Raw genomic sequence first — 52,587 nt, forward strand, 5'->3', positions numbered from 1 at the left:
AGACTAAAATCTGGCAAGCCTAATTGGCATTTGCAGGATGCCCCGCCCATCCTTGACCTTAATTGCTCTCTGATCTAACCATACGAACTAAAAGTCTCAAATAAAATATAGTAATTTAAAAAAAATAGGTTTTACAAAAGAACTCAGAAGTTATTAACGTTCTAAATAAGTAATGCATTAGTATATCGCAACAACATTAAGTTTTTTTCTAGGAGGGAAAAAACCCTCAATAAAACAAGAAACAAAGGATTTTCAACTTGGCATTGTATCACTGTGACCTCGTTTATTCCCCCTGCTCTCGCCAACTAGGGCAGCTCATTCCGCGTAGCTCCTCCCACCACAGAAGCCCCTCCCATTCACGCCAGCCCCTCCCACTTCTTCCTTTCCTTCCATTCTCGGAGACTTGGGGCGGAGCTGGCGCCGAAGGCGGATCAAGGGGGAGGAGAAGAGATGCTCTATTTATTTATTTATTTACTTAGCTACCTTTTTTGCGACAGTGTCGCGAGGAGCGCCGGTTCCTTGCCGTAAAGAAAGCTAGTCACCGGCTGCTGGGGCTTCAGGATGGCGGACATGGAGGATCTTTTTGGGAGCGACGTGGAAAGCGACATCGAGCGCAAAGGTCGGGCTGGGACGGCAGCTTCGGTGGTTGAGGAGGGTGAGGGTGGGCCAGGAGGACCGGACCGCCAGCACGGCGTGGGGACGGGGAAAAGCCCCTGGGCTGTCGGGGCCTGCTCCCCTGATGCTCCTTCTCTGGAGCCTCCAGCCGGAGCCCTCCCGCGGCCGTAGGTGGCGGGGGCTTAGCCCCAGCCGATGAGGCCGGAGGTGGAGGCTTCCCTTCTCCGTACGCCCTGGCCGCTTGCACGCCGGCCCTAGCGGCCCTGCCCTGGCCCCTAACGGTGGGGGGGGGAGGGGGTGAGCCGGTGTGGGGAGGGGGGGGGGTGTCGGGCCGGAGGAGGGGCAGGTAACAGCCAGAGAAGAGAGAGCTCGCCGGTGTTTGCAGGCTGGGTATGTTTGGGAACAGCTGCGGTGGGGGGCCCCGGGGCACGGGGGGGGTCGTGTTTATCATATTGTGGGGCTATATAGTGGAAATGGGTGGGGGGCTTTCGCCATGGCCTGAGAATCCTCTTGAAAGAATTGGGATGGAGGGTGTTTGATGCTGGACTGACTGCTTAAAAGTGGAAAAAATAGAGGATGGAGGGAGCTTTAGAGATAACGGTAAGGAGAAAGAGACCAGGGATGCATGGAGGAGATTTGTGGGAGAAAGAGACGGGATATAGCTAAAGAATATTGGAGGTGTAGGGGCATGTGTAGGAATGTGTTTCGCCTTCCTGTTTGTTCTTCAGGACCTCATCACTTCTCACTGGGACTATTGAAGGAGCTTCCTAGTCGGCCTCCTTGGCCCTGCTCTCTGCCACTCAGTCCTCCACATAGCTGCCAAATTCTTATTCCTAAAGCATGGGTTTGGCCCTGGCACTCCTCTGCTTAAAGAGCTCCAGGATCTTCTGACTGCCTATAGGATAAAACATTACTGATTTGTTTTGACATTTAAGCCCTGAAAAGTTTAGTCCCATCCTACCTTTTTCTTTCTCTTCTATTCAGTGAGTCTATATTAAGTTTCTGCTAAGCACTAGGAAGGCAGACACTTCAGCTTAATAGTCTCAACTTTCAGGGAAAGGACTGAGACTCTCATTTTACTGAAACTTGCATTTTACTGGGAGAGATGTAAAACTGTGGCAGAAGTCTTCCTCTGACTATTCATGGTAGTATAGAGGTGTTCCTGGAATCTCAATTACAGCTGAACCCTTCCAAGCTTATTACATGTTTCTCCCTTTCATGAACTCCCTGGTCTAGCTCATTTGGTCTCTTTACTCTTCAAACCTGGCATTCCATTTCCTATTTCTGTGCTTCTGCACAAGCTGTTCCTCATTCCTGGAATTTACTTCCTCTTCATCTAAGCTTCATAGAATCCCCAGCTTTCTTAAAGGATCAGTTCAAGTTGCATCTATAGGATTTTTTTTTTCTGATGTGTGTTGTTTCATTTATTTTGTATTTATTTAGTTGTTTAGTTTATTTGCATTTATTTTAGTTGTTTTAGTTTATTTGTTGTTTCCTGATTAAATACATAAGTCATTTGAGATCAGGGACAATATTATTTTTGTGGTCCCTAGAATGTTGCCTAGTACAAAGGTACTTAATAAATGTTGATTGGTTGCATAAGTCAGTGGAGTCTGTATCAGGAAGCTTTCAGTATGAGAGTTGTGTTTGGATGGGAGAAGGATGAGTGGTTGAAAGAATAAGGGGTGCATTGAAAACATGTTGAAACACCAGCCTGGATAAAAGTGTGCAGAGGTAGGGCTAGTCTTGTGAGGTGCCCTGTTCTTGTCCTTGTTCTTGTTTTTTCTGCAGCATTTGACACTCTTGACTAATTCTTCCTTCAAAAGACATCTTCCCTTAGCTTCGGTCACATTTGGCTTCTACAACTTAATTCTTGGTTCTTATCCTATTTGTCTGACTTTTCCATTCCTATATTTCCCTTGCTGGTTCATTTCCTTATTCCTGCCTCTTAAATTCCTCCCATCTTCCCCCCGCAGACTGGCTTTGGTGCCCTTCTGATTTTTCTCTCTACTACTTTGGTGACCTTTGTTGGCTTCAGTTGTCCTCCTTATGCAAATGACTTCCAAATCTTTATCACAGAATCATAGTACCCCAGAAGTTATCTAGTGTGACACATGCCTGAACAAGAATCCTTTGTATGGTTGGTTGTTGTCCTTTGTTCTCAAAGAGGACCAAAATGACATTGCTGTATTGGAGTCAAACTTGGAAGACTACCACAGGTCAGACCCAAGTAGTCCGCACGAACACCTGAAGTGGAAATGTCTCTAAATTTGCACATCTCACATTTCTTTTGAGCTACTGTAATGCTGCTTTGCTCCTAGAGTACAGTATCTTCTTTGATGCAGGCAAGTCATGCTGGGGAGTCCTTTGTCAGTGTCTCCCATGTCATACAATTGATTCCAGAGTTCTTCAGAGAGACTGTGAGAGTGTCCTTGTACTGCTTCTTCCTGACCTCCTTGTGAGCACTTGCCTTGCGCAAGTTCTCTGCAAAATAGTCTTAAACAAACGAACAGTTGGCATTCTTACAATGTGTGCAGCCCAGTGGAGTTGTATAGAGTTTGAATGCTTGGCAGTTCAGCTTGAGAAAGGACCTTAATGTCTGGTACCTTATCTTGTCAGGCGATATTCAGAATCTTCCTAAGACAATTCAAATGGAAGCGGTTTGATTTCCTGGCATGGCACTGGTATGCTGTCCTGGTTTTACAGGCATACAACAATGAGGTCAGCACAAACGCTCTCTAGACTTTCAGTTTGATAGTCAGTCAGTCTGTCTCTTCTCCCCTAATGGTTGCACTGTTGACTACCCTCTCCTCGATACTCTCCTCAGTCAGTTTTCACGGGGCTGCTTTTTCTTGGTTCTTTTCCTATCTGTCTTGACAGCTCTTATTCCCCAAGGCTCTCTCCTGGGCCCTCTTCTCTACATTCTCTAACTTGGTGACTTTATTAGCTCCCATGAGTTTAATTATCTCCATGCAGATAACTCATAAATCTCTATATACAGAAGCCCCAGTCTCACCCTTGACCTTCAGTATCGCATCACCTACTGCCTTTTGGACATTTCAAGCTGAACGTCGTGGAGGGATCCCAAACTCAACATATCCAAAGTAAAGTTCATTATTTTCCCTCCTCAAACCTATTCCTTCCAAGTGTCTGTATTTCTGTTGATGGCGCCACCATTCCTGTAGTCTTCTAGGTCAGTAGCCTTGGCATCCTCTAACTCACTCTTCCTTAACCCTTTATTCAGTTGCTACATCATGCCATGTCTGCCTTTACAGCATCTCTTACACGCTATTCCTTCTCTGTGCTTATAAAATCACCACCTTAGTTAAAGCCCATATCATTTCTTTCCCTTGACTGTTGCCCTGGCATTCTAATTAGTCTCTCTGTGTCAATTCTCTTACCATTCTAGTACATCCTCCACATAGCTGCCAAAGTGATTTTTCTTAAGTGTAGGTCTGACCATATCACTACCCTACTCGAACTCCAGTAGCTTCTTTTCCCTCTAAGATAAAATACAAACTCTTTAATTTGGCTTTTAAAGCCCTACACAGTTTGTCTTCATGCTGCCTTTCCAACCATATTATGTATTACTTTCCTTTCCACATTGGAATCGGGTCATAATGGCCTTCCCTTTGTTTTTTATATAACATTCTATTTCTCATCCTCTGCACTGACCATTTCTCTTGCCAGAAATGTCCTCCTTCTGCATCTCTACTTCATAGGAACAATCCTGTTCCTCCTTCAGGATGCAGTTCAGGTGCTACCTTCTGCATGAAGCCTTTCCTGATTCTCCTAAATGCTAGACCCCTTCCTCTCTAATTATCTTGTTTAACAATTTTGTGCTTTACACACACACACACACATGCACACAAGTTGTATTCCCTAATAGATTGTAAGCTCCTTGAGAGTAAGAACTATCATTCTTTGTCTCTAACACTTAGCACAGTGCCTGTCACATAGTAGGTACTTAATAAATGTTTGATGATTAATTATTTTACTTGTTTTGGAGTATCCTGTAAAGTTCTGCATAGAAATGCTCTATTTTTCTTATCACCAGTTTTTGGTACTGTTTCACAGATGACACCTGGGAGTCACTAGAGTTTCTGGACTCCACCCTCTAATAGGTTCATTCTTGATCTGGTCAGACAGGAAGTCTAGTCTTCTCAAATGGTTACTGATAATGGGAGAACCAGCTCCTACAACATTTTCTTGCAGGGGCCAGTGAGAAGAGGGGGCAACTACCCCTGTGTCTCGATGGGGGTCAGTTGAGATAGGTACAGGTTGTGCACTCCCCTAAGTCCCCTCAATCCTTGATGGGGGCCGGTCAAGGCACACACAGATTCCCCTACGGGTTTCCCATGGATTCCTCAATCACTGGCCAGTGCCTACTTGCTTTATAAAGCGACAGACAAGGCATTTTGCCAACATTAAGCTTACAGGTTAACGAAATATCGTCATTCTGCGCAAGCGTAGCAAATATCAATTATGTCACCCCATATCTCACGTGCACCCTCAGTAGCACTGCCTATAACTCTGATTCTACAAATTACTATCTAGGAGCCTTGGGGCTATTCTGGGAGTTATTATCTAACACCTGCAAACTAGACATTGCCATGGCCATGAATCCTGAGAAACAACTCTAAAAAGGATAACAAAATCCTTTTTACATACTGATACGTAAGCTACAGTTATGTTTATTGTACCTTTTTGGCTTATGCCTATAATGATCACTTCTTTGTAAGATAGACAAATGCCCCCTTGAAAAACAGTATTTTTTTTTTTTATTACTTTTGGGTCAGGATGAAACTAGCTCCACTAATTACAGTACTTTATTGAACTCTCTAAGATGAACCTGTGAGCTAGCCTTAGATTTAATTTCAACTTCTATATGACTTCTTATATTAATTGTATCATTTTTAACATTGATGTAATTCAATTCTTTTAGTAGCATATCAATTTAGTCAGTCAATTAACAATTAGTTCTTTGGACAGAGATCTCAGATTTAAAGTTTGAACAGTTAAATGTTTATAATAATTTAAAAGTCAGGATTATTAGCACTCTGCCCTTTTTTCTGCCAGTGTATTGCTGTCACTACAATAGGTTGTACCATATAGGACTAAGAACTATTTATTTGTTTTAAAATTTTTACTTATTTTTATTCTGAACTTAAGCAGTTAAAAAAAGAACATTTCTATATACAAAGTAGAATAGAAAAAGAGGATTACATATGGAAATAAAATTTTCTTATACAGCTTGCTTAAAAAAAAAAAGCACATAATAAACTTAACACATTGCTTTCAAAGCTGTCCTACTCATCTGTGTTTCACTATGGATGATTTTATCTGTTTGCTGTGTCCCAATGGCCAAATTCATTTGGTGACCAATCTGCTGGTGATGAATAGTTATGGAGCAGATCAAATAAGATATTTTATAATCTTTTGTTAGAGATTGCTAAAAATACACTTTTCTGTGTATAATTCTTTATAATAAAACATTCATTCTGATAATATGTGCTTTTCCTTACACAGTAACCATGAAATAAACCATAAAATGAAGTACATAAAATAGAATTGGTAACATGCAAATCATTTTTCATGCTAGTAATGCCCTAGAACTCTGTGATCTTTTGTGCTACATCTCAATTAAAAAAAACCAGATTTCAGATTATATTCACTTTTTGTAACACCAGAAATCTATACTCCCATAAATATTGTGTAGCAAATTTAAATTCTTAAAACTAAAACATTTTGTAAACTGAATCTTACCTTCCACTGTGTCAGATGGCAGTCAGGTCATTTTACTGTATACTATACTGCTGTAAACCTCTCTACCTTAGTTGCCCTATGAAAACCAAAGGAGGGGTTGCAGGGATTTTGGGTGGACTTGGAAAACGCCCTTGATATCACCTCTGACACTGTCCTTCCTGGTTGGTGTTATAGATTGTGAAAGATGCACCTGTTTGAAATAATCCACCTCTGACATCTGCTTTGTGAGACATTTGAGATTCTTATGGATCTTGGAGTCTGGGAGTTTAGCAAAGGTGGATCAACTTTTAACCTTGAGGCTTTTACCAATGATGGGATCAGCCAACAGTGAAAATATACATAGAATGCATGGGGAGCTCTTTACGATTGTAAGGTGACCAGCTGCTCCACAAACTTGTGCTCATTGGGCCTCTCAGTTTTGGGGGCTCTACTGCACATAGCTAACACTAAAGGGAAAATGAGATTGCTAATAAAATCGTGCAAATGCCTGACCTCCCAAAAGTTCAATGTGGGAATGTTGAGGATTGGTTGTACCTTACGTTTCTTTTATTTTTTTTTCAGTCTTTTAATTTTTGTCATAATAATTCTTGCCTCGTAGAGTCATTAGCTCCTGTTTGTTTCATTCTAATTTTCAGGGGGTTTGTTATTTGGGCAAGGTTTTGTGTCTCTTATGCTGAGCTACTAATCTATTTCTAATTCTTTATTCCATAGCTCTTATTTTTTTCCATTCTTCTAGCGTTCTCATCTAATTTATAAAAAAAATTTAAATTTTTTTTAAACTCTTGTATTATTTCCTTATTTGTGTTTTACTTTGAGGTTTTGTTTGTAGATGTTTTGGAGACATTCTCTTCTTTTGGGTTTGTGTCTTTAGAGTCCCCGTCACCATGATAGTCATTTACGGTAGGATTCTTTTTTTGTTCGCTTGCTTAGTTTCCCAGCCTACTTCCTGACTTTGGACTTTACATTAGTGCCAGGTTCTGTGTGCTTCTGAAGGGAATATCTGGCTGGTATGCTCCTGTTTTCTTACATTAGTCCAGGATCTCAGGGACCTGCATTTATTCAGTGCCCCCAAAGTGGTGTGATGCAGGGAAAAACCTGATCACTCATTGCCCTCTTAGTCTGTGCTCTTCAAGTTCCTCTCCTGGATTTGGGTCTGAGCAATAGGCGTGAAGGCTTGCAATGTTTGGGGTTTCATTAATTGCTGCTGGACTCAAATAGCCATTATCGGCCAATTGGAAAGCTCTGCTGTTTCACAGTGACAGAGCTTTCGGCTTCCCTTTGGTTTAGGATTCTTGCCCTGTTATTCTTTTTCAGGCTTTGCATTGGTCTAGGAGCTGGAACTGAGACCTGGTTCTGGCATCCAAGCCCTACAGCCACTACTTGTTTCTGAACTTGCTATTTGCTTCTTGTTCAATTTACAACCTAGGTTCTATGACTGCTTCTCACACTGGACCCCAGCACGTAGTTGCAGGTCCCATCAGTTTGTCCTGGATCTGTAACCCTGAACTGGGTAATAAGTGATAGTTGCCAGTTGACTCGTTCCTATATCCCACATAAATTTCCATTCTGGGTTTAGGACCTTCTCTTGCTGTGTTGTACAGCTTTTCCCTGAGCTAGAATATTCTGCTCCTGCCATAATCCCAGCCCTTTCTGTGGTCTGTAGCCATATGTGTCTATAACCACAGTATGTCTTCTGTGCTTGGTAGAAAAGACCTCTCAGTCTGTCTCTCCATGCTGTCCTGAGATGAAAAAATGACTAATCTTTTTTTTTCCTTGGATGTCCCAATCAAGAGTTGGTCTGGTATATTTTCTAGATTTGTTTGGAGAAGTTTTTATTCGGAGATGGGATGGAGCCCATCGTGCCTTTTTTTTCTTGCTATTTCATGTTGGCTTTGCCCCAACAACTCATATATATTTTGATACTCGGAAAAGGGGGAAAAGGTATTTGTTGTTTTGTTTTTGAAGGGGGAAGGCAAGGCAATTGGGGTTAAGTGACTTGCCCAAGGTCACACAGCTAGTAAGTGGGTCAAGTGTCTGTGGTCAGACTTGAACTTGGGTCCTCCTGACCCCAGGGCTGGTGTTCTACTCACTGTGCCACCTAGCTGCCCCAAGGAAAAGGTATTTGAATGAATGTTGATGCTTAGATTTACTTATGTTTGCTGGCAGAATAATATGTATATAATTTCTTTATTTCTTAGATTCTGATTCTGAATCTGGATCTGATTCTGATCATGAGAATGCTGCCTCTGGTAGTAATCCCTCTGGAAGTGACAGTGAAGGGGATGATAGAGAAGATTCTGTAAAGCCAAGTAACAAGGAACTGTTTGGAGATGACAGTGAAGATGAGGGACTTTCTCATCATAGTGGGAGTGACAATCACTCTGAAAGATCAGACAATAGATCAGAGGTTTCTGGGCATTCTGACCATGAAGAAAATGACCAATCAGATATTGATCAACACAGTGGGTCAGAAGCTCCTCATGAGGATGAAGATGGAGACCATAGATCAGATGGAGGGAGCCATCAATCAGAGGCTGAAGGTTCTGAAAAAGCACATTCAGATGATGAAAAGTGGGACAGAGATGATAAGAGTGATCAGTCAGATGATGAGAAAATACAAAACTCTGATGATGAGAGGCCACAAATTTCTGATGAAGATAAACTACAGAATTCTGATGATGATGAGAAAATGCAGAACACAGATGATGATGAGAGGCCTCAGATTTCAGATGATGAAAGACTACAGCTCTCTGAAGAAGAGAAGATGGCCAATTCTGATGATGAACGACCAGCAGCCTCTGACAATGATGATGAGAAGCTACAGAATTCTGATGATGAAGAAAGGCCACAAGTCTCTGACGAGGAGAAAATGCAAAATTCTGATGATGAAAGGCCACAGGTTTCTGATGAAGAGCATAGGCGGTCAGATGATGAAGAGGAACAAGACCATAAGTCAGGTGTGTATATTATGTGTAGAATGTTAATTAGAAGTAAAATAATGTACATTGTGGTCTGCCTTGTCAATCCTGGTTTTTCTTCTTCTCCTCTTCTTTACCCTTGCCTTCTTTAATTTAACCTTATTTTTCTTCTAGTACCTTTTAGTACTTCATTCTTTTTTCTAATTTGCTAATGAATGATCTGATATAGTAGAAAGAAATCTTTAAAATAAATTATTGTTGGGAGGAGATTTTTAATAGGGAAGTAGCTACGAAATGTCATTTGTTCCATTTCCATAGATTAACTAACAAGATTGCAGTAGGACAGGTTTGAAAGAGATGATCATAAAGCTGCGTAAGTTAACTAGTAGTGTTCATTGAAGAAAGTGCTTGCCAAGTGAATATTTTTTTTATAAATTTATTTTTTATTTTTAGCTTACGACCCTCAGTTCCACCAGTTTTTGGATTCCAAATTTTCTCTCCCTTCCCCTCTTCCCCCCAATCCCCCAAGATGGCATGTAATCCAATGTAGGTTCTACATATATCTTCACATTGAACTTATTTACATAATAGTCCAGTTGTAATGAAGAATTATAACCAACGGAATGAATCATGAGAAAGGAGAAATGAAACCAAAAAAGAAGGAAAAAAAAGAGAGAGAGAAAGCAAAAAGTTTGCCTCAATCTGCATTCAGACTCTTCTTTCTCTGGATGTGCATAGCTTTTTCCATCATGAGTTTTTTGGAGCTGTCTTTGAACCTTGCATTGATGAGAAGAGCAAAGTCTATCAAAGTTAATCCTTACAGATACTGTGTCTGTAATCGTGTATATTGATCTCCTGGTTCTGCTCCCCTCACTCAGTGTCAGTTCATATATGTCTTTCCAGGTTGTAATGAAGTCCATCTGCTCCTCATTTCTTATAGCACAATAGTATTCCATTACATTCATATACCACAACTTGTTCAGCCATTCCCCAATTGATGAGTATCCCCCTGATTTCCAGTTCTTCGCCACCACAAAAGAGCTGCTATAAATATTTTTGTACATACGGCTTCCGTTCCCACTTGTGTGATCTATTTGTTGCCCAGTGAATATTGACTAAATGTGTTCTAAGGGAAGTTAGTTAATGCCATGATTAACATCATTAAAAGGTGATACCTTCTTGATCTGAAAGTGAGAATAATAGATTGAAGGACAATACTTGAAGTAAATATTTTTGATTGAGGATATAATAGGCTTTACAGTTAAGGCCCATTTTAAGCACTCTATTGTAAAGAAATGACATCAAGGAAGGAATTAAGCATTTATTTATTATGTGCCAGGTACTGTGCTATGTGCTTGACAACTATTATGTCATTTTATCCTCACCACTCCCCTGAGAGGTAGGTGCCATTATTAGAAAACTGAGACTAACAGGTTGAGTGACTTGCCCAGGATCATACAGCTTGTAAATGGGTGGGCCTGGATTTGAACTCAAGTTTTCCTGATTCTAGGTCCAGAGCTCTATCTATTGTCACCTAGCTATATTTCAGCGCTATTGGCAAATGTCCTGTAACTATAGTGAATAAACTTTCATGAAAAAGACTTTCTCTTTTTATGTTGTTCAAGGAGTAGTTTTTTTTAAATAAGAAAATTATCTGATTTTGTGTTATTACTTTTTAGATAAGAAGACAAGTTTTAATCGAGTTATTACAGTTTATACAAATATAAACAGATGCAAAAAGAAAGTAATGCATATCTTTAAAAATTTTTATTTTGCTGTTTTCTTTTTATACCCACCACCAACATTTCTCTAGTTGTCTCTCCCTTTCCTCCTTCGAAAGAGCCTTAAAATAAATAATTTAAAAAAAAATTCAGCAAAACTGAGTCCAGCATTACATAGGATGTTCTACATTTATAATTTCCTGCCTCTGCAAATAAAGGTGGGGGAGGTACATTCTCTTAGGTCTTTCCTGGGACCAAGCTTAGGCATGATAATTTCACTGCATTCACTTTTGATTGTTTTGTTGTTGTTCCTTTCATTTGCATTGTTGTAGTCCTTATGCATATTATTTTCATGGTCTTGCTTACTTTGTATCAGTTCATGCATCTTCTATTCTACTTTATCATATTTATGTATTTTTTTAAAATAATGCAGTAATGTTCCATTATATTCCTATACCACAACTTGTTTAACCATTTCCTAAGTGATGGTCATGTACTTTGCTTCCGTTTCTTTGCCACTATGAATGTGCTGCTATAAGTACTTGGTGGATCTATTTGAAGGTCTTTTTTTTTCCATTGGCTTCCTTGGGTGGGTGGAGTAGACAATTTATATTTGTCATAAAGTAACTAAAAGGAAAAGGAGTGTTTTATTGTTATGCTATTTGTACTAAAAAGTTTTTATCATAAATTTATGCAAATAAAACATTTTAACACTAGAAGGACCAGGTATGTTAATTGACACAAAAATAGTATGCTTTTTATTTTGAAGTGAAAAAATTCCATCCTGTCTGTCTTGAGCAGGCCTGCACAACCTGTGGCATGTGGGGATGTTTTCCTCCACATTTTTCAAGGGCTGCCTGAAATCCTTTGGCGTGCTGGTGGGCCATAGGTTGTGCAGGCCTGGTCTAGAGGGACTCTATATCAGAAATTTGCTCCCCTGCATCTCATGAAGAGTTATTATCTTCATTGGTTGAAACATATACATTAAATCACATACTGTTTGAAGTATAGAAGAAGTACTGTGGCATAAATAAATAGCTCTGGGAAAGTGATATTAGAATGAAATTAACCTCTTGTATATCCCCTTGCTCATAAGTAGGAGTAGTCATTATTTTCCTTCCTTTAAATCTCATCCTTATTACAATGCTAATCTAAGTTGTTTTCTAAGTTAGCTTAAAACTGAGAAGTTATTTTTATGGTGAAGTTCTAATTGTACTTTCTGTAGACTCTGCAAGAGGCAGCGATAGTGAGGATGAAGTTTTACGGATGAAGCGAAAGAAAGCAATAGCCTCTGATTCAGAAGCGGATAGTGATAATGAAGAAGGACAAAAAGGTAATCTTTGTTTCTGTTTTGAAAACTATAATGCTCTCTCAATGCTTTACTCAGGATGTCAAACTAACACTAAAGAATTTTGATTGATATGTTAGTTGACATAATTTAAGAAGCTAGGCTTACTCTGGATTCTCCTTCCTCTCCCAAAACTACCTTGTTATTAATTTTGTATATATTCTTTATATGTGTGTAAAGTATGTGCACATGTCTCCCTCCTTAGAATGGAAGCCTCTTGGGGGAAAGGACTGATTCACTTTTGGTTTTGTGTTCCTAGTGCTTAGGCTAGTGCTTGGCACATAGTAGACTCTTAAATTCTTGTTGATTGATTGACTGAAAGTTTACCCACTCTTTGATATCACCATTGGAAGGAGTGTGAGGCAGTGTGTTAGTGTGCAATGCTACTGTGAACTTATAGCCCTCAATTAGGAGTGGATCTGGCATCGTACAGCATGGTATACTGGAAAGAGCTTGGGACACAGAGTCACAAGACTTTGTCAAGAGTACTGGTTCCCTCACTTACTAGTCTTGTTACTTGTCCTTTTGAAAAATAGGAATGATATCTGCCATATCCAACTCAAAGAGTTGTTGTAAAGACTACATGAGATGATAAATGTGGTCATATAGGTGAGTAGAGGTAAATCGTAACTTCACTGAGCCTCAGTTTTTTCCATCTATAAATTCCACCTAATACTGGTGCCGTCTACTTTGTAGGATTATTGTGAATTAAATGCTCTGTTAACTTCAAAGCTCTCTACAAATATGGGTGGTTGTTATTACTTTGCAATTTTTGTTTCCCACCTGCCTGGCCTTTCTTCTCTAAATATGACTGTCATTTAACTCTTGTCAGGTCCCTGGATATCCCCCTTGAATGGTGAGCTCCTTGAAAATAGGCATCATTTTTTTTCTTTGTATCTCCAGATATTAGCATGGTGCCTGGCACATAGTAGGTGCTTAATAGATATTTGTTGACTTGACTGAATAGGCCAGCTCAGCTCCATGACAACCTTTATACATATCTGAGGGATCCTTCATGTGGTTTGGACACAGTTTTATGTCTATCTGGGGGCATTTTTAATGACACATACACATATACATTCATATGAGCTGTGTTCCATATAACTTTAATTATGGGAAAGTGATGTATTTTTTTTTTTTACTCATTGAAGAAAACAGTGAAGCCATGGATCTATTTGGAGGTGCAGATGACATTTCTTCAGGGAGTGATGGGGAAGAAAAACCACCCACTCCAGGACAGCCAATTGTGAGTAAATACCTATTTTGAACTGGAATCATTATTAAAATAAAAGGTCATGGATGAGCTCCAGAGTCTTCTCTTCCTGTCTTATGATTGTAAAACCAGTGCCTGGCCTTCAGGGCTTTGTTGAATGTTATTGGATGTTAGGTGGTTCTGGCCTTACTACCAAGTGTGTGACAAGTGGTGCTGCATTCAGGAACCTGGACTGTGTGGATCCTGGTTTAGAGATTAGGATGTTCCAAACCACGTAGGGAAAGGCTTTGTGTTTCTCAGCAAGTACTGTTTAAAAGTGGGAAATGATTTTTGAAATTTGGAATTTAACTCCATAAAGAATATGAATCTTTATAAAGGATTCCATGTCCTACTATGTCTCCCTAGTTTGTCATGAATCTTGGTTCTGTTGTTTGCCTCCCATCTCCTTTTCTGTTCTTCTGGTAGAAGCAAAGATTCCTCACAGACTCACAGTAACAGGAAGAGACTGGCTGGAGGAGAGATTGGGGCTTTTCTCATATTTGCGTCTGCGTCTCCAAGGGACACACTTAGGCTTCTGCTAGGAGAATGATGCAGCTCGATGGCACAGTGGACAGAATGCTGGCTCTGATCCAGGGCAATCTGTGTTTAAATCTCACCTCAGACGCTTATAGCTGTGTGGCACTGGGCAAGTCACTTAACCTCTGCCTGCCTCAGTTTCTTCATCTGTTAAGTGGGGGATAACAGTAAAACTTATTTCCCATTTTTGTTTTCAGAATCAAGTAAGATTGTATTTACAAAACACTTTGCACACCTTAAAGTGCTACATAAATGTAAATGCCAGCTTGTTGTTGTTACCTTGCCTCATGTAGGAAAAGCTTGCAGGTTGCCTATGCGCACAGGAGCCTAGTGAGCAATTTTTTCTTTTACTTGGGGCAGTTTGATCAAGTATATTCTCTTGTTTTTTGGGTTTGTTTTTTTTAACAAATGTGAATTGGGGCATTGTGATGTTTGCCTTCATGCTATATTTTGTTTGTAGACACTTTTTATTCTTGTATTTAAGGTGTCATTCATTTCGGCTGTATTAACCTGATACCTTTTAAAAGAAATAAGACTACAGATGAAATTTACATGTTAAAAACAAGGGCATTTTGTTTGCACAAGGAGAAGCATTCAGAGAGGAGAAAGAGCATCACATTCTAGAGTGAAGCTATTCTAGCATCTTAGAGCTGTTCTGTCAGTGCTGTATTGGTCTATGCAGACAGATAATGGCAAATCTAATAGGCTGCTACATATCTCTGAATGACTTGGAGTCAGGCAGACCTGAATACTGTCTCACATACTTGCTAGCCTTGTGATCCTGGCAAGCCACATCCGTTCTCTGAGCCTTGGTTTCTGCATCAGTAAAATGTGGATAGTACCACGCCTATATTCCTTGGTTCTGTAAGGATCAAATCAGACAGCGTTTGTCAAGTACATTGCAAACTTTGAAAGTCCTTATTTTGCCTTGGAGCATGATACTCAGTTTTGTTGGGTGGGTGATTCTTGGTTTTAATCCTAGCTCCATTGACCTCCAGAATATCATATTCCAAGCCCTTTGATCCCTTAATGTAGAAGCTGCTAGATCTTGTGTTATTCTGATTGTGTTTCCACAATACTCAAATTGTTTCTTTCTGGCTGCTTGCAACATTGCAAACTTTAAAGTGCTCCCTGAACATTACATGCTATTAGTTCTTTAGCCCAAATCTGAACTCTCAGTTTATGGTGCTCATTTTCACTGATTTTAATTAGGGTTCTTTGAAATAATTACTTGTGGATTTTTCAAGTTTGAGTATTTTATGCAAGATAAGTAAAAATTAAAAAAAATTAAAAAATCTTCATTTTTTTAAAGTCTCTTACAGACAAGCAGTTGAGGCATCATAAAATTGCTATCTGGTTTCTTTGTACTGCATCATGCTTTTTATCCCATGTACATCTGAACCGTGTATTTGAACTAGATGATCTTTTCTGTCCCTCTCAGTCCTTTAGTTCTGTAATTTATTTACTAGGATGAAAATGGGTTGCCTCAGGAGCAGCAGGAAGAAGAACCTATTCCAGAGACCAGAATAGAAGTGGAAATACCCAAAGTAAACACTGATTTAGGAAATGACTTGTATTTTGTCAAACTGCCCAACTTTCTCAGTGTGGAACCCAGGTAATGTTCTGAATTATAGACTTTCTAACAGTGAAACAGCACTTTTGAGATGCTGATAATTTCTTTCATTTTATGTTTTCTGGGGAAATTTTTATTAAATTGTAGCTAATGATTAAGTTGCCTTACCACATTAGTAAGAATAATTTATACTTTCGAAGTCTTGACCATAAGAGATTTTAGGAATTCCAGTCACCCAGGCTCATAATCTAGATGTCATCCTTAACTCCTTTGATCCTTCTACCCTACCCCCCCCCCCCCCCCATGTCCAGTCTGTTGCCAAGGCCTGTCAATTCTGCCTTTGTAACATCTTTCTCACATGCCTTCTCTCCTCTAACACTGCTACCAGCCTGGAGCAGTCCCTGCTCACCTCACACCTGGACCACTGCTATAGCCTGCTGATAGATCTGCCTGCCACAAGTCTCCCCACGAAACATTCCATCCTCTACTTAGTTGTCAGATTGGTCTTCCTAAAGCACAGGTCTGACTGTGTTACCCGTTCTACTCAAAAATGTCCGTTGTCATTCAAAGCCCTTTCTAACCTGCCCTTTTCTCCCTCATCCCTCCTTCTGTCCCCCATATTATCAGTCTTACACTGCATCACATACTCTTTGATCCAATGATCCTGGCCTTGTTACTTGAATAATCTGACTTGACATTTTTTGCCAGCTGCCTGGAATGCTCTCCTTCCTCACCTCTGCCTCCTGCCTTCCCTGGCTTCCTTCAAGTCCCACCTTCTACAGGAAGCCTTTCTCAATCTCTCTTAATTCTGAGTCCTTCCCTCTGTTGATTATTTATAATTTATCTTTTGTATGGCTTGTTTGTATTTGCCTGTTGTCTCTCCTATTAAGTTGTTAGCTCCTCTAGGGCAAGTTTCATTTGTCTTAGTTGTTATCCCCACAATGCCAGGCACATAGTAGCTGCTTATTAAATGTTTATTGACTGACTTTTTAAAGGGCATCATCCTTTGTATTTGAAGATATATGATGCTATTTAATTACTGAAGGGTGCTCTTTTAGAATCTTTTTTCTAGTTGTTTTTAGCAATTTAGTCATAGTCTCTTAGTGCTCCCCCTTGTGACCAATGTCAGGCATTTTCCAGCCTATGGTTCATAGAAGACAGAGAAGCTAATATTCCTTATTAACTCTGTTCTAACCATCTAAACCAATCAACAGAAAGGGGGAGGTGTAACGAGGGGGTGTGTGGTGGTGGGGGGAAGAGCCTTTTCAAAGCTTTTAGTGGAATTGTTGCAAAATTATCTTTTTGACAAGGGTTAGTATTTTTAAATTGGGTTTTGAGTTTTAACTTCAGTCTTTCCTCTTAGTAAAGTTCTAGCCCAAAGGAAAATTATTTCAGGAATCATCCTGAAATAGTTTAGAATGAATAATTAAGTTGTAAAAGGAAGAGCAAATGAGTCCATATTTTCCATCTAAACTTGAATGAAAGTGACATCATTGAAAACAAGATAGGAGGAAATGAGATATGAATGTATGTGTGAGTTCCTTTTTAAACTTTTACTTTCAGAACAAACCTTTTAGAGTAGGAACAGTATTTTTTGTACTATATGTAATTGAATACATTTATAAAAAATATCTACCATATTTTTATAATTAGAATATAAGATATTCTTCTAAAACTTTATTTAGGAAATTTTAATATGAAACCATGTCATTTGTTAGGTAGGAATAGAGTAAAATTACATATACTATTGAGTAGTTTATATATTTGCATTTTCAGTTTTGTTCCAGGCATGATTTTTTCGTGTTATCAGAGTCGTTCCAGATAGTTTCCCTTGAATACCCAAATGAGTTTTGTAAATGTCTTCTTACTATCAGGAATGCCGATTGATTGACTAGTATATACTTTGCCACGTTCCATTAAAGTTTCCTCTCTCCAACACGTAATGCTTTTAGCCAAGAGAAATAAGAGTGGGGCAATACAGTTAGGGGAGTATCTTTCAGTGATGATCATATAAGGGCTGTTTGAGTTATTCATTTTGCCCTTTCTCAGATAAATTAGAGGTGACTGTTGAGAAGACTATTTTTTAGCAGTAGCTGAGAATTTATTTAAGTTTATCTTTTAATTTGGTTAAATGGTAATTCTAAAACTGAGTATTTCTCAGCCTTTTGTATTGGAGGCTCTAAAGTTCATGGGAGTATCTGTTAATAAAATATCCCTGTTGTCATCTACAAAGGTTTATTTTAGTTTGAAAAAGCCAAATGGAAGTAGTAGTTTTTTTTTCTTCCTTCACCTCATTTGATTGTCTAAAATTTAATCAGTGGAAGTGTTTAACAAGGAGATGTATGATCACATTAGATATTTGCTATTGTTGTGGAAGCTATCTTACCTTAAGTTCAAAAGAAAAATTGTCTAATAATGGTAAGCTTTTCCAAATGTTCTGCTTGTCAGTGACTTTATTCTGTACTTCAAAGTCTCTTCAGTGAAATCCATAGATGTAAGAAAATATGGATTGTTCTAATATTTCATATTATAAAAACAAAGTAAATGAAAAATGCATCTTGCTCAGACCTCTGACTTGTAGCTGGAATGCAGACTGGCTAGTTTTTCTATATACATATCTTGGACAAACTCTCCAAGGGCCCAGGATTGGAGGAGGAGAAGCTGGGTCACTTTTCGAAAACTGAATATTGCTTTCAGTGACCCCAAACTTCATGTTGCCACAAACACCACACAAGTAATAATTTCTTTAATACTCTTCTTTCTTTGGTGATGCTATTTAGTTACAAACTTGGAACAGCTTGATGTCAGAAGAATTAAAATTATAAATGATTCCAAGGATGGTAGAAAGACGTTTGGCGGACATATCCAGACTTTAGCTTATTATCAGCAATCCATATGTAAGAACTGGCATAACTGCCATTATCAAGAAATGTATGAACAAAAAAGGTGACCTCCTTTAATAAGATCCAGTGCTTAGACAGCTTGGATAGTCCTTTAGTATTTAAAAAAAAAACAAGAGGAAGACTAGATTATTGTATACTAGAATCTGAGGAGATGCAAAAGTATAGAAAGCCTACAGTTTATTGTACCTAACAAATAGTAAGCACTTAATAAGTACTTGTTGGTTGATTGCATCAATGGAGAAGATATGCACATCTATAAAATCATGGATCAACAAGTTAATAAGAAGGCATTTAAATCCAAGAGTCAGGATGATCTCAAATTATCTTCTGGGTTAAAAATACTGACAGGCAAAAGTAGTAATATAATTATATTTTAAAATTTTTTATTTTTGTTCCCTTTCTTATTAATAAAACATCTAAGCATAGGAAGCATTTGTGTCTGTGCATGTGTATTTTTAATTGACAGTATAGGTCACGTTGTATCTCATTACAATTTGTATCATTTCAGTAAGAATCTTACTGTAATGAAAATGTTTTGAAGTTCCACCTAATTGTCCCTAGAAGTTAGGGTGTGTGTGTGTGTGTGTGTGTGTGTGTGTGTGTGTGTAGCTGAAGAATTCTCCTGTAATACTGTTTACATACCAAATATGTCTAAAATGGAATTGCTTTCTATTTTTGTCCATTGCAGACCCTTTGATCCTCAGTATTATGAGGATGAATTTGAAGATGAAGAGATGCTTGATGAAGAAGGTAGAACCAGATTAAAGCTTAAGGTATCATCATATATTCCCCTTTTGCAGTTTTTGAATCCCTTTCATTAAGTAGGACGTGGAATAACTGGAGGTTTTTTTTTTTTAAATTGAGTGTCCGTTTCCCATTCTGTAAGCAGGTAAATCAGAAGAGAATCAATAATTTTTTGCCTTTTTCAAAATATTTCTTTTGTAGAAGATGTATAATTTTTCTGTCCAAGTATCACATTTGTTACACCTATTTGCAGTAATAATTTCTTGACTTCTCTTATAGCTCGGTTAATAGACCTTTCCCTCAGTATCTATTCCCAAGAAATGTATTCGAGCGATCTACCTAAAATAGGTAAATCTTGGGTTGTCATAGCATCTATTCCACTTTCTTACACATTGTAGATGCTCAGTGTTTGCTACTGAATTGCATTTGATTCTAGGGCTAATACATAGTTATGTTCAAAGACATATTTGCTCCCCATACACAGTACTTTGAGTAGTTGCCATGTTTCTAAAGCCCTCCCTTTTTTAATCCCTTTAGCTTTTTGTTGTTGTTTACATGGTGAAAGAGCCAAAAATGCCCAGCTGATGCTGCCTGTTTTATCTTGAAGGAGATAGGGAGCCAATGCGAAGAAATGTTAAAGTAGGGAGAGACTGTAAACAGTGAGGCACATTAGCATCACCAGAGGTGATGAGGGCCTGATTAGGCTGCCTGTCATGTGAAGGTAGAGCAGAGGATACACGTGAGAGTTATGAGGAAGGTAGAATATACAAATTGGGCTTGTTATACTTGCTATACTGTTCTGTTTTTGAGCAGAATCCATTGTGGCACAAAGTCATTTAGAGACTTGCCCAAGTGGCTTTACTATTCAAATGCCATAAGGACTTTGTTCGAAAGGGCCTCAAAACCCAAGGATAACATATTAATGAGGTTCCTGTGTATGATTATTATTCTTATTTTGTTTTATAACATCAGATAGCAACATTCTTATTTTTCAGATAAAAAAAATGAAAGTCAAAAGGGGTTCAGTAACTTTTACCCAAGGCCTAACAATTATGAACTGACATTGTTTAAATGCTTTCTTGACTCTCGGCCTAGTTTTTTTTTCTTTGAGAACATACATCTTTCTGTTAGTACTGAATATTTTTCTGCCTGGCTCTAATGTTAATTTTCTAATTTATAAAATATTAATGATGTTTCTTTGGTGTGTTTGTTCCTTTTCCTAATCCTCATTTTGTTTTCAGCTCTTCACATTTTTTCATAGCTATTCTCCCTTTTTTTAAATTGTCTTTGATCCACTCTAATAGGTTTATTGTAAGTTTGCCTTGTCTCCTCATTTTTACTCTTTCCTTTTCCTACTTTGATATTTCTTAGTTGTGTGTTTTTGGTTTCTTAGACCATAGAATCTGTGAGACGCTCATTTTTTGAAATTGAAGACATTTTTCCCCAGTTTTTTTTCAATAAACCTTGGTAATTTCTTTAATCTTGAGCACTTATGTATAATTCAGAATTTTTAAAACCTCATAACTTTGTTATGTCATGAAAAATAAGAAACTTTGATATTTTTCTCTGTGATATTAAAAAGTAGATCAGTCAAATTTAGGTTACATGAGAACTTAGATACTATCTGCTAGTAATAAAGTTAACTGGTTAGTGAATAAGGAACAATGTCTGTAGGTCCTGAGTTAAAGTTAACAGGAACAGCTTCAGCAACAACCTCTAACTTGGTGGCATGTATGCATAAATATTTAAAAGGCTGTATCTTTGTCTTCAAATGGAGTAGCACATGTAGATCCGGTGTGATGAAGAAAGAATTCAGCATATCCTGCTGACAGTGGTTTAATTGCATCATTATTGTATTTGAAAGCCAACACCTGATTCATTTTGTACTCTGCATAACAGAGTATTTTTCACATAGTGGGCATTAGTTAATATGTCTGTTTTGTTCATTTATTTGTATTGTTGTATGTATATATTCCAAGTTTTTAGCGTGGGAAGGGAAGACAAAATTAATGACTACTACTTTGAAATTTTTTTGGATTGCCTGGCTGCCGTGATTTTTGAGGGGAGGAAAAAAGAAGGGACAAGAGTATATATGAAAAGGGCTGGTAGAACTTGAATTGTAAAGGTAGGTTAAACAGCATCCCAGAGGCTGCTGTGTTACATCTACATGGTGATAGAAACACCTGCTTCACACATAGCAGTCTTTATATTGGATATTGAAAGCTCTTACTTAGATGGTTGTGTATTAGTGACTGGTTTGAAACTAGTAACTGAGCATTAGGGAATATGGTTTTGCCTCCTCAGCCAGCCAGCATAGGGAGAAGTTATTTGTCAACTACCAGTTGACAGATTCAGTGGGAATTTGGCTATTTTCTATTAGTGTGAATGTTAACAAATTTATATATACATTTAATGTTTACAGAGCTTTGTCTGACAGTAAACCTGTGCAGTAGATCATGCCAACATTATCAGCTTTTTTGCAAATGAGAAAATAAGACAAAGAGAGACTCAGTGACTTACCTCTGGCAGCTTAGTTATAATTAGTATGTGTGTAACAACAGTGCTACTTGCTGCTACTGTGGCCATGTGAGACCAATAACACCGGCACACAGGAGGGCTGCTAGCACAGGTTTTTTGATCTGTTTTTCTAAGGAAAGCAACTTTAAAGGGTTTACAGTTTCACTTTAATTAAACACACATATATCATTCACTTAGTTCAGGGGAAAAAGTCAGCACCCTGAACTCCAGAGAAAACACAAACAGAAATTATAAGCAGAAATTATATAAACAGAGCAAAATAACACAAATCAGCAGACAGGCTTCTAGCTGTCTGTCCAAGACATTACATACATAGTTACCAGAGAGAGAAGCACCAACATCTGCGTTTTTCAAAGCTGGGGGGGCTCCTTAATGGCTACCCAAAGTCTCATCTGATCAAATCACATGACACTCTTCCAGTGAGTGAGCCCCCAGAGCAAAACTTCTCCCTCAGTTCTGCGAGTTCCTGATTCTCAGTTCTCAATTCTGAGTTCAGTGGTTATCCTCTGGGTATATATACCCTTTTTCAGGGCCCAAGGGCTTCAAACCTAATTAGCAAAAAGGTGTGGGTCTTCCTACAAACAAAGGCAAGACTCAGTCAAAGGCATCTGATTGCCTTAGTGCTGAGAAACACTCCAAAAGAAAAAACAGTAAAAAGCCCACTTTGCTTGTCCTTACAGCGTGGCAAAAGTGTGTGTGTGTCTCCTGACATGAGGAACCCATGTGCTTTTTACACGTGACTACGTAGCTCCTCATTCTTGCTTCATGGTTATGCTTTTCTTTGGTAGGTGGTGGGACAAAGAGAAGAAATAAAAGAATTTTAAACAATCTGGCTTTCTAATGAATGTATTTTTTAAACAGGTAGAGAACACTATACGGTGGCGAATGAGGAGGGATGAAGAAGGAAATGACATTCGTGAAAGTAATGCTCGAATAGTCAAGTGGTCAGATGGAAGGTTAGTTGAGATTAACATTCTAGTTTTCACAAGGTGAAAGAAAAGTTTTGAAATATGCAGGGATGGGCTGAGAGGACTGAAATATTAGATGGATTAGAATCTTTGAATGGGAACTTAAATCAAATTTAACCAAGAAATTGCTCACTTGTTGGATCTCTAGTTTTTCATAGGACATCGTAAAAATAAATGGAGAGGAGGGTGAGTTTGTGATACATCTCTAATAAGGATGGTGATAAAAGATGTGATACATCTCTAATCATGATGGCAATAAAATGTCATCTCTGCTCTTGGCTACAGCAGATAAGGTTGGAAGAGATAGATCACCTACTGATATAACACTAATTACAGTTTCCTATTTTTGGAAACTATTGGTATTGATTTATTCTTAGAAAAATTTTAGATCAGTTGTATTCTAATCAAAAGGATAGATTTTATTTTAGCTTTGTACGTTTCACTGCAGTAAGTCAGTTTTTCAAACCATCTATTTTCATTTGTTTTTGTTCTCTTCTGCATTATTAGTTGCTAGTGGTAGTACTGTTTTTTTGAAAGATTTTTATGATTGCCTGTTGTCTTTACGTCACAGTCATTTCTGAATATATCCCCCAAAAACAGTTCAGTAAAACCAACCAGCATATCAGCTGAGTTTGACAGTATTTGGTATCCCATGTGCCTAGGAGTCTCCCACCTGTAAAGTGAAGGAAGGCTGATTTTCTTTAGCATCAGTTACTTTTATGTTTTAAATGAAAAAATGAGGGGGAAGAAAGTTGAATGACTCATTAAATATTCACCTTGCTAACGTGCTAAGTTTTTTTTTTCCTTCTTAAGCATGTCACTTCATTTAGGTAATGAAGTTTTTGATGTCTACAAAGCACCATTACAAGGGGATCATAATCATCTGTTTATAAGACAAGGAACTGGTCTTCAGGGACAAGCTGTTTTCAAGACAAAATTAACCTTCAGGTAAATATTAATAAATTACCAGTGACCTCTGAACTGCCAAATTAGATGGTCTTTCCTCAGTCTTAATCCTTCTTGACCGCGTGACCCTATTGACTACCCTTTCCTGGATGCTGTTTCCCCTCTGAGTTTTCATGACACTATTTCCTACCTGCTTGACCTCTTCAGTCTCCTTTGCTAGCTCTTCATCCATGTTACTCTCCCTAACTGTAAGTGTTCCTCAATGTTTTTCCAGGCTCTTTTCTACCTCTACACTCTTCGTAACCTGTTAGCTTCCATAAATGATTCACAGATGTGTATATCCAGTCCCTTTCTTTCTTTTGAGTTTCAGTTCTCCATCACTAATTGCCTGTTGGATATTTCAGACTTCATTGTCCCAGAGATATCTCAAATTCAACAAACTGAGCTCATTACCTTTCTCCTCAATAATCTTCCCTTCTGGACTTCTCTGTTTTTGCGGAAGGGACACCAGCCTTTCAGTGCCCCTACTCTGACTCATTAAATATCCAGATTACTAATATACTAACCTTTGTAACTTTTCACTCCCCTATTCAGTCAGTTTCCAGATCTCACTGTTTCTATCTCTACAACACCTCTGCTGCCTGACTCCTCCTCTCTATTCACCTAGTTACCACCTTAGCTCAGTAACATTTTGCCTAGATTCTCTCAGTACCTTCTTGAGTGGTCTCCCTACTTCAAGATTTTTCTCCCTGTCCTGACCATTCTATGTGTGGCTGCCAAAGTGATTTTGCTCCCATCTGACTGTGTGATTCCCTTTACTCAGTCAACTTCAGTAGCTTTTTATTGCCTCCAGCAACAAATACAAACACCTGTTTAGCTTTAAATCCCTTCAAAACTTGGTCCCAAAATATCTTTCCAGTCCTGTTGGACATTACTCCCCTCCTATAGTCTTGTGATCGCACCGAGCTGGCTTTCTTACTGTCAACATTCGTCCTTTTGCACTGGCCATCCCCCAGAGCAAGAACATACTCCCTCCACACCTCTGCTTCATAGAGCTCCTCTTTTCCTTTCAATAGGCAGCTTAGGGATGTGTAAAAGCCCTTCAACTGCTACTGTCCTTCTTCACTACCTTTTATTTGACTACATTTTAACTAGCATTTTTTTCTTCATAGTCCTTCAGAATTGCCTTGGATCATATATTGTTGAGAATAGCTAGGTGATTCACAGTTGATCATCATATAGTATTGCTGTTACAGTGTTCTCCTGGTTCTGCTCATTTCACTTTGCATCAGTTCAGTTCTTGAGTTTCTGAAAGCATACTGCTCATCATTTTTTTTATAGCACAGCACTATTCTATCACAGTTATTCAGCCATTCATTAATTGTGTGCTCCAGACAGATCTCCTCTCCTGGGGAACTCTTAAATTTTCTCAGGCCTGAAAAAAAGGTCTCACCCTAACCTTTTGTTGGCTCTGCCTCTCCAAAATTTGAATTGAGGCGTTATTTTAAACTTGTTTGGAGGGGAATGTTGAGAGAGTTCAGCTGGATTGCTATCTCTTAGTTGCCATCTTGGCTCCACCTTTGGGAAGGCCTGTAGTAATACATATTTCTGCAGGTATTTGAAGTCAGCTGTTCTGTTCCTCTTAAGTTTTCTCTTTTCTAAGCTAAACAGCATTATTTTCTTCAACTGTTCCCAGAATGACATTTTCCATACCCTCCCCCACTATGTCAACACCTCTTTAAAAAGTAACCCCTAGATAAGAACAGAATACTCTAGATATGCTGTGGGAAGTATGGAATATGAGAGAATAATTACATCTCTTATTTTCTATACTATATCCCTCATATTGAGTTGGCCAAACCATCTAGGTCTTTTTCATACATCATTATCCTTCTCACCTCTCTGCAGCATTTGACACCATTGATCACACTGGCCTCCTGGATATTGTTTCTTCTCTGAGGTTTCATGATACCCTTCTATCTTGGTTCTCCTCCTACCTATTTAACCATTCCTTCTTTTTTCCTTTGCTTGATCATCACATACAGTTAGTCTCTTTACTTTGGGTGTACCATAAGGTTCTGTCCTGGGTCTTTTTCTCTTCTTCCTCCCTTGTTGACCTCATTAGCGCTCATAGCTTTAATTATTATCCTAGAAAGATGACTCACAGATCTAGATATCCAGCCCTAGTCTGTCATCTGAGCTCTAGTACATCACTACCTACCATCATATTGGGTATTATTAACTGAGTGTCTTATAGTCATCTCAAGCACAACATCTCCAAAACCAAACCCACCTCTTTCCCATACTTAATCTCTTTCTGTCCAGGGGCACCACCATTCTTGCAATCAGCCAGGTTTGCAACTCAAAGTCATCCTTGTCTTTTTCCTCTTCCTTATCCTACATACCTAGTTACTGGCCAAATCTTTTCAGTTTTACTTCAGAAACATCTCTTCTTTCTGTCTCTTTTCTCTACTCACGTGGCCATCACCCTTGTCATTACCTGTGGTCTGTACTTTTCCCGGCTTCAAATTTCTAACTCCAGTCCAACCTCCACAAAGCTGCAGTAGTGATGTTCCCAAAGCACAGGGCTGACCTCGTCACTCTCCTGCTTAAGAAATTCCAGTGAATTTCTTTTACTTCGAGGGTCAAATATGGACTACCCTATTTGGTTTGTAAATTTGGCTCCAACCTACTTTTGAGGCTTATTATGTGTTACTCCTCTTCACATACTCTTAAATCTAGCCAAACTGGCCCTCTTGCCATTCCTCCTACACAATTCTCCATCTTCCATCTCTATGACTTTGCACAGGTTGTCCTTTATGCCTGGAGTACATTCCCTTCTCGCTTCAGCCCTTTAGAATTATTAGCTTCCTTCAGAGCTCAGTTCAAGTGCTACTTTCTAGAAAAGGCCTTTTCTGATCACCCCAACCTTATCTATCATCTGATTTGTGTTCTGTATATATGTTTATGTTATCTCCCCTGATAGAAAGTAATCTTCTTGAGGGTTTTCTCAGTATGTAGCACTGTTCCTGAGGAATATGGAAGATAGCTAATGGCTTCTCTGTTTTTACTTCAGCAACTCAATTCAAGAAAGATTTATTATGTGCCTGTTAAGTATAAGTCACTGTGCAAGTGCTGGGCATTAAAAAAAATGAAAAGTGACAGGCTTTGCACTCAAAGAATCTACATTTTAATTTGGGGATATGATTTATATATAAGTATAAAACAAGATAGAATATCATGAGGTCAAAGAAGAGCTCCAAATGAATGTTTTAAGAAAATTGGAGGGTAAAGTAATTTACATTTGGGGGATCAGAGAAAAATCCTTAGAGGAGGTAATACTTGATCTGAGCCTTCTGAAGAAATGCTGAAGGTGTGTATTCTAGACATGGGGAATGGTCCATACAAGTAGACGGGAATGGTCTGGATGAGATTGGGATAGTCTTGGCTGGACTGTAGCATGCTCACAGAAAAGTAGATTGAAATAAGTAGAAAAGTGGATTGTGAAAAAAGTAGGTTGTGAGGGTCTGAACTACTAGGCTAAAGAGTTTCTATCTTCACCTCTTGGGAATAGTGGTCTCTTGAAAGTTTTTGGAGCAGGAGTGTGGCATGGTTTGACTTGCACTTGGACAGCTGTGTGAAGAATAGCTTGGACTGGAGAAAAAGTGGAGGCAGATCTGAACTACAGTAGCAGCAGAGGGAATTAGGAGAGGGAGATAGGGTGCTGTGACTGACAGGATTTGGCAAGTGATTATCTATACATACCAACAGGACATGCACGTAGAGATGGGATGCTGAAACTCAGGTTAGAGATTGGTACTAGATTTATAGATTTTGGAATCATCTGTACGGAGAAAAAACTATTGAGCATGCTTTCTGAAGAGGTGGGGAAGAATAGGCTTAAGGGCATCCAGTGGGTGGAAGGTGAAGGCCTCCGAGATCAGAACAAGAGCTGATAGCATGGGTGGGGACAAAGATTTTGAGATGTGGAAGATGAAAGATGAGGGAGTTCGTTATGGACAGCCTTGATCTTTAATAAAGTAGGAAGCGACACCAAGTTCTGAGAAAGGGCCATTGCTTATGTAGATGGAGATGGGGTCTTGAGAGAGCATTTGAATAACCAATCAGTCTTAGGGAATACAGTTAAGGAGTCAATTATAGATGAATAAAGTGATTAGCTAGATTAGCTAGGAACCATTTATTTTAGAAAGCATGAATATGCAGTTGACACTGCATGGTTTCATTTCCAGCAGTGCTCGGGAGCAGAGGAGGCATTTGGTAAGGGAACTCATATTTGAGGATTAGCATGATGGGAATGGTAGCAGGGTGGCATTTGGTCATGAAAACAGATTTGCTGTCCTCTCTTTTTGTGAATGTTAGGTTGTCCTTTCCTTTTGAATATGTATATCTTTTTCTGCCACTATACTTGGCTTCCTCTCTTGCATTTTAGGACCACCTATTTATATGGTCTCTGGACACTAGAAACCCACAGAGTTCAGACCATAGGGCACAGAATCATGTTGTATATTGTCAAGAGGAGAGTTGGTCTATGAATGTATATTCAGAGGATTCTAGTTGTCAAGAACATATACCCTCTTTCTTTGGGCTGTAGATCTTTTTCTGTGGGTTTCTTATCATTTGTCTATTCTCAGTTAGATAGATGAAATACATTTTCCAAGGAAGAGGTGCATTGGTTATGTGTAAATTGTATTCAGTGACTGACTGAAATAATTAATGATTTATGTAATCTATGAATTAGCCAGGTGTTTTCTTTTAATACACTTTTGCTCATAAAATAAAATATTTTCAGAATACAGTTAGCTTTTCATGATCTACTGTTTCAGTTCTATCCCTCCAAATGGGAACTAATAACTTTACTAAACTGATACAAACTTAGAGGGGCATTATTTATGTGTACATACAGTTTTTGCTTCATGGAAATTCTTATTATGTAAGCTCAACTTTACATAAAGAATTCTGAAAGAAATCCACATTCCAAAAAAAATCACCTATGTTAATTTTACTGTACAGTAGCGAGCTCTCTGTCCCTGCTCCTTCCCCTCTGCTTGAGAGTCCATGGCCTCCCCCCCCCCACTCCCCCCCGCCACCAAAAAAAACCCCCAAAACCCTCCAAGTGAAAGTGAGCAAGAGGGCTTGTCTGGAGACGTCTGATGCAGAGAGAGGAGACCTTTGCCCTGCTCCATCTACTTCCTGTATGTCTGGCCCCCATATGTCTGTCTTCCATCTGTCAACTTGGGTACATGTCTGTCCCCGGCCCTTGCACGTTTCTTATCCTCTCCTGTCTTTACCCGTCTCCAGCCCCCATGTGTCTGCCCCCTACATATCTCCACCCCCCCCACATGTGTTCTTCCTCTTGGTTCCGGCCAGGCCCCCATGTGGTTGGCTCGGGCCTCTGTTTGTTCCTCCTCCTGCTCTTGCTTCTCTGTCCCTGGCCCCCACATGTCCTTGAACTGTGTGCTGGCCACCAGCCCCCTTCTTCCATGGGCATAACTCCTGACTCCCTCACTCCCTCCCTTCTCCACATCGGCGTCATTCTGTAAATATCACTTTACCTAGAGGTCTGCGGCTGTCTGTACTCTTTAAGTCTGAAGTCATATAGCTATCCATTTGAAAGTGTTTGTATGTGTGTCATATTTAGACTACCACTGAAACTGACAGTTTTGGAGCATTTCCCAAGGTAGCAGTGGTTTCTATTGTAGGAGCTAAATGTCCCTAATAGTGCTGGCAGTCACTGTCCTCTATCTCAAAAAACCCTGATTGGTGCCTCTTCTACCACTGTGGTGTTGGTCCAGTGGCTTTCTTGGGTAGATGATAGCAGCAAGGGAGAAACCTTCCTTAGAGGCTGTTGGAGCTTTGCAGGAATAGAACCTACTCCCTCCCCTCTTTCTTGCCATATACGTACATAATATTCAAGTCATGCCAGTAAAGTGACACTCACTTGGGCAGCAGGCATATGTATGTGTGCATGGTACCACAAAAAAAACAAGCCATTCAAATTAGCATATGCCTGAGGCTTAAAGTAAATTAGGGCAGCCCTAAAGATAGAAAAAAGTTTTGCACATCCTACCTCTCCTTTTCATTAACTTTTGGTTTTATTTTGAATTTACTTATAAAGGCAGAATTTATATCAGTGGCAGTATATTCAGTGAGCTCCTTTTACAAAGTGTACCCACTAAATATGTATAGCACAGTCCTTATCCTGGCAAGTGGCCCACAGCCGCACACTGCTGACCCAGTTATGCTGTTACATAATCGATAACACTGTTCACAGATGCTTTCTTTGGTTGCTGTCTGTGTACCATTTGATCTCTAATAAAATGACTTGATTGTTATTTATATTGTAGCTGGTGAGGGGAGATCCCTGCTAAAGCTGAACGCTTTGTAGTTTTTTCCCTTGACACTTGAGCATTTGAGACCCTTGACAAAACTAGAGTATTTACCCTTCATTGCTACTCATCCTGCTGTTCCTTTGCCCTGTGAACAAAATATGCCTCATGCTTCAACTCATAAACCATCCACAAAAATTCTAAATAAGAGAAAAGCAAAGAAGGAAGAGAGGATGCGTATGTATAATATAGTATGTTCCTTCTTCACCTACTTGCTTCAAAACACATCTTTTTGTTCTGTGGAGGCAGGGAATCACCTATTTAATTTTAAGGTCTAGGAGTGTGATTTCTAGCAATGCATTGATTTGGGGGTGGAGGGGATGGAGGAGGGAGGCATTTGGGGTTAAGTGACTTGCCCAGGGTTATACAGCTAGTATGTGTCTGAAGCAGGATTTGAACTCAGGTCCTTCTGACTCTAGGGCCAGTGCTCTGTACACTGTGCCACCTACTTGCCTAGTGCATTGATTTTGTTAAACAATATTCCATTATAGCAAAATAATTTGGAAAAACTTTGGTGCTTATTACAATGAAATTTTTACCTATAGGTTATTTGAATGGTTACTAGACAAAAGTCTATTATCTGATGAATATAATTCCTCTACCATCCTCACAGGCTTGTACTGAGAATCACATGACATACTTACAAAAAGCGCTTAGCACCATGCCTGGCACATAGTAAGCACTGTAGAAATGCTTATTCCCTACCATCTCTTAAGCATTAGGAAGGAAGGGATATGGTTAGGAGAAGGAACAAGGGCAGGGGAAAAAAAAAGGAACGTGGGCGGGGTACTGCAGATTGTAGGGGAAGATAAAGGTTTTTACAGCCTAAGATCTATTGAATGTGACAGCAGTAATCATTATTCTTGATCTTTCTTTGGGAGTCCAACAAAGAATAGATAGGTTCTTGTTCCCTGCTCCTGCAGATGAGAAATTATTCAAGGTTGAATTTCCTAAAGATCATTCTGTTCATTTGAGAAATAACATGGTATCATTGGATAGAGAGAGCCAGCCACAAAGCCAAAAAAGGCCCTGGTTCAAGCCCTGCCTCTGATGCATGATTGTGTGGGACCCTGTAGAAGTACTTAATCTCTCAGTGCACTAGCACTAGGCCACTGATGTCAAATTCAGTTGTATTTTTTTTCAGTTTGTTAAATATTTCCCAATTACATTTAAATCTGGTTGGTGCTGACACCTCTGCTCTAGGCAGTTTTCTAAGACTATACAAATTTCAGAGAAGGTGCTAACTTGTGTTGGGGAAAGTTCCCTTTTTCACTGAGATTCTGGGTCTAGTACTTATTCCTAATTCTTAATGTTCAGTTTTGTTAGTTGTGACATCAGTTGTCTAACAGGTCTATGAAAAGGTAAAATAAAATTTATTAAGAAAAGGAATTTCTCGTGGCATTAATAACTAACATTTATTATACAGCACTTTAAGGCATATAGATGCGTATTTGGCTTGCATAGGAGAATGTGATACTTGGCATAATATTTCTTATCCTTTGTGTTGAGTTACTCACATACAGTATGAAGAACTCATTTGTGTGTTGTGGCAAACATGTGTGCCTAGGTCATATGATAGATAATAGAATGTGTTAAACCTAATAGATGTGATACAGTCCAGCTCCCTCATTTTATATTCTCTCTTCTATGGGAGTTTACCCTTTTAATCATCTACCCACTCCCTACAAACATACTTTCAGGTATTTTCAAGTATTTCCTGTCATCCATTCAGACTATTGTCTTCTACCTTTCTCCTTTATTTCTTAACTTCTAGAAGTAGTCTGTGTCAGTGGTGTCAAATTCAAATAGAAATGGATTTCTGCTGGCCCATATTGACTTGAAAATCACAAATTAACATTATCTGTGTTGTATTTTATTTTTATTTATTTTGTTAAACATTTTCCAACTTAAGGTTGACACCTCTGTTCTATGCTATCTGACTCCCTTTGTCTTAAAATGCTTCCTTTCTGGCTTTGAATCTCATTACATTACTGACAGAATTCTATCTGAGGTCACTTATGACCTAATTGCCAAATCCAAGGATCCTTTCTCAGGCCTCATCCTCTTTGGCATTTCTGTAGCATTTGAAACTATTGAGCACTTCAGCCTTCTAAAAACTTTCTTGATGTAAGTCTCATGGTTGTTTTCTCATTTTTTTCCTTTTTTTTGTCTTCCACTCGAAATATTTTATTTTTTCCCAATTATGTCTAAAATTCTTTTGTTTTAAGTATTTTATTTTTTTCTTAATTACTGAAAACAATTTTTAACATTAGTTTTTAAAATTTTGACTTCCAAATTCTCCTTCCTTCCCTGTCCCCCTTCTTGAGAAGGCAAGCAATTTGATATAGGTTTTATAAGTGCAGTCATTCAAAACATATTTCCATAGTAGTTATGTTGTGAAAGAACTGCCCCCCCCCCAAAAAAAAAAACTCAAGAAAAATTAAGTAGGAAGGTATGCTTCAATCTGCATTCAGACTCCATCAGTTCTCTCTCTGGATATAGATACCATTTTTCTCCTTTGGAATTGCTCTGGATCTTTGTATTGCTGTTGTACAGTATTGCTATTAGCATGTACAGTGTTCTCCTGGTTCTGCTCGCTTCACTTTGTATCAGTTCATGGAAGTCTTTCCAGGTTTTTCTGAAAGCATCCAGCTTGTTATTTCTTATTAGCACAATATTATTCCATTGCAATCATATACCACAACTTGTTCAGCCATTTCCCAATTTATGGGCATCCCCTAAATTTCCAATTCTTTGGCACCACAAAAAAAGTAGCATAAATATTTTTGTACCTACAGGTCATTTTCCATTTTGTTTTTTATCTCATTGGGATACAGATCTAGTAATGGTGTTGCTGGGTCAAAGGGTATGCATGGTTTTGTAATCCTTTGGGCACAGATCCAAATTACTCTCCAGAATGGTTGAATCAGTTCACAACTCTGTCAGCACTGCGTTAGTGTCTCAATTTTCTCACATCTCTTCCAACATTTGTCATTTTCCTTTTTTGTCTTATTAGCCAGTCTTGATAGGTGTGGGGTAGTATCTCAGAGTTGTTTAATTTAGACCCTTTAGGTCTAAATTATGTACCCATTTTGACTGGTTTTTCTCTCATTTATCTGATTTCTTTCTCTGGATTGTTGTCTTCTATTTCCAAAAGTGCTTTCCTGGGCTTATTTCTATACTCATTTTGTGTTCTCTCCCTTGCTGATCTTATCTGTTGTCATGATTTCAGTTCTCATCTCTATGAAGATGACTCCCAAATCTTACCATTCATTTTGACCCTTAGTTTCTGTACCTGAATTCTAGTCCTTCATCTCCCAGATGCCTTTTGGACATCTCCATGTTGATGTTCTACTGATAGCTTGAACTCTGAACTAAACCCCAAACTGAATTCATCATCTTGACTCCCAAAGTGGCCCCTTCTCCTAAATTATTAAAATGAACACTTAGTAACTGTGTGATCATAGACAAGTCACTGGACCTCTCTGAATCTGTTTCCTCATTAAACATACCTACCTCAGGTTTGGCATGAGGATCAAAGAATGTGCTAAACATTCTAAAAATATTAAAAATGCTATTTAAATGTCAGCACTTAATGTTGTTATCGATTTATTGAATCCAGACCTGTGACTTCATTGGTATAGGAAATTCCTAGTTAAAGAACTTCCTCCACCAATACAGGTGGACAACTTTTGTACAACTTATTTTTTGTGTGTAACCAGTTTGTATCAGAGGAGGAACTGAAACCCAGCTCTTCCTGGCTGCAAGACCTAGCTCTCTGTCCATTCCATCTGGTTGCTAATATTATCATTGTCATCATGTTATTAATAGGACTTTGATAATGATATCCTACTAATCATTAGGCTTAAAACTTTAGCTTCATCATTGACTTTTTTCTCCCCCTTATTCTTTTCATCTAATAATCTGCCAAGTCTTGTGAAGCCTATATATTGGGATGTATTCTCCTTGATGGTTGGGTCTGCCATTTTTTATCTTTCTGTACTAGATCGTGCCAAGTGTAAAGAGTTTAACAAATTGTTGTTGAAATTTTTGAATAGGCAATTAAGCTTCAGAGGGGAAGTGAGTTATCCATGGTTGTCACACGAGTTAGTGTACTGCTGCCATTCCAACTGAGATTTCTGATTCCTACACGTTCTTTCTACTATGTCATGACGTCTTAACAAGACCTTCTTCCTGAACTTTACAACTAATTTTTTAGGAGTTCTGAAATATACTAATTAATAATATGTTGCAGAGAAAAGTCTATACTTCCTCATCTCAGTCCTCTAGCACCTAAGCCATCTTTGTTACTTTTTACTGTTTTTTCCATCTTGATTATCATAGTTGCATACACTTCCCCCAAAAATCGACTTCTCTATGCCTCCCTTTCCATGAATTCTTCCACTTTACTTCCTCTAATCAGTGGTTATTAGATACAGAACAGATATATAGATTTAAAACTTCCTGTCCCCTCACTCTGAGGGCCACAACAGATGTAGACATTCATGAGTATATTAGACAATAGAGAAGGCTTAGAGGTAGCTTCTTTGTTCAGACTTATAGGATATAGTGTATGTCGTTGCTTGTTAATTTTTATAAATATGTAAATGTTCATGTCATAAGTGTTATAATTAATTTTCAGAGGTATTTGTTAAACAGTAATACATTTCTGCTCATTTTTTGACAGACCTCATTCTACAGACAGTGCCACGCACAGGAAGATGACCCTGTCACTTGCTGATAGATGTTCAAAGACACAGAAAATTAGAATCTTACCCATGGCTGGTCGTGATCCAGAATGCCAGCGTACAGAAATGATTAAGGTATTTTTTGGCTTAGGTTTGTCCTGTGTCCTGTTCATTAAGAGTAGTATTTTTACGTAACTGCTCTTTAGTTATAATTATTACCTACTCATATGATCAGAAATCCCTAAGCATGGGATGAGACTAAAGGGTGGTAACAGGAGCCAAGCAGAACTCAAGGTACTTAAAAAATTAAGTTTGATTCAGGATTTCACCTAGGCATTTCAGCAGTTCTTCAGTTTCTTGTTTTAAGCTGTGGTTGAAAAGACATTTCAATAACCATTAGATTCAGTTTAGAACTTTAGTATAAAGTTGGATTGAAATGATACATATTCCTGGAAAAAAATTGAGAAAATGCTCTTCTTTCTTTGTAGAAGGGTGTGAAATGCTACATATTCTATTTGAGACGGGGTGCTAGGGGTGTCGAATATGTCTTATATTTTCACATTGTTGCTGTTGATTGGTTTTGCTGAACTGCTTTTTAAGAATCTTTTTTTTATTTCTTTGTGACTAGGTATGGTTGTAGGGGGGTGGTGGTATGTGAGAGAGGTATTTGGAAATGATGACATAAAATCAAAAGATACTAATAAATTAAAAAATAGTAGGGAGTCTCATTAGGTATAGAATGAGATAGAATTGAAAGTACAGGTGGAATGATACCTAGATCAGAATAGGACTTTTACTAGTTGGTGGTTGGAATGAATTAGGTTAATTTATGATGGCATACTTTTCAGAATTCCAAATTTATGGAATTCATAAATGAGGGCACAGATTGTCTGGCAAGTTACCTCCAAGAGACAGTTAAGTGGTATTGTTCTGCTAGTTTATGTTTCCTGATAAACAAAATACGCTGTTACAGACATTCATGTTTTCAGTCTTCTTTCTTTCTTTCTCTCTGCCTCTGACAAGTGTATTTGTCATTCATTTCTGAGCCATGTTTCCTATATAGCTTCTTTACCTTTCTTGGGAAAGGATGTTGCAGGAGGAAGAAGAGGGGAGGAATCAGCCAGGTCCTACAGCACCCTGCCTCTGGTTAATTGTCAGCTTAGTTTGCTGGTTGTATCTCTTTCTGCCAAGGCTGTTATTTTACCCTCTGTAAACCTGCCTTCTTGTCCTCAGAAGCAGGTTCAGCAAAGCTAGGTATTGTCATAGTACCACTGTGAAATCAACACATGAATCTATGGTATTTACTTATCTGGAACTGGCCATAAAATCCCAAATTGTTCTTTGTAACCTCCTGCGAAGAGGACAGAAACCATACAGAAGTGATGGGAGAGTCCAGTATGGATCTCCTTAAAAGTAAATGGTATTTTATTGTCTTAGGAGTTTCTTTCACTTATTTTTCAGAGTAGCTTCAGTGGAGATTTTTATAGTTAAACTGGGCTTTAGCTAGTCTGTCCCCAGCTCTTGAAGTTGGTGTATGATCTTTATAAGTAGTTTTTAGTACAACTAAATTTTGCTAAATTAAAAAAATGCATAAACTTTAGTGTTATGAACTTGTACTTATATAAAATGGCTCACACTGAGGTGAGAAGGGCAGAGAAATGCTATGGAGAAACCAACACTATTGGCTATCTCTGAGTTCTCAACCACTGCAACTGTTAATGAAGTGAATTAAGGCTCCATATTGTAGTTCGATACTTACCTATGTTTCCCATTACCAATGGGCCTTAGCTGCGATGAGGTCTGTGACTTGAAGGACACAGACATAACTCTCCTAAGACTTGTGAACAGTTTATAATTTCTAGATAGATAAATCTGATCTGCTCCAAGGAGTAAGCGTCGGGAATCTTTTATATGTGGGTGTCTTCAGGATTTGTAGCCATAACTTGGGACACAACTAGAAGCTCCAATGGAATATGCACCTGCTAAAGAATTCCTGAAGAATATTGCTCTGTAAGTTCTTTTCAGTCTAGATAAGGGATATATTTTATCTTACCTCTTTACATTTCCCTTACTTCTATAACTAAAGAAAAATAGCTTTGGTATTTGGCTTAATGAACAGAAAAATGGCTTAGTAATCCGAAGGAAAAAGGACTTTTAAGAGCTCACAAATAAATGAAGCTAATTATTTGTAATGTATTGAGTCAACTCATAATGGTTGATTTCCCTGACAGAAAGAGGAGGAACGGTTAAGAGCTTCCATTCGTAGGGAGTCTCAGCAGCGCAGAATGCGAGAGAAACAACATCAGCGAGGACTTAGTGCAAACTATTTAGAACCAGATCGTTATGATGAAGAGGATGAGGGGGAAGAGTCAATTAGCCTGGCAGCCATTAAAAATAGATATAAAGGTGGCATAAGAGGTAAGTTTTTATTTTTTATATGAAACTAAATGTATTGAAATTTTAATTAAATTTTTAATTGAAATTAAATTTTGACATTTGAAATTGCACATTATGTATTCTGAACCCCATGTCACTGAAAACCATATCTTTTTCAAGGATTAATGAACAATTTGTCTTGAGGCCCAAAAAGTTCCATAGAGAACAAGCCATAATCAGACTTTTTGATAATCAGCCTGTAGGATAATCAGGAGCTTTTTTTTTTTTTAAACAGCAGCAACTTATCTCACTACTTAATTCAGTAAGTATTCTTTAAATAAAGAGTCCCTGCCCTGAAGTTTTTCATTCTATTGAAGGAAACAAGTCCACTAATATGTAAATACAAAGTAATTTTGTGAGGTGTGGGAGAGATTCATCAACTAGGGATTCAGCTATGTCTCTGAGGATGATTCTCAGATCTTTTTGCCCTAATGTCTCTCCTGAGCTCCTGTCTTCTTTTTTTCAACTGCCTGTTGGACATCTTGAACCAGATGTCCCATCTTAAACTTAACGCGTACAAAACTGAGCTCATTTTCTCTCCCAAACCCTCCCATGTTCCAGACTTCCTTGTCAAGAGCACCATCCTCCTACCAGTCACCCAGGCTTCCAACTTAGGTATTATCCTCAGCTCCTTTCTCTCACTCCCCTTACCCAATCAGTTGCCAAGTCTTGTTTATACTTTCATAACAAGTCTCATATATGCCTTTTTTGCCTCTGACATTGCCCTTATGAGAGATGGTGATGAAGGCTCTCATCACCTTACACCCAGACTAATGCAGTAGTCTTCTGGTGGGTCTCCCTGTCTCAAGTCTCTCCACACTCCAGTTCACCCTTCACTCAGCTGTCAAAGGGAGCTTCCTAAAGCACAGATCTGACCATATCACCTTTTCAGTAAACTAGTGGTCCCTCATTACCTCCAGGATCAAATATAAGATCCTGGTTGGCTTTTAAAGCCCTTCATAACTTGGCACCTTCCTACCTTTCCAATATTCTTAGAACTTAATCTCCTCTGTTTATTCTAGCATACTTGTTAGTCCTCAAGTAGGACATCCCACCTCCCAAGGCAGGGCGTTTTCACAGGCTGTCCCTTCCTGGAATGCTCTCCCTTACCTTCACCTGGCTTCCTTTGTAGCACTGAAGTCACACCTTCTGTAAGAAGCCTTTCCTGAGTTGAGTTCCACTTGATCCTGTCCATCTCGTTTGTACATAGCTGTTTGTATGTTGCCTACACCATTAGACTATGAGCTCCTTCAGAGTAGGGACTGCTTTTTGCCATTCTTTGTATCCCCAGTGCTTAGCACAGGGCCTGGCACGTAGGAGCTTAATAAATGCTTGTTGACTTGGGGAAGTCAAAATGTGTTGCATTTTACCTTTTTCCATGGGCTAAGTAGTTCCATTTTGAAAAGCAGTAATTTTTAATTTTTATTCCACTTTATTTCTGAAGTATAAGAAGCTGAATTAATCAGATTCTAAGTGATTTTTAAAAGTAATGACTCTTTGTATTCTTTCTTCCTTACCCCTTTGTTACTTGTAGTTCCCTTTTCTTTCTGCAGAATTACTGTTCATATCCATTTACTTCTCCCCCATTTTTCCCTTGCCCACATATAGCAGTTCTGACGTGCTCAGCTCTTACCCACAACCCTGCATGCTACCTTCTTCATGCCAGGTTGCTTTTGCTTTGCTGAGCTGTGCCCCTTTTCTTGAAAAATACACAAATAAATATCTGTTAGGGTAGTAGTTCACTTTGGGCTGTTGTGTAGGAACTCTTTCTTCCATAAAGTGAAATATAGTAAATATAATGAAATAAAGTAAAAAGCAATAATTAGTGATTTTTAGAGAGAAAAATGTTAAATGTTCAGCTTGCCTGATTTTTAGATTAATTTAAGGAATATAAAACCCAATACATCTTGCTAATACTAAAAAACATATTAAGAGAACTCAGTTCTATATTGTGGTCAGTTAAAAGAGAAAGGAAGTAGGAAGGAACAAGAGGAAGAGAGAATGGAAAGTTTAATAGCCTTTGAGGAAAATTGTTTTTCTTGTATGTTGCCATTCACTTTGCCATGGGCATCCAGAATGTTATCAGCTGTTTATACTGTCCTTTAAAATGTTGAGAAGTTTAGAAATAGAATATTCTTAGGAAGCAGCTTTCCATTTACCTTCATTTTTAAAATTTTTACTCAATTTTAAAGCACAGACTGTATTTTTTTTTCAGTTCCAAATTCTGTCTAGTTAGGGGCAGCTGTTACCTGCTTAAGGACATCTTTACCACTTTTTGATAGCTCTAATAGTTAGGAAATTTTTTATTTTTATATCCAACCTAAATTTATGGCTTTGGAACTCCTTCCCCCAAGCGACTCATCTCCTTGGCCATCAGGTTAAGTAGAACAAGTCTTAATACTCCTTCCATGTAATATCTCTTCATTGGAAAGCGATCATGTCCTGTTAAATTCTTCTCTTCTCCAAGGTAAACTGTCCATTGGATACTCTATGTCATCGGCTGAAGCTCCTTCACTGTGGTGGTCACTGTCGTCTTCTTCATGCTTTCCAGTTTTATCATTGTCCTCCCTAAAATGATGTGCTTAGAACTGAATACCACATTACAGATATGGTCTGGCCAAGGCAGAGCAGAGAGTGGCTAATTCCTCCTTATTCCTATTAGCTGTGCTTCTCAATGCAATCCGAGATTTTACTAGTTTCTTTTGGATGCCATATCACACTGTTGACTCATTGAGCGTGATGTCCGCTACAACCTCCAGATCTTTCTCAGTTGAACTGTTTCTAGCTTTGCCTTCCAAGATAAGTTATATGTTTTAAATGACGTCACTTTTATTTTCAGAGGAACGAGCTAGGATCTATTCTTCTGATAGTGACGAGGGATCAGATGATGACAGAGCACAACGATTACTCAAAGCAAAGAAACTGACCAGCGATGAGGTAAGATGTGTGTTCACCTTCTCCATTTGTAGGTAGTGGTAGCTGAGGATTTATTCTGGATTAATATTAGAAATGAGAGGCAAGACAGTGTGGTGGACAGAGGCCTTGTCATCGGAAAAACTCTGGGGTTAGGGACAAATCATTTAACTTCTCATTGCCTCAGGCACCACCATAAGTCACAGGATGTTTTCATGCCAAGAGTTCTTAATGCCGATGAAATCATAGGTTCAGACCAAAACAAATTCGTAGAAGGAGTTTTTAACTCTAATTTTTAATACCTGCCCAGTTGTCTGTTATAACATAACAGACACAGAGATTTAAAGGCTCATTTATTCCAGTGAAATGTTATATATACTTTAGTGAACAGGGCCGATTGGTTGTATTTATCACAAGTTTCTGATAATTTAAATATTTGCTTCACAGATAGGCAGATAGGCAGCACAGTGGATGAAGCTCTGGGCCTGGAGTCAGGAAGACCTTAGTTCAAACCTGGCCTCAGACATTTTAATAGCTATGTGACCCTAGGCAAGTCACTTAAACCTCTGCTTGCCTCAGTTTCTTCAGCTTTAAGATGGGGATAATAACAGGACCTATTAGGGTTGTTACAAGGATCAAATGAAAATGTTTGTTAAGTGTTTATCACGGTGTCTGACCTCTTTCAGAAGGTGGTAACTTTTTTTTTTTTGATTAAGGCTAATAGGCTCTAGCTACCATGAGATGTAATATACATAGCAGATAGAACTTCAGATAGTATGAGTCCATCGCTCACATATCACAAAAAAGCATAAAATGTTATTGTGATGTGACTGTTAATGAAATATATCAAACTTTGTTATTCCTTTATTTCCTAAATTCTTTATGCTACATTTTGGGCACTTCTGAATATCTTGAGGTTGTTTTCTCATGAATTTTAAATAATTTCCAGGCGTGTTTCCTCTGTCAGTATTGGTGTCTGTTTATCCCAATGCTACAATTCCAGTTGAATGATATTTTCATACACATGGGTCAGTAGTTGATGTAGGAAGTGAAGGGAATAAGCCTTTATATAGCACCTACTATGTGCCCAGGCCACTGTCTGAAGCCCTCTTTTAAAGATCTTCTCTCATTTGAGCTAAGGCAAGTTCAGAGGCAGATGGTATGGTAGGATGGAAAGAGCACTGGCCTAGGAGTCCAAGGGCTTGGTTTCAAGGCACAGATTACTTCATCAGTCTGAACTGTTTACTCATCTGTAAAGTGGGGATATAATAGCACTTGCTGTTCCTACCACATGAGATTGTCATAAGAATCAAATGAGATAATGTATGTGAAAACAATGTAAGTGTAAGCATCTATTGTTTTTTTTTCCTATAGTACACATTTGAATGCTGTTCTAATACACAAAATGGGCCTATTTAATTTACCTGGTTCATGTTCCTTTCTTTTCCATTCTTATTTTTAATCATAAAATGTGAACAGCTTGGCCTTCAGTTAAATGTGTTTTGAGAAATTTCCTTTGTGGTGTAGAATATCTGCAGCCTGCCTGTTTTTAGGGTATGAATTGTAGAATTTAATGTTTCCAAAGAACCCAGAAGTGACATTTTGGCTGAAGTTGATGGATTGGCTTGGAACAGATTTGTTTTTCATCAGGATGAGGAAATATCCTAATGGCACATTTACAGTATGCTGAACAGTTGGCAAACAGGGCGCTCATCATCTAGACAGATGCTATTTGGTTGATGGCAGGCAGACTGTGAATTAAAATTGAAAGGTAGTTTATAGCCAAACCGCCTTATTCCTAGGGCCTTGGAAATCACCAACTGGTCATTTTGCTATAGTTTTTTGTAAGACAAAATAAGAATTTAAGGGAAACAGCTTGAGCATTAAGTCATTCTATTTCTACTTAAATTTAAGTGCCTATATTCTGTAGGTATGTATAATTCTGTAGCCATATTTTCTTTAACAAGCTCATGTTTACCTCAGCAACTGTACTTTCAGTGCTACTTTATGAATTTAATTAGCATATAAGCATCCAATAATATATAGAATAAATACTTCCCAGCAAGCTTTCATAACCCAAACTCCATAAGGTAGGAGGGGGTCTTTTGAAAGAGTTCAGCCTCCCTTGGACTACAACTTAGAGCCCGCAGAATAAGAAATTGAGTGAGACCCCTTGGCAAGAAGTGTTTTGTCAATGGACAGCTGAGCTTCTCCAGGCATATGACTCTTCTTGCAGTCAAGTTTAAGGAGCTACGAGCAGTGAGGACTCTGTCTTGACTGGGGCAAACCAGCAGAGCCCAGCCAGCAGCTTGCCCAGAACAGAAGCCTCAGGATTGTCTATGGGCTTTCCAGGGTTAACTTCTGTACAAACAGCATCCATGTAAACCTGTTTCCTAGATCCTGTCCTTGCACCCGTGATGTTTTCAGAACAGGTTGTACTTAGACTAGGGACTGGCATTCTTTCAGAATTAACATGCCAAGTCTCTGATTTAAGGTTGCGTGTGCCAGAAACCATTTAGAATTTTTGGAAATTTTATTGCTGTAAGGAACAGCTACATTTTACCATTTAAAAGCTTTTGAGGTTAAATTGTAGTATGTAAAGAACATGAGGTTTTAGAAAACATTTAAACTTCATCTGAAATTAAACTAAAATGCCATCTTACCAGTTTAGAGATAGTTCTTGTCCCAGGTCAGGAAGAAGCAATGGCAGGTGGGAAATGAGTCACATAGCTACACTCAGTGCCAGCAAACTGTGCCCTCCTTCCCCACAACGGCATCACCCAGGCCAGGACACAAGTAGGTGGCCACCTGGAAGGCTTCTCTTGGGTAGTTTTCCATTGCCACCATCTGGAGGGTCAGGGAGGATTTCATGACTTTTCATCTTTACCTTCTCCTGACATTCCCCTCCCTGCAGTGTCTGCTGTACAGATAGTCAGACGTAGAGAAATGCAAGTGCTTGATTACATTGTGAACCTTGGGGAACAAGCTGTCTAATAGCCAAATTACAGATCTCTCGATATGTGTGTCAGTCTGTCTAGTATCTTGCCTTTACTTTCTACTCTCTAATAGGAGGCAGAGCCATTTCCTTCAGTCCCCTAGACCCACATCTTGCCTGCAGTTTGAAACTTAAACTGCTCTTCAGCAATACCTGAAACCTAGTTTATCAGAGTTAACATGGCCTCTGTCCACAGTTCTCTACTCTTCTTTTCCTGGTTATTGTTTTCCTCTATGGTAGATGGTTATTATGGTAGGGGACGTTGTAAACAACCTTGCAGCTTTGAGGGAATAACTTAGGTTGCAATGTCTCAAGGGTGGTAGGTGAAAAGGGATGAGAAAACGCTGAAAGAAATCTTTCTCTGGAGATGCTCAGGAAAGAGGAAGTCTCAGGTGGAAAAAGTTTAACCATTGATCTATCCTGAGTTCGTTTCACAATTCTTGAAACTCAGCCTGCCTCCTTCTTGCCTAAAATACCCTGAGCAGTACTTGTGTGCATGGGTGGGGAGGGTGGAAAGAACCTAGCAAACCTGGATGATCTCCCTGAGACTCGCATGAATCTTGCCTTTTCCACAGCAGATATTCAGAACTATTGATTAACTATATGAATAAACAGCTTATTCTCAGTCCCCACTTCATTTTACATACTTGGTTCATAACAGGAGGAAAATCCAATTAGGAAGACTCTTAGGTATCAATAGTGGTAAAAGATATACCATTGCCCCGTCTCAAGTTTGTTGTGCGATAACATTGTTAATGATTCTAACAACAAATATATGTGTGTGTGCATACATATACACGTGTATGTGCGTGTACACACATACATAGAGAGGCATTTTAGTTTAATTTCAGATGAAGTTTAAATATTTTCCAAAACCTTATATATGCGTATACACACACACACATAAAGAGAGGGAGAGCGAGAGAGAGCACGTGAGCGAGCATTTTCGATGCTCTTTACAAATAGCTCATTGGATCCTCACAGCAGTCCTAGGAGGTAGGTGCGATTATTCCTGCTTTGCAGATGAAGAAACTTAGGCAGGCAGATGTTAAGTGACTTGCCCAGTGCCATACAGCTAATAAATGTCAATAAATGTGGGAGGTAGGGTTTCAACCCAGGTTTTCCTGAGTTCAGATCTAGCCTTCTATTCACTATGCCACCTAGCTGCATCATTCTCCTGGCAGAAGCCTAAGTGTGTCCCTTGAAGACCCAGAGGACCAAATATCAGAAAACTCCCGCTCTCTTCTCTAGCCAGTCTCCTGCTATTACTAGGAATCTGTGAGGAATCCCTGCGTTTTACTAGGCAAACAAATCCCTAATATAGAATCTTTTATGTAAATTCACATTCTTCATATAGTTAAAATCTGTACATCAAAAATTATTTCCCACTTTAAACAATAATTGTTGGTAAGACATACTCCCCCCACCCCCCCAAGGTGTGGAACATCTCATTCTCTAGGCCAGGGTTCACAGAGTCCTCGTCCCTCTGTTTGGCACCACTTGCCTCACACTTGGCAAAAGCCAAACCCACCCAATATCCAAGAACACTCAACAAAATCCTAAAGGATAAGTATTCATGGTAGTACCAAGGCTGTCCATTTGTTCTGTGATCATAAGATAGGAATAGAAGACGGGCTTTTTCATGACTCTGCCCCCACCCCTCCCCCAACCTCAGAGCTTATGCCTTTATTTATTTGAATATGCACTATTGTCCAATCTCTTTAAAAAAATTTTTTTCAAAATATTTTATTTTCCTCCAGTCACTTGTAAAGTCAATTTTTAAACATTCCTTTAAGAAAATTTTGAGTTCCAAATTTTCTCTCTCCTTCCCTCACCATCTCCCTTCCTGAGAGAGTAAGCTGTTTGATATAGGTTAAATATGTTCAGTCATGCAAAACATATTACTATATTAGTCATTTTTCATGACTTTTAACAGCAAAACCCTGCTGTGTAGTAATTCAGAATGGTGGCAGGTACTGATAGAAAGCAGGGAGTCTAATCATAAAATAGTTGTTGGACATATCTTGGACCATCTCTTACTTGGCTGGAGTGGTGGCAGGGCTTAGGAAATATACGTGAATGGCAAAACCAAAGAGAGAAGGGGCTGGGGGGTGGGGATAAGCATGGGGGCAAATACAAAGGTTCGGGAAGGTATGATGCAACTGTTGCACAACGTAAAAGTATTACCCTTTCCCCCCTTCACAGAAAGGGATGTATGGGAGTTGTTTCCTTTCCCCACTCATTTTCTTGCCGAAAAATCTTGTCTTTTGAGTGGGGAAAGGGAACTGAAAGGAGTGTCATCTCTGTACCTATTAAGCATTTATTGTTGGAATTTTGGCCAGCAAGAAATGTAGCTCTCCTTTTTATTTACACTACTCATGGTTTTAACTACCCCTTGTAAAGTTAAACAACTTTAAATTTATTTTTTTAGGTATATTAGATGGGGGTAGTGGTGGTGATAATATATGTAATTTTTCTTCTCAGAATAAGTAGATGACAAAAGACATTTTTTGCTAAACAACATTTTAGTCTGTAAATTGGACTGGTACTGTGATTACCTCTTAGAATCATCTTGCACATGGTGAGTGAGTACATAAGGATTCTGAGTTGGAAGGAACATTAGAGAGAATAGGCCATCCCCTTCATTACATAAGTGAAAAAACTGAAGGCCACATTGGTTAGGCGCCAGGCCTGCACATGAGGGTATATAGTGCCTCCAGTTCTAGGGCTTTTTGTGGTACCATGTTCTTCCTACCTCTGGCCTAGGCATCTGACTGACTGCATTATCTAGTAAGAAGAAGCACAAGTACAAGGCTTAGCATTTCAGAACTTACAACACCATCCGTGCTCATTTGACCCTTATGCCAGTCCTTGGAGAGTAGAATTGCAGGCACAATCCTCATTTTACAGAAGAGGCTCAGAGAGTTCAATCCTGGTCACACACATTAAGGGTTAGAATTGAACAAAGGTTGTCACTTGACTTGGCTCTGCTCCATTGCCTCCAGGTGCCCTGGGCCAGTCTGCCTCCATTTCCTGCTCTACAACTAATTAAGCTTAGCTCATCTGTAGAACTTGTAAAGGAACATGGCTTAAGATTTCTGTTGGAAATACGAGAGAGAAGGGTCACTAGGTGACACTTACTTTCTTAGGACATAGTTTTGGACATGAAGGATTCAGCATTATGATTTGGACTAAACTACGTGTGATAAAGTAGAAACACTGATCCTGAGTGTGTTCAGAGGGAAGGCCTTTCCTGCTGCTGTCATGGAATTGAGCGTGTCCCACCTTTGCTAGGGGTGGGCACAAGGACAACCTGTATTTACATTATTTGAGTGAATTAATTATTTCATCTTGGTCGTTCCAGGGCCTAGCACAATGCCTTATGCATAAGTGATAGAAAGTTTATTAAATTAAGAATTTGAGCTTAGAATTGGGGCAGCAGCTAACAGGCACCAAATTATACCCAGGACTGCACACCCGTTTTAGGTTTCTCTCTGATTTAAACATTACTAGACATGGACTTGTCCCTCCCATAGCTGTTTCTTTTCTGTTCCTGCCTTACAAGAGAAATTTCTACCTGTAGTTGGAAAGTATTCATTACCCAATGGAAACTCTCCAAGTTTCTTCTAAATAATTTAAGTAATGGGTATTCAAACTTCTGTTTTTCATATATGTGGCAATTAATAGGATAGCATATTGCATTTCCTGTCATATTGCCTTGTTTGTAACTGTAATATGTTTGGAAATCCTTTATTCTGAAAACTGAATACTAGAGAGGCTTTGAAATTTTTTTTTGTTTAAATTCTAAAAAATGTTAAGGAAGCATCATAGACAGCAGATTTTTAATCTGGTGGTTCTCTTTATTTGCCTTTGGGACCTTTATAATTCATAATTAACTCTCAGAAGTACTTTTGCTTCTACCCTTGAAGATTTTTCCAAATTGGCACCGACCTTTTTTGTTTTTTTAGTGATCAAACCAGTATGCCCTTTTAAAAATAATTTTAATTGATATATATTGTTTTCATGTTACCTACATTTCCAGAATTGGCCATCCCTTACAACAAAGATTTTTTTTTAAAAAGTGGAAAAAACATTGTTCAACAGAACTAATAATAAAAGGTATAAAGTCTGCAAAGTTCCACACCCTCCCACCTTTGTCTCTTCTTTGGAGCCACACTTGGTCATTATAATTTTACTGAGTATGCCTTTGTAAAAAATAATTTGAAATATTAAAACTATTTCATTTAAATAATGCAGAGGGGGAGGAAGTGGCATACTCTAGTGGATAGCAACCCAGCCTTGCTCCCAGACCAGCAAGTCACTTAATCTCTCAGTGTGCCCAGCAACTATGAGAATTATAATTCATGGATAAGCTGCCAGTCTGCATTAGTGGAGGGTGGGTTCACATAGGGGAATTCCTCAAAACTAAAGAAATCCTAGGTCTGGGTCAAAACAATGAAGGGATATTCACCAGAAATAACTCAGTTCATAATTGAGCTTTAAATTTATTTTACTTGTGTCCCTTTAGGAAGGTGAAACTTCTGGAAAAAGGAAAGCAGAGGATGATGATAAAGTTAATAAAAAACACAAGAAGTATGTGATTAGTGATGAAGAAGAGGAAGATGATGACTGAATTTCATAAAATGGAAGTGTGTTTTCTATGGATTGTACAGTTATTTTATAACAGATGTAACATGATGAAGTTATTTTGATTAAATGAATTGATATGCTTTTTGTGTCATTTTAGTGCGAATACAATTTGTAAAAGTGCGTTCTCTGATAAAAGAAACAAGCCATTAGTACCACTCTATGCCCTCATTTCATCCTACTGCTAGGGCTCCATACACAGAATTTTCCCACTGTGTTTCTGCCTATCAAAAACATTTTCATTTAAGGCTCTGACATCAGCTACCACTTTTCTTAGGATGCCTTACCTGAAAATGACCTTCCTCTTCACACGTTCTTTTAGTACTTCTTCTAGCTCTCTCCTTGGCTCTTAGCACCTTTTGCTTTTTACCATAGTTGTGTATGTAGTCCCTGCTCCCAATGAGTTTATGGTGTTTTTCACCTTTGCGTCCCTGGTGCTAAGCACTGTGCCTTACTTAACATACTTCTTATGTTAAATTTAATTGGAAAATGGAATGACTTGTAATTTAATGAGTTCTCTGCTACTAGAATTCAAATAGAGGCTGGATGATTTGTTGATAATTTAGGGAGTAATATAGCAGGAAGGAGTTACTCAATAAACATTAAGCCCCTACTCTATACCAAGCACTGTGCTAAGCACTGGGGATACAAAAAGATGCAGTCCTTGCCCTCAAGGAGCTCGTAATCTAATAGGAGAAAGAAGTAAACAAATACATACAAATGATACACGGGATAAATAGGAAATAATTGAGAAGGAAAAGCTTCCTACAGAAGTTGGGATTTTATTTGGGACTTAAAGGAATCCATAGAAGCCTGCAGGTGGAGATAAGGAGGGACAGCATTCCAGGTATGGGGGACAGTCAGAGAAAATGCCCAGAGCTGAGAGATGAAGTGTCTTTTTTGTGAAACAACCAGGCCAATGTTGTCCCCGGATCAAAGAGTGCGTGTCTGGGAGTAAGGTGTAAGAAGACTGGAAAGGTAGGAGGGAACTAGATTTTAAGGGCTTTAAATGCCAAACGGAGGAGAGAGAAACTTGAGTGGAAAGTGTGTGTATGTGACACGTTTGGACCTGCAGTTTAGGAAATCAGTTTGGTGGCTGAATGGGTGATGGATTGGAGTGGGAAGAGCCTTCAGGCAGACTGATTCACTAGAGGAGTTGGAAGATCCTTTCCAACTCCTAAGATTCTAATTTTACCCATAAATATTTGGGGATCTTAACAGTTATTGGGGCACCATAAAAATGATTTAAATGGTCAGACCTTCCTAAGATGAGGCTCAGCACAGGGCAAAATTAAAGCTTTTAGATTATGAAAAGTTACCATGTTTGTAGTGAGCTTTGAAAGTAGATATATTTTCAAATTTAAATGTCTTAATTATGGTTTTATGTTAAATCTAACAGTTTTCTATAGGTCCTGGGCTGTGTGCCCATGCTAACTTTGAATAAGTATTAACAACTAGCAGTGTAGAAATATTTGGTTCATAAAACTAGCCCAAAAAGGAGGTAGTTCATTAAAGTCAATTTTTGTAAATGAAGCCTCTGGGAGAAGCCAAAATGGCAGAGAAGCAGGAAGAACTAATCTCTCCCTGATAAGGATCTAGAAAATGTAGACAGAATCTTAAGTTGGAAGTCCCCCCAAAAGTCACAGTGATATATTTTCCAGCCCAGGTCAGCATAGGGATAGACAGGTCTGTGCGTGCTAGGGATAGGGAAGGGTGTCTAATCAGGAATGGCTGTGCAAAGCATTTCAGCATTGAGACTGTGCACCAGGGTAAGACAAGGTCCCAAATCCCCAGAAAAGGCCTGACCACATGCAGGGTGCTGTAACAGGTGCCAGCTGGCATCTCAATAACCACAGATCAAGAATGGACTAAAGATGGGACCTGTGCCTATGGGTGATATTCCAGGATGAATAAAGGTCAGAGGAGTGTCTGTGTCTATGTGTTTTCCAATCCAGTCTGAAGCCTGCAGCAGGATAATAAAGGCAGGAAACTGAGAACAAAAGGGAACCTGCAGTTCTGTCATTCTGAACAAGCTGGCTGAGTTCAACAGCAGTCTACTGAAACTCCAAACACAGCAAGCCCACAGGCCCATTGCTCAGATCCAAGCCCAGGTCAGGAACATGCAGATCCCATACCAGGGAGGCAATGATAAGATCTGGCCCTGGCTCACATTGCTTTGGGAGCAACGAAAGCCTGGAAGATCCCCAGCCAACATTTAACCCCAAGAAGGCAGTACCAGGACCCAAGGGGACACGAGCTCAGCCTGGACGATCCCTCCAGAAATGCACAGAGGCAGAAAGTCAGGAAGCAAGCTGGAAACAAAGTAAGAATCCCATTTTAAAGAGCTATTATGGTGACAGAAGAGTGACTCCAAAACATCTCAAGCAAAACCTCAAAGGAAAACACAGCTTGGGCTAACTTCAACTAGAATTCCTGGAACAAACGAAGCAAGAGGTTTTTGTTGTTTTTCTTTTTAAAGTTAAAAGTTATTTTTGGAAATGAAATAAGAACAAGAGGAAAAAAATTGGAAAATAATTGAAAACTATGGAAGAAAGAATTGAAAACAGTATTAGCATATTGGCATAACAGTACAAAAACTTACTCAAGGAAAGACACTTGAAAATATAAAACAATATGAAAACAAAAAGACCGAAAAAAATAGAAGGAAATGTAAGGTATCTTAAGCAAAAGCAACTGACCTGGAAATCCAATCGAGGAGAATTTAAGAATCATTGAAAAATGATTTTCATCATATGTGAAAGCCACAGCCAGAAAAACAAGGAGCCTAGACAACTTATTAAAAAAAAATGAAAGAAAACTGCCCAGATCTCTTAGAACCATAAGACAAAGTCAAATTGAAAGACTATATTGTTCACCTCCAGAAAGAAACCCTAACACTCCCAGGAACATTATAGCTAAAACTCAGGACTTACAGGTCTAAGATAAAATACTGCAAGTCAACAGAAAGAATTCAGTTATTGAGGAATCACAGTCAAGACCACATATATAAGAGCAGCCACCCCTATCTTGAAGTATGTATGTATAAAGGATATAGGCTTATAACCAAGAATAACTTACCTAGCAAAATGGAGTATAATCCTTCAGGAGGGAAATGGATCGTTAATGAAATAAAGGACTTACAAGCATTCCTGATGAAAACACCAGAGTTACATAGAAACTTTGAAATACAAACAGGAGTCAAGATAAACATAAAAAGGTAAATATGAGTGAACAATCATAAGGGAGTAAATAAGAATAAACTTTACATTTTAATATGGGGAGATGATACATATCTCCCCTCTGGACTATTACCAGTAGTCACAGAGGGAGTATTAAGAAAACAGAAGCCTTAGGAGTGATTCGCTATCTTACACAGAAGAAAGGAAATGGAGGAAAAAAGAAATCCATTGGGTGGGGGAGGGCAGAGGAAGGTTGGGGAAAATTATTTTATGTAATTGGGGTGTGCTAGTAGGAGACTACACAAACAAGGAAGAAAGGGTGGAGAAACTTACTGAATATTTGAAACCTGCTGTCATCTGAACTGGTCAAAGGGGAGAATACACACACAGTTGGGTACAGAAATACATTTCACTTGAATGATAAACAGGACAGTGAGAGAAGAAAGAGGAGGGGAGATTGAGGGAGGGATTAGGATTAGTCTTCAGCAAAACAAACTTTTTTTTAAAGGTTTTATTTAGTATTTTAATTTTTGCCCAGTTAACATGTAAAAACAATTTTTAACTTTGTTTTTAAATTTCTCTCCTTTTCTCCCTCCCTACCCCACCTCGCTGAGAAAGCAGGCAATTCAATATAGGTCATACACGTGTAGTCATGCGAAACATTCATAATAGCCATGTTGTGGGGGGAGGAAAAAGACAAAAAAAACCTTGAAAAATAAGGTAAAAAAAAAAGCATGCTTCAATCTATATTTAGACACCATCCATCAGTTCTTTTCTGGGGATGGGTAGCATTTTTCATCCTAAGTCCTTCAGAGTTGTCTTAGATAACTGTATTGCTGAGAATAACTAAGTCATTTATGGCTGATCATGACAATATTGCTGTTACTTTGTGCATAATACCTTTTGCTTTGCGTCAGCTCATGCAAATCTTTCCAGGTTAGCAAAACAAACTCTTAAGGAAGGGGAATCTAAAGAGGGATTTAAAAGGAAAAAAAAGAAGATAAGAACCTATGATTAGGCTCTGGGTGAAGGAAAGAGAAGAGAGGTAGGAGGGAGCAGAAGCAGACTGCCGCAACTTAACTGCCCATGTTAAGAATACACCACTCTTTCACTACCCTTCTCCTTATAAAGTGGGGTTGGAAAACAAAGAAAAGGAAAATGCCATGATAACAAGGAGATAGGGAAATACACAATTAATGATCCTAACTGAATCAGATAAATTCACCCCTAAAATGGATTACAAAGCAGAATCCAAAAGTATGTTGTTAACAAGACACACCCCTGGAGAATATAGATGGGCACGATTAAAATAAAGCACTGGAACAAAATAAGAACTCTGATCAGCTGAGTATCAACTACAATTCTAGAAGTCCATCTCCTGGCTGAGGTGCAAGGGTGCAGAATGAAATAAACATTTTTAGACATGGCAAACATGAGAATTTGTTTTGCTTGACCATGCATATGGATTACAAGTTTTGTTTTTCTTTTTTTTTCAGTGGTGAGGAGGAGGAGAGAAAATGAATGTTTAACTGA

General features: G+C 38.7%; 1 protein-coding gene across 2 annotated transcripts; it reads left to right on the forward strand.

The window, feature by feature from the left end:
* The first annotated feature begins 496 nt into the window (after positions 1 to 496).
* Positions 497 to 47,959, forward strand: LEO1 (LEO1 homolog, Paf1/RNA polymerase II complex component). Of its 2 annotated transcripts, none has more exons than XM_036737066.1 (12): positions 497 to 619; positions 8,580 to 9,338; positions 12,246 to 12,353; positions 13,520 to 13,614; positions 15,627 to 15,772; positions 19,322 to 19,406; positions 22,777 to 22,871; positions 23,697 to 23,831; positions 34,884 to 35,019; positions 37,116 to 37,302; positions 40,160 to 40,257; positions 47,757 to 47,959. In XM_036737066.1, exons 1-12 carry the CDS (start codon positions 562 to 564, stop codon positions 47,859 to 47,861), a joined length of 2,007 nt encoding a protein of 668 aa, XP_036592961.1. In that variant the 5' UTR covers positions 497 to 561; the 3' UTR covers positions 47,862 to 47,959. The 2 variants fall into 2 exon arrangements, with proteins under 2 accessions (XP_036592961.1, XP_036592962.1); XM_036737067.1 differs by having other exon boundaries at positions 538 to 619; positions 47,761 to 47,829.
* Positions 47,960 to 52,587: the final 4,628 nt, after the last annotated feature.

The sequence above is a fragment of the Trichosurus vulpecula genome, chromosome 8 (assembly GCF_011100635.1).
Source record: "Trichosurus vulpecula isolate mTriVul1 chromosome 8, mTriVul1.pri, whole genome shotgun sequence".
NCBI lineage: Eukaryota > Metazoa > Chordata > Mammalia > Diprotodontia > Phalangeridae > Trichosurus > Trichosurus vulpecula.

Coding starts and splice junctions, on each gene's coding strand:
- LEO1 (XM_036737066.1), top strand. CDS start 562: ATGGCGGACATGGAGGATCTTTTTGGGAGCGACGTGGAAAGCGACATC. Junction 22,872..23,696: donor GTCAAGTGGTCAGATGGAAG/GTTAGTTGAGAT, acceptor TTCCTTCTTAAG/CATGTCACTTCATTTAGGTA. Junction 40,258..47,756: donor AGAAACTGACCAGCGATGAG/GTAAGATGTGTG, acceptor GTGTCCCTTTAG/GAAGGTGAAACTTCTGGAAA.